Source organism: Pelecanus crispus, chromosome 1 (genome assembly GCF_030463565.1).
Source record: "Pelecanus crispus isolate bPelCri1 chromosome 1, bPelCri1.pri, whole genome shotgun sequence".
NCBI lineage: Eukaryota > Metazoa > Chordata > Aves > Pelecaniformes > Pelecanidae > Pelecanus > Pelecanus crispus.
This window is the reverse complement of record NC_134643.1, coordinates 60532991-60605079: the sequence shown is the minus strand read 5'-3', so window position 1 is coordinate 60605079 and position 72089 is coordinate 60532991. Positions and strand designations below refer to the sequence as shown.

The following is a 72089-nucleotide window of genomic DNA, read 5'->3' as shown; positions in this document are numbered from 1 at the left end:
AGAAAAGGCTGGTGTGCTGAACCCCAGTAAACCACCATGGTTGTTTTGTACAGATTTGGCCAAAAATATGTACCATGAGGAGATTAACAGTTCATAGACTTATGCCACAGTGTGAAGAGCTTACTTTAAACTAAGGAGCAGAGAACACAAGAGTCATGGTGATTAGTCTCTACTAACCTGACAGGGAATGATAGACTTGATAAGTGATGCTACTTTTCCACTCCCTGTTATATTATGCACCTTTAAATCATGTTAAGGTTAGCTGGACTGGAGCAATCATCATAAACCATGTTTGGTTAGGCAACGTCCTGCTCTAAAATAACGTTCTGAGCCAAAAGCGGGGGGTTTCATTTAATTTCTACACCTACTTCTGAATAGCTGGTACTTGAGCTTGAAGCAGTTTTCCCTTCCAATTTTGCCTGAATGATCTCTTTTGAAAATGTCTAGAGCAATGCAGCTTCTGCTGCTGCCTTTGCAACTCTATTCCGCATATTATAATGTTATATTCTGTTCTCTCCTGGGCACTGTCTTAGAAATCGGACCCTTTTTCTTTTTCCTGGCACCCTGCTCACCCACCCAAGCCCAAGGGACGTTCCAGCCTCCTCCTGTACATTCAACAGCCCTGCTTCAATAGGTCCAGGGGAATGGTTATTCCCCTCTACTCAACTCTCTTGAGGCTGCATATGGAGTACTATGCCAAGTTTTGGGCCAGAAAGATACAGAAAAACTGGAGAGAGTCCAGTGGAGGACCGCCTAGATGGTCCTAGATTGGTTGTACAAGGAGAGGCTGAAGAAGATGAGTTTTTCAGCCTGGAGAAGGTAAGACTGAGAGGATCTAACTCATTTCTACTGCTACTGCTACTAATACTACTACTAAAGGGGGGGTGTAGCAAAAGGACAAGAGGCAAAGATCTCAATTTGCACAACAGAAATTTCAATTTAATATAAGGAATTTTTTTCACCATAAGTGTGGTGAAAGCACTACAAGAGCAATCCAGAGGGTCTGTGCAATCTGGGAGATTTTCAAAGCTCAGGTAGATAAGGTCCTGAGCAACCTCATCTACTTTGGTAGTTGGCTTCGCTTGGAGCAGGGAGTTGGACAAGGTGACCCAGAAGTGTGCCTTCTGATCTAAATTAATGTATTATTTTATGATTTTGCATTTTCAGATGTGGCTGACCATTTTGGTATTCAGGTAAAAGCTCAAAAACTCTTCTTAAAATGTGGGTCAGGCTCAGCAGCCAGTGTCATTTGGGAAATTCTGGCTTGCAGTCTCTTCTATGCCTCAGTTCTTCACTTGTTGCACATACACAAAGCTCAGTGCTGTCGTGCTCCCCAAATACTTGGAAGGGAGGAATTAAATACAGATGCTTTCTGCAGAAGTGAAATTCTAGGTACAAATCCTACACATATACAGTCTTTAGAAAACTTAAAACAGAATTTATTATTTTATTGTTTGGCTTGCTGACTTCCTGCCTGTCAAAATGGCTCTTGTTGATTCCACTGCCTCCCTGAAGGCAGAAAACAAAGTTGACAAACTCCTGCCAGGTGGGCAGCTCTAGAGCTGTCATTTGCATTTTCTCAGTGGAAAATTGGAATTTGTTGTCAAACTTGAAATTTCTCATGGCAAAATTTCAGTTATGCAAAAACTGGTTTTAGGCAGGACATTCCTTAGCTAGATCCTAATAAGTATATATCCTTTTTCCTTTTTTCCATCTCATCCACGTAGCCCTACAATGATTATAGCCCTTGTCATAAACTTACCAGACAATGTAACATAATAGATCTCCTGTCACAGCCAGGGCATCCAGGTTTTCCCTTAATAGTATTATTTAATAATAACAATGGTTAAATTGTGCAATTAAAGGCGAGTGGAAGCTACTGCTTATTTCAGCTGTGGCCAGAGTTTGCTCTGTGACTTAAGGAAAGCTATTCAAAATTATCATTTGCAAAATGAGAATACCCTTTTCTATCCAGAAGGAGCAGAACATCTTAGCCTGGAAGGTCTGAGTCAGGTGCGGTTTGCAGCCCTGGCTGCTTCTGCCACCCTCCTTCTCCTGCCCTCATTTGATGGGAAGGCATCACTCAGCTAGGAAAGATAATGCAGATAGGAAGGTAAGGCCAGCTGATGAGAATTTGTTTTGCTGATATTGCTGCTGCCACCCACCAGCTTGTTGCCTGAGGGTCTTGCCCTTTGCTTTGTGGGGTCACTTGAATCCTGCTGAAAAAAAATGCTTCTCTCTTAGACCCCATGAAATCCACCTCCTGTTTCCCTACATCCTGGTCTCTGCTGCTTCATGCTTGATGTTGGTAGAGCTGACAATCACTTTCCTGCCTGTTGGAAAATTGCTGAGGCAATGGTCTCCCTCCTGCCACCAGGCTCCGGCAGAAGCAGCATTAGCGACAATCTTCCCCCTGCTATGAGATAGCTTGTGCTGGCTAAATCTGACTCGGTTTCCAGGAAACCACTTTAGCGATGACCTCCTTTAGACCCCATGAAAGCTGGCGATGCTCAGCCATGGTCTTTGGAGAAGGCCCTGAAAACTCAACCTTGCTTCCTATCTTACTAGAGTAAAGCATGGAAATGCTCCCTGTGTTAGGGGGAGGTGGTTGGGGACGCAGGGGTGGTTGTGCTCCCCTTCCAAAGCCATTGCGCAGAAACTTTGTGGTGTTTGTACTTCCCTCCCCAAATCTGCTTCCTATGGGAGCAACAAATTAGCCACAGAAAGGGAGTAGGTCCTGGCACAGCTTGCTTAGACCCACAGCCAGGGTAAAAGACTTTACCTGGAAGATGGGCATAGCTGACTGAATCACAGAGTTGCCTGATATTTCAGAGACAAACCTGAGACTCTAATTGAAATGCATTTTATGGCTGGAGTTCAGCCCCTATTAGGCAAGAATCCACGTTGTAAAGTGAACCAGCTTTGCACCTGTTTTGTCCCAGTTGGCATCTCCTGCCTGAGAAAGGCCCACTGCTGTGGTAAAAGGTATTAGAATAATAATAATAAATCCTTTCCATAGAAGGCTTTGATCAAAGAGCTTTCTCATTTCCTTTCTTTACCTTGTTTTCCTTTCTTTCTCTTTCTTTCTCTGTCCCCTCTATTGTCTGATTATTCTAGACAACTGTGTCTGACAGCCTACAGAAGTTGACTGTGGTCATAAAAGTGTTCGTGAGGCTGGCGGGTAGGAGCATATGAGTCTCACATACCCTGGTGTTGGCTTGCAGCAAAGGGAGCACCTAAGCTGATTACATACAGCATAGCTTTGGTCAGTGTGTCCTCAGTCTCTTCGACTGCTGACTTTGTTTCATCTCCTGGGGTCACTTCAAGACATTCACCAGCTCCTGACAGTCCTCTCTCTCCGCTCCCACCACCCTACTCCCACCCTTCCAGCAGGACCTGCGTGGGACTTGGAAGATCCACGTTCAAGGCCCTGCTTGATTGTAAATTTTTTGTATGCCATTGTTTGTTTTTTTTCAGCCACTGCCATCTGTGTGTCAGCTTGCCATCTGTACAGTGGGGGAGTAATTCTGCTTACTCCATCTTTCTGCAGGTACCTCTTAGGACAAGGTACTACCTCCAGCTCTGAGCTGTGCTCACTTGGTTAAGCCCGGAAATGGCTCACACCCCAAACCTCGCAGCAGGCTCCCATCTCCCTGTGCCCCTCAGAAGACATGTCCTGAGTGACTGGTCATCACATTGACACAAACAACCCCAGCTCCTGATGGGCTTTATGGCACATACAGGATAGTTGATGTACAGCACAGGATGTCTTTTTTTTTTTTTCCTTAGTGCAGAAGTGTCTCCCCTGCCCTGTCTCAAAACTGTTCATCTCACCCTCCTTCACAAGCCTGCTCTGTGATCCAGGGAGCTTTGTGTCACATTTCACTGATGCCCAGTTGAGGCACCCAGGCTGGGATCACTGAAGAGAAAAGCCTCCATTTGTTCTAAAGGCATCCCTCCAAATCTTGTCACAAGCAATCAGACAAGCTTGGCAGAAAGAGCCCTTCCTTTTGTGTTATAAACAGAAAGAAATAATATACGATCTAAGCTCCTAACCATGCTTAAATCTGTTTATTCTGATGTTTCCCTCAGTGCATGTCATCAACAAAAGATCTGTTAGTCAGAATGTTTTTCTCTCTTTGACTATCCTCCTGTCTGTCTATTTTTAATTATATCAGAATTAGGTGACTGCTGCTGTAGATTAGGTTCACCTGAAGAACTGTGATGACTGTATTTTCATACCTCAGCATAAGCCTTTTGGCTTAGTACAACATTAAAGTCTTGAAATCCAGTACTCCAAAGGCAAGATATCCTGGAAAATAATGGTGTGTCTGCAGCAACAGCTCATCTGCACCTAGACACACTCTATATTTGAAGATAATGTATTAACAAAAGCTATAAAATGACACCTTATGTATAACAAATGAATCTGGAATAGAAAACAGTCAATGTGTTCAAACTACTCTGGTTAATATTGTGGAGCAAACTTATTTGTTGGCTGATGTTTGAGTGATTCCATATCACAACCTGAAGACTAAATTATTGACAGTTAAGAAATTAATAATCTGGATTTCTGGACTATTATAAACAAAAACAAAACAAAAAAAACAAACAAAAAGAAATAGAGCTAGCTTGTCTGTGAAGCTTACAAAGTGTGTGTCAAACATAGAACCTCCAAAAGTAGTAAGAATGGCAACAAAGAGCTGAACTTCAGGTGTTTGGGGCCAGCAGAAGTAATGGAGTTTTTGGGTATAACTGTAAAGGAATAAGTGAATCATGCATTGGAAAGACTTTATCTCCTGTGCACGGGTAGTAAGCTAGGAGGCTTGAAGCAGAAGTATGTTCTGCATGTGGAAGCCCCTGACTCTCCCTGGGGAGAAATACAGAGCTCAAACCTACTCCAGGTGAGGCAGGCAGCCCCACACTCCTTACTGAGTCCTTGAGGCACTGAGGAGCAGGGTGCTCTACACAGCAGCAAATCCTTGCCTCCTGGGACAGCAGCAGCTTTCAAGTCAGCTCTGCCCCACACCAACAGGAGCTCAGAAGAAACCAGAGACCAGCCTGGAGCAGCTAATAGGTGATATCTGAGTATCTGCAGAGTTCAGAGTCCAGAGGGTTGGTTGGTGTGTTGGTTTGTGGGGTTTGGGGTTTTTTAAAAAAAAAAAAAAAAAAAAAGATAGCACACTGTTTACTATAAAAATACTAAAATTAAAAGTTCTGGCATGGCTGATGACCCACTATGAGCATTGGTAACAGAAGAACACTGAATCGTGTTCTACCACACATCTGTTAGAAAGGTACCACAAAACTGGACAGGATGGAGTGAAGAGTCACACAATATTATTCAAAGACTGGGGGTGGACAAAGAACAAAAGAGCCTGCTGTCTTTCAGGGAAAGACTTAAGGAGCTCAATCTGGTTTAGTTAATCAAAAATAAGATTGAGAAGCGTGTGACTACAGGGTATAATTACCCACATGGGGAGAAAATACTGGCTACAAAAGGGATCTTTAATCTAGCAGAGAGAGACTTAACAAGAACTAATTACCAGAAGGTGAAGCCCAGCAAATCCAACATAGTAATGGGGCACAACTTCTTAGGAGCACAGATGATTAATCACTGCAACAAAATACCCAGGGAAATGGCGGGTTGTCCATCTCTGGAGTTAGGTTGAATGCCTCTCTGCAAGACCTGCTTTCAGCGTGAGATGCCAGACTCCATAAGGACATTCCCAGTGAAGACCTATGGCCTGTGTTGCACCAGACCAATTTTGGACTCTTCTTTCATCTCACATCCACTTTCCCTCAGCATCTCTTCTGTACAAAGACCCTCAACCCCACACCAATAATGCCACTTTCTCACCTTAACTTTGCCACTTTTTCTGCTGCTTCTTCCATGGCCAGTGCTGGGAAGCAGGCTTGGATGCCCACCCTTCTGCTGCTCCTGCTCTCCACCCTCTCCTTGGCCTGGACATCTGCCCTTATTTTCCCCACACATACTGTGACATCTCTCTACTTTGCTCCTTACAGCCTGCTCTGTTTCTTTACATACATCCCTACAAAAGCTGTCTGTGCTACCAAACAGCAAAAAAAAACAGGGCAAGGAGCTCCAGGACAAAATCTGTCACTATCTGCTCCCACTTGCAGGCCACCCGTGCTCCCCCTCATGAGACCGTCCTTCCTGCAGTGGTAGCTACCCTCTGAGGGACACACAGATCCAAAAAGGGCTTTCCAGGCAGAGTTCCCCTTGTGCTATCACACACCTTACAGCATTTCACCAGCATTGCACCTTGGGGAAGTGTCAGCTCTGCCTCTGCTCTGCCTCCCCCTTCCTACCCCAGCAGTCTGACCCAAGGCACAGGAGTCAGTCTCGCCACCACTCCCACTCTCTATTTACCAGAGTAGTTCTTCCCATTTTATATCCAACCCACACACACTGCTTCTCTGGTAATATATTCACTGCCACAATTGGAGAATTTGTAACCTGCAGAGTGCGTGCCAGTCTGGAGACAGAAGGCTTCACTGAATTGATTCAGCTTTGTAATAAAATGACCTGCCTGCTGGCATTTCAGGGCTAAACGTGCTTTGAGGGTGGCTCCACTGGTGAAGCCCATTTGTCAAAAATGGTGCAAAGCTCCAGAGTCCCACCAGAACCCTCACTAAGTCTGGGCAACCAACTCACATTAATTTCTAAAAAAGCTTTTTTTCATCTTCAGCTTGCAAGGCAACTTTATCTCTTCCTTCCAGGAGAGGCACATGGCTAACACAATCTATGCATTTATCAGCATTGGCATAGATTATTAGAAGCAACGATACCCGGACCTCAGTTTAAGGTTGCCACTCAATTCCAGCTGATACAAAATATTTCCTTCTGTATGGTGGAAGCCACAGTAGGCACACAGAGCTTCTGCTGTAGTCTCTTCCCTAGCTCACAGATAGCCTCTGACATCAATTCACAGTCTCGTTTTTCAAAGAAGCTGAAGGATTGATCCCCTGCTCCGTGAAGGACCAAATTTCAATGTGACCCCTGTTGACAGCTGGGCTCCTCTGAGCCAGTGCCTCTGAGAACTGACAACAAAACAGCTCTGATCAAAGGGAAGTCTCTGTGGAAATTATTCAAATGGGGAGCAAGTGCACTCCCAAACCTGGAGATCTCTAAGGGATGTCACTAGGCTTTCCTTGGAGACAACTTCACTGCCATCGCTGACACTAACAATACAAAAACCCTTATTCTCCCCACCTCATTCCCTCATTCCCTGCAAAGAGAAGAGATATCCTTGCAGAGTGCTGACCCCAAAAAAGGAAACTGCCAGAGGCCCCATGGACTCTATGTGGGATTTAGTGACTTTTTTAACATGAAGGAGGCTGGAGTAATGGATGTGATATAAAACTCTACAGAGAAGCAAAAGAACTTGACCCTGAGTTTCTAGGTCAGCGTCAAAGAAATAACCCTAATTTCATGCACTCTGGAAATGAGTGCTGAATAAGAGAATTGCACAGATGAAGAGTGCAGCTTGTAGATGCAGATGAAGTCTAACCCACCCAACTCCAACTTAATTCTAATCCCAAATACAGTTCCAGAGCTCACTCCAAAAGCACTGTCACTATAAATGCATCATTTCCATTGCCCCAGGAAGAGCTATGTAAGATGTTGCAACTGAAGAGTTTAGGTGCAAGCCTGGGATTCTCCTGTGGCTTTCTGAACATCAAGATGCCTGAGCTTACACCTTTCCCCCCCCGCTGCCCTCCTCTAGTGTTGGGACGGGTAGCAGGAGCCATGAAGGAGCAATAATTCAGTACATTAAATATACATGCATGTATGTATATATTTATAAAGAGAGAGAAAAAAAGAGAGTTAAGAAACTGCAATATCCATGAGCCAATTACAGCTGACTTTTTCCCCCCTTCCATCTTTTTCCATTTATAGTGCACAATGAGCCTTAAGCTCCAATTCAAAAATACTCACTGCAGTAATTCCCTCTGGGAGGGAATCATTATTTACTGCTTGCATTCTCACTTCAAATAGGAAATATCAAGCTGCAAACATAGAAGGACTAGGGTTAAAGAAAGGTACTCCCATTTTACTCAGAATGGCATTCCTAGAAGCATTTAATGCCATGTAAAAGCTGTGAACTGTATTTGAAATTTTCACTGAATTTTCAGTGAAAAAAATCTATTATTTCTGGAGCCTTTGTAGGTGATATTTATCTCTTGAATGCAGTTATATGGCATGGAGTAAGGCCACAAAAACAAACACCCTATCACACAATCACTGAGTGTTTGTGGGGAGCAAGGGGAGGCTGTGGAGATGAAAAACTGAGAGATACCAAGAAAGAACCATTTTGGTAACAGGCGTGACATCATTTGTGATGTCAGCAGCCAAATATTGGTGATAATCTACTGAAAGTTACTGGAATCAAGCATCAGAAGGTATAAACTTACATTAGAATCATGCCTGCATCTGCATTCAGGATAACACACTGATGTTTTCGCCATGCTAACAACGATAGTCAATTAACAAACCTTCCAGGCCAGACTAACAACTGAAAAAAGAGATGCTAATCCAGTCTCTGAAGTGCTGCAGTGCACAAAGCGTGGGCTCACTCCATATGTTCTCTCCCTCCTTGCAGAGTAAACGTCAGTGTTGCTTTTGCATGTTTAATGACAGTTTTCTACAACCCACTGAGCCTAGGAAATATTAGAGGAGCTATGAGTGATTAAATTCAACTGGAGTAAGGCCAACTCATCTCACCATTCTTCAAAGTTGGTTGAAAATGTACACCAGTAAGGGGTGCAGGTAGTAAGTTCCCCAGCACTAAACAAAGCTACCACCCTGTTTAAAGTTTGCCCCAAAGAGACAGTCCCGCATGTGTTCATGCCTGAGCCCCGACCAGTCCACCATCCCAGTCCTTAATGCTTGTTGGCAGCCCCTGCACTACACCCAGCCTCACCCTGATCTCTCTACAATGGGATTAAGTAATTTATAGAGCAAATGAATAACAGGAGGCTATGAATCATAAGGCTATTATTCCTTCAAGGGTTCCTGTTCTAATTCAGCACAGAAACCTTCTAATGATGCCATCAGCTGCAAGAAAGGAAGCTTGAGTCATCATAGCCCCTGGATAAAATGATAAGTGTGCAATACACAATTGCCTCTTTGTTTAGATAAGCTGGTTTTGTTACCCGTGAGCCCTCTGACTGCTTGTAATAAGGAGGAATCGGTTTGATATTTAGCCCACTGCAAGCTGAGAGCCAATATGCTGTGTTGCACCTACTCTTTTCCTTCCACTTACGTGCTGAGAGATGGATCACAAATGGCCATTTGCAATTAATGAAAAATGTGCCTATTTGTACCCAGCATAGTCCTATCATGCACATACTCCGTCTCCACAAACCCCCACCCATCTCCTTTTCTCCCTTCCTAGGATTTGTTATGTGAGTCAGGGATGGAATAGCTCACGATGCTCAGCTTTGCCACGTGGCTTTGATGTAGGCACAGACCAGAACCAGGAGAGCTCATAGCAGATGCAGCACCAAACTTTTGGGCTGGGATCATCAGACTGGCATCCAGAACCTGTGCTAAGGGCCCATGAACCCTATGGCTCATAGGAAGAGGTGGTCAGTACGTCAAAGCAGCCTGAATATAGCACTGAGCAATGTAATGCACATGTGGCTGAGCAGGCCTTAGCTCTTGGGGTTTCCTGTCTTTTCGGAGAGTACGAGTGCTCCCCTAGGCACTACAGGGAGATGTTCCCCTTTCCTATTTCCAAGGATGGAGAGTGAAATGTTTACCCCTATGCATTGGTGGGTTTGGGGCACTCTCTTCCTAGTGGAAAACCCAAGTTTTCTTCCCTGCCCAGTAAAGACTGACTCATACCTATCTTTCGCAACAATCATTTGAGTTACTTAACAAGCTGTCCATTGTTTAGGCTTTCCCAGCCTTATCCAACATGGGCCATGAGGCAGATGGGAACAGTCAATCATCAGGTCAAGCAGCAAGAGAGTAAGAGGGACAGCTGGTCTCCACTCCACTGATCAGAGCATTTGCCTGGGCGGAGAGAATATCTGACTTTGGCATTTTACCCTAAACAGTTGTTGAAATGTTAGGTAATGGTTCCCCAAGGCAGAGCTTATTAGCTTGGTCATATTAATATGACTCAAATGCCTTCAAACTGGAGCTTGCATCTCAATGCACTGCTGCATTGTGGAGATACCCAGATGGCAAAGGGCTGGCTCTCTAGGCAAGTCCACTGTTGTTACAGGAAGTGCCGTACAACAGCAGAGGACAGAACATGTATGGAAACCATGCATGCTTTTCCTTTGCTCAGACTCCCCTAGTGAGTGGCAGTGCTTTGATAGACCCTCTGATATGTGCTTCTAGAGCTCTTCTAAAAAACATGCACTAATGTCATTCATTAACTGTGCTCTGTTAAGCAAATCCTTGCTTACTACCTACCTTCCAATGTCCTTTGCTAATGTATTGTCTCTTGCCTCCACCTCGTTTTGCAGATGCCTGCAAGAGGTGCTCAGAGACTGGAAGGCAATGCCCAGTAGATAGAATTTCCTAACCTTTTTCCTGCAGTAGGCAGCTTCCCTATCACCTTTAATAGCTGTTGGGATTGGACCTCTTTGTTGCTGTTTTAACCAGGCTTGCCAAGAGCTCAGTGTTCCAGCTTCAGCATAGCAATTGCAAATGTTCATCTTTTGATCAACTGCCAAATGCTTCCTCAGGAACAAGGAGAGGGATGGCTGCTTAGTGAAGCCAGCCTGCATCCTGAACTACAGCTTTCCAGCTCCCACATTTTAGATTGCACCCTTGTTCAGAGTGCAGCAAACAGAGGCCATAAATTGCAGAAGGCTATGAAGTCCAATCACAAAAAAAAAGATCAGAATAAAATTCAGGAGTATTTGTCTTCCCTGCCCTGTGTGTATTTCCTATAGATCATGGCAGTAGGAGAGAAGTGTGTATGCCCTACGAAGAGGACTTCTTTTGCTGGGAGTCTGGGTCCTGCAAACCTGTTTGAAGTTGTTAAAACATTTGAAATGTAGCCAGGTCATTATGCATTGAGATTAGTTACAGGGTATGTCAGTAATGAAAAACATAAGCATGTAACCCTATTTTATAAAGACCTGCTCCCCACACAGGCTGTATGCATTGTGGTCATTCTGTTGGAGCCAAGGGAACTGCTCAGAGCATGCAAAGTTAAGCATTTGTGTAAGTCTCTCCAAGATCTGGGTTGTAAGGCAAAATTAGGAAAAAAAAAGAAGACGACAAAGCCTTTACAGTGCATGGTTGGTATGGGATTTTCAAACATACATATCTCAGTTAAATAAAAATCAATTTCCTTCACAGTAAGGCTGGTCATTGCAACTTAGGCATAGCTATTTCCATGGCAAATCACAGTTTTCAACTGTCAGCCATTTTGCCCATAGAAGTTGAGATCCATAAAGGTCACAACGTACAATGGGAGAAATATATTCTGCTTCTCATTCTCACTTGAAAATGGTCTGAATACTTTGCATGTAAACTTTTCAAAACTATTCACCAAGCACGGCAAATTTTAGCCTAGAAAGCAGATGTTTCACAAGCTACAACTATTGGAAAATACGGTTTTGTAATAAAAACCATTTTGCCATCTAAATATAGAGCTAGTTGTCACTTACTTTAATACCTGGTAATATGGTTTTATAAATATGCAAATAGCATGTCATTTTGCATCTAGTACCAAATATGAGGCAACATGATAAAAATTCAGGGCTTTTTTTCCATTCACTTTTGAAGCACAAGAAGCATAAAGGTATTAGTGCTTGCAGGTGTTGGAAGAACCAATAAGGCATTGGCTAAATGTAAAGGAGTTTCTCATGCCTTTTCCTACACTAAACAAGAGATCACATCATCACAAACCGTATTCTTCAACTTAGGAACAGGTCTCTGCTCTGTTGCAAAAGTTTCTTTGGAAGATCAACTCTAACAGCAAAGCAAAAGTCCAGTGCCTTGAACTCCAGAAGGAAAGCTACCATTCCACCTCTCAGAAAGAAGCTCCCCCACCACAGAAAGCCAATATTCATCTTCACACTGAACTCCATCTGGTTGTACTCAAACCAAATTAATTTTTTTTTTTTTAATGCTGCAGTGTTCCAGCTAAATTAGTCACAAGACTTAACACCTCCTGAAGTCAGTGGAAAACCTCCTACCAATTGAATGGGAAGGGGTCAATCTTACAGAGAATGCCTGCAGTGATAGCATGAATAGTACAAAATGACAGCAATATGTGGACAGATATGCTGGTTACATGTCACAGTCACAGTTAGTCACAGTAGGATTTGGCTCACTGTGGTATCCTGAGGTTATATCTGTATGTCCCCAACCAGGGGATCAGGCCCAGCCAGCATGGGTTCACAAAAGGCAGGTCCTGCTTGACCAACCTGATCTCCTTCTATGACCTGGTGACCCGCCTGGTAGATGATGGAAAGGCTGTGGATGTCATCTACCTCGACTTTAGCAAAGCTTTTGACACCGTCTCGCATAATATCCTCCTCGGGAAGCTGGCAGCTCACGGCTTAGACAGGCATACTCTTCGCTGGGTAAAGAACTGGTTGGGTGGCCGAGCCCAGAGAGTAGTGATAAATGGTGTTAAGTCCAGTTGGCGGCCGGTCACGAGCGGTGTTCCCCAGGGCTCTGTTTTAGGGCCAGTCTTGTTCAATATCTTTATCAATGATCTGGATGAGGGGATCGAGTGCACCCTCAGTAAGTTTGCAGACGACACCAAATTGGGTGGGAGTGTCGATCTGCTCGAGGGTAGGATGGCCCTGCAGAGGGACCTGGACAGACTGGATCGATGGGCCGTGGCCAACTGTATGAGGTTCAACAAGGCCAAGTGCCGGGTCCTGCACTTCGGGCACAACAACCCCATGCAACGCTACAGGCTTGGGGAGGAGTGGCTGGAAAGCTGCCTGGCCAAAAAGGACCTGGGGGTGTTAGTAGATAGCCGGCTGAACATGAGCCAGCAGTGTGCCCAGGTGGCCAAGAAGGCCAACAGCATCCTGGCTTGTATCAGGAATGCTGTGGCCAGCAGGAGCAGGGAGGTGATTGTTCCCCTGTACTTGGCGCTGGTGAGGCCGCACCTGGAATACTGTGTCCAGTTTTGGGCCCCTCAATACAAGAAAGACATTGAGGTGCTGCAGCGTGTTCAGAGGCGGGCAACGAAGCTGGTGAAGGGTCTGGAGAACAAGTCTTATGAGGAGCGGCTGAGGGAACTGGGGTTGTTTAGCCTGGAAAAGAGGAGGCTGAGGGGAGACCTTATCGCTCTCTACAACTACCTGAAAGGAGGTTGTAGTGAGGTGGGTGTTGGTCTCTTCTCCCAAGTAGCTAGCGATAGGACAAGAGGAAATGGGCTTAAGCTGCGCCAGGGGAGGTTTAGACTGGAAATTAGGAAAAATTTCTTTACAGAAAGGGTGGTCAGGCATTGGAACAGGCTGCCCAGAGAGGTGGTGGAGTCACCATCCCTGGAGGCGTTTAAAAAACGGGTAGATGTGGCACTTCGGGATATGGTTTAGTCTGGTCTACCCTTGATTAGTCTAGAGTGGGCTTGGTAGTGTAGGTTAATGGTTGGACTGGATGATCTTAAAGGTCTTTTCCAACCTAGATGATTCTATGATTCTATGATTCTATGATTCTATTCTATGTCTGTATACATGTAGCTGAGCATGCCTTTTAGCCCACTGGTCATGGTAGCTCCCCTATTTCAAGTTGATATTGTGCCTGCTACTTGCTATGAACCCATACAGCATTTGGTAGGAATTCTTTTTTAATTTTTAATGGAAGGTACAGTATGATTCCTTGTGGCAGCAGATCTGCTCCATAGGAAGGCTTGGTTCTTTGGAAACATAGGATGGCCACTTTCCAGAACCACACACAAACTCCAGCTTCTGCCAGAAGCAATTTCTCAGCCAGGACCAAAGCAGCTATGGAAAAACAACAGAAATGGCAACAAGTTTAACAGTCCTTTCTAATGACTGGTCAGGACACAGTATCAGGGGATATAACTCTAAACCTGTTCCTGGGAAACACAATGTGCCTTTGTATGTCAGGAGAGAAATGCTACCTTCATTGTTGAGATATATAACTCCACCTGAAGGGCCAAAGATTTTCTCTGTTGATTTTTGATTCCCTGTTCTCTCAGCATAAATGTATTCTGTAATGTCAAAGAAGGATGTAATTCTTGGCCATTTGCACAGCATATGCACTGGCCTGAATTGCAATTTCATGCAGATATGTGTGAAATACAGGAGCTGACACAATAGAGTGGCAGTCTGCCTAGTCCACTGTCCTACCTTTGACAGCCATGGATGTACAGTTACATTTAAAGAGACAGCTCCAGTCCCACCCTCACCTCAGAACCATTACACCTTTCTTCCAACACTGCCTCAAAGCCTTCACAGGCACCGCAGATCTCACCCCCTGCCTGCATGACAGCTGCATCCCTCACTTATGTTACACAAACTGTGGCCACCCAGAATCACTGCTAGGTGACAGGATGGCAGGGAAAATACCTTTTCAGAACAGAGGTTCACAACCAAAATCAAAAATGTCACACTGTACCACCTTAGGCAGATACTGTGGTAGCAGCCATAACAGTACAGCTGCCAGCAGCATTTTCTTCCTCCCTGCTAGACCTTGTACTGCTTTGGAGTGGCTAAGGTGATACTAACAGTGCCTCTTGCCATTTGGGAATATGAGGACTTTAGGATGTGGCAGACTTTGCAAGGATGCAAAGTGACATTCAAGTCAGATATAGCCCTAGGGCAGAGAAGCAGAAAGTCAATTCAGGCAAATATTATTGAGTGATGTTAACACATTTGTTGTTCTTAGTCTTTTTTTTTTTTTTTTTTCTTTCTTTCTTGTTGGTATAATTGATCCTTTGGAAATTAAAAAAGAAAGATTCAGCAAATTCATTTTGTATTATAATGAATAACAGCTTTTGGGATGATTGCCAAGTGCCTGAATTAAGACAAAATATAAATTTGTAGATGCACACAGAGAAAAAGCATAAGGAGAAATGGAAATTATAAAGTAACTTTTATGATTTATGAAAAATTCTTCATTTTACTGCTAATCATAATGGACTCCTGCTGCTTATAACCTTATTGTAATCAAAGGGGTATATTCATTTCTTGCATAGTTATGTGCACATAACTCCTATTGAACCTAATAAGTGTTATGTGCTTGCTGTGAGGGGCAAAGAGGTGCCACACAATTAAATCATTTACTATAGCTGCATTGTAAATGATAAAAATGGCCTAGAATGTTATAATTATAGATAACATTGCCCATTTTTAATTTTAAAAAGGATGTATAGCATTGGCCCTTTGGCCTTGTGCTTGAGGGAAGACAGAAATGGTCGCAGGCATTGGAGGCAGTAGGAGGATAGGTTTCTGCGTGTGGTCAAGCTCTCTACAGGCCGCCAGCAAGTCTTGCTACGTACTGTAAGGAGACTGCTTAATCATTTTCCAATAAAGCTTCCCATGGGTGCCTGCAGGGCTGGGTAAAGGCTACCCACTTCACCATGCCTGAAGCTGTGGAAGTACTGGATCTTAGTGGGACCAGACACCACACTGAAAATAACATAGATAGCAGCTGTGAAGAAACAGCAGATATGTCTGCATCGACCAGCAGGAAATTAATATTCCTCTTTCAAGGGTATTGAGGAACCTGCAAGTAACTGTCTTGCATATCTTCATTCCATATATTTTAGATGTGATCCATTAGTCAGGGTCTGACATCAGAGTTCAAACCAGTGGCAGGATGTTCAGCCAGTGCAGCTATATTGTGTGTTCCCTTCTGGGAAAAGTGTGTCCAGATGCACCTTGGACAGTGTAACCACAGCTGCAGGTAAACTGGAAGAGGATCATATTTATATATAAATAGTGCAATTTTGCCCATATCATTTCAACATTGTATGGTAGGCTGAGATGAACTTTCAATATTAAAAGCCAAAATGGTGTAGTTTAGCTATTAGACTAGAGCTAAAAGTTCTTTTGATAACGCTGAACCAAAACATTTCCATCATGTTGACTCAGATTATTTTACACAAGGTGTTGTAGATGAAATTGATACATCCTAAAAAAATACTTTGATTTTGGTACATTATTATTTTCTAGAAGACAACTGAAGTAATGTTCTCCAGTCCTGAGAATTGTTTTCCAAACTTCTGCATTTCCCTAAAGGAAATAATATAAAAAGAAAATAATGAAATGTTCACAAACCTGGATAAGGGACTATGCACTTAGGTATCATAGACAGTGAAGAAACAACTCATCATAGTACAGTTCAATGTGTATAGAAGTGTTTGAAGGACCACTAACTTAGGCTGCTGCACTTCACACTGTCCCAGGATGCCCTGACATGAGTATTGTTGAATACAACAGCCACAGGGCACCTTAGGAAAGCAAGAATAATGCAGAAACCAGAAAAAAGCAGGTTTCAAAGCTGAATTCTTCAGAAATTTTGTGTCATTTTGAGTTTAGACAGCCTGATTTGGAACAAAAGGCACCTTGTGGATTGATGGAGGTTGCAGCAGAACTACCCTTTCCCCTACTTCACCTTAGAAATCAGCATCATGGTCTTCTCGTGTGATACACAGCATTTAATGGAGGAGCTGCTACCAGTAATTAAAGCAGCCAAATCTTCAACGCTTACACAACACACACAAGGCCATGAATGTTACAGTATGGAAATAAGGGCAAATATCAAAATACCTATTTAGTTAATGAAATAACTAGCACTTATTCTTAGATGTGCTAGACCACCCAAGGCTCCAGTTTAATTGCTTTCAGAGGCTGTGGACAAACATCCTCCTTCAGATCCAGCAGTACTGCTGGATGTTACCACTGCAGATGCTCATCTGTTGTGTCCCCTGTCCTCCTCTTCCCAACCATTCTCTCCCCTAGTGTTAAGCACCCTTTTGAACCAGCCCACACAGCAGTTTGTGTCAGCATTCCTTCATTTGTGCCAAGTAAAATTACCCACGTTAGTTTAATTGGTTTAAATAGGAGGTGGCAGTAGTGACTGTAGCCCTGGAAGGCACCAGTCTTTGGTCAGCAAGGCAAAGATGAATAGCCAACAGGCAGCAGCCTGGCAGCTGATGAAGAGAACTAAAAAGCTCAGGTGCAGAACAAAGGCAAAAAAACCCATTCAGACTTAATTCATTCTTTCATGGTGCTGGAAAAAAAAAAATGCAGGACACTGCACCGGTCACTGCTGTGGTCTGACCTGCTGATCTCATGCCATCCTGTATATCTGTTTTTTCAGCTTCCCCATGATCTGAAGTATTTCACCTGCCATGAATGGAAATACACTGTTCATGTATGACTACCATCCATCCACAATACGTGGAGCACATCCTTTAATCCTCTGCCTGGAAATGCTGTACCAGTGACCTTTGAGATCCTTGTTTATTTGATATTTTTCAGGGATTCAGACAAACATTGCTAATCAAGTATCATTGCTTAGCACAATCAGTCCAGAAAGAAGTGGCTTTGCTGCCTCCAGGATACACACTTAGCAGCTGTGATGCAATAGGGAGTGCCTAGCTCCTCATGTGTGGTGTGTTCCTATCCAGGAAATCCCAGTCAGAAATGTGGCAGCATTACCTGGATGGCACACATAACCCAGAAAGCTTGACTGGTCCCAGAACTACTGGTTGTCCTATGTTTGGGGATGCAACATTTGCACCTGCAACACATGTTCTCTTTTGGTCAGCGACTCCAAACATCAGATCCTGTAGCCTTTCTCATTTAGGAGATGATTCAGGCTGACTTTGACTTTCTCTTCTCTCCCTGTTGCCCAGCCCCAGCTGTTTGAAGATGCTACCATGCAGTGTTTGCTAATAATACTAACGTGTCAAAATGGTGACATGTCAAAATAGTAGCACCCATGCAAGAGACAACTCAGTCTCCTCATCACTGCCTTTGAGGAGCTGTGCCCAGTGAGGCATGAAGCGTACTGGCAATTTTCTGATTAAGTGAAGCTCAGCTCAGCTGAATTGGATTCCCAATTCAGGCTGGGAATCCCCATCCAAATCAGCAGACCAGGCTGGAGACCCAGGGTGTGGGAGGGAGTGAGAAACCGAGTCAAGAAAGTATTAACTAAAGTCACCTTGCTCTCAGTGAGGACAGGTCATAATCCTCCCTGAGTCCCAGAGGGAACATAAGAGCTTAAATAATGAATCTCAAAGTCTCCTTTGTGAGGTACAGTAATATGACACCTCTTTCTCCTCCTCAGCTTCTCCTCTGCAGCTCTTTGATTCCCAAGGAATTGCAGTGAACTTACAGATTCTTCCCTAGTACACAGAGAAGGAGGGAGCATCCACCAAGGTGTTATTCTTACATTTTCAGTCACCTCCTGTCCTGCCCCAGCCAATTATGCAGTTGTGATAGAGACTGTTAAAAAGCGACTGTATTCTGCCCCAGAGCTAGCTGCATTCAGAAAGGTGAGTGAAATCTGGGCTTCTCTCAGTTTCAGTGTCCTCTGGATTAAAAGTTAAAGAGGACATATTTGTGTTACCTTTTCTCATAACCTGGGGAAGAATTTAAACAATTTGAAATGTAAGACAGCTTCAGAGAGATTCTGCAATTGTGCTACTAGGCACAGTTACGCCTTGTAACCCTGAGGAAGACAGGACAAAGGCTTATAGTAACAAGTAGCACTTTTGTGTATAGAGACACTGATTCTTATTTCCACTACCCTTACAATGGAGTGGGACCTTAAGGTGAAAGTAAATATTATTTTTGCACAGTTTTTCCTTGCTGTTACATCAGGGATAGACTTATAGGGAGGAGGGTTGATGGGGCTATAGCTCTGCTTACAGCATGTACTGGATGCCATGTATATTCTTAGCCGCAGGTTGGGGAGCGGCTGCTTCTCTTTCCCCATTTCCTTAGATTGTGGTCACATCCCACTCAACTCTTCACTGCCAAAATTTCTAAAAAGACCTTTCTGTAGATGAGAACAAAAGGCCATAAACGTTTTTTTAGATCAGTCACTCTTCTGTTTTGTTTTGCAACAGGTGGTGAAAAAAAATATTTCTATAGTCACAGTTGTGTAACAGAGTTCATCTGGGAAACTTTCTAGAGAGGGATTAGAGAGCAGAAATTATCTTCTTGTGGTCTATAGAACTTGCATGTTCCAGGGTGCCTCAAAGGCTTCTGTACCCATTATACAAAATAATGAGCAGTTCTTTAAGAAGCTCCAATAAATTATGTCCTCAAATGTTACAATGTTACTAATTTTCTTTGTACAAGAAGAAAAAACATTAAGCAGAGGTATGAAGGACACCTACACTATCCCTCCTTTATGACTCATGTCTGCCCATCTTCACAATCTTTTCTTCTGGACTCACCGTTTGAAGTCTTTTTTGCTCTTCCCTTTCCAGAAAATATTCACACTCTGAATGGCCTGATTTGCTAGGACAAATTAATCTAATTCACTGTAATTAGGAACATGGTAAACTTCTACTCATGTACAAAAGATGAAAGGTAACAGCTAGCAAGTGATTATTTCTACCAGTAGGTTTCTGTATAGCATTTCAGATAAAACATTCCTGCTCTTAATAGCTTGAATGTCTCAAAAGAAATCCATGGTAACTTGATCAACAGTGTCTGAATCTTTTCACAGGCTGGATGCTTTTCAAGAAATAATGATATTTGAATCATCTTTCTTAATGAAGAAGATAGCATCAATACAGCACGCCAGTTCCGTTGCTTAGCCACTCAAAGTTGGCACTGGCTTCACATTAGGGTTGTTCACTTGGTGACTGCAGGTTGCTAAGGCCCTGATCCAAGAAAGTAATGAAGCACGTGTGCCTAAATGTAAGCCTGAAGGTAATTCTTTGGACTATCTCATGCTTAATGTCACGCTCCTGCTCCAAGTACCCTGCAGAAACAGGATGGGAAAGCCAGGAGGGAAGGAAGGTAGGTGTTATTTGCAAACACTTTTGACAAACAGATCCCAGTGTGGAAGAGCTGACATTATGCAGCACCTGGAGTGGTGGTCTCCTGAGCAGATCCAGGGTATGTGAATCATTCACATCCGTCTCCTTAATTGCCTCAAGGATCAGGAGGCACAAAGCCATTATACCAGACTGCACTACATTGGACTGCTGTAACTAGCACCTCTAAGCATGATAAGCCCACTGGAGCAGGGACCCTGTTATTAGTTCTGCTTTTCTTCCTGCGAGATATCTGTGACAATCAGCCTACAATTACTCAGTTAAAATGATCCCTGCATCCACTGAGAAGTGTGAAGTGGAACTACAGACATATGTGGAGCCTAGGAATTATCTAAGCCCAAGTTCACCCTTTGCCAGGGTCTGGCAGGTTGTTTAGGTACCCATACAGCACGACCCAGGCACAATGGCATATGTAGCTGATCCATGGGCAGAGGGGGGATTTGTCTCCTTCCAGCTTCTCAGGATCAACGACCAACAGAATCTGATTTGCCCTGTCTGCAAGGTGTGAGAAAATAAGAACTTTTGGCCTGAAGCAATGGGATCTGGCCACAGAAACAGCAGACCTCAAGGTTCCCAGACTGGGGAAAATCTGTGATAAATACAGCTCTGCAGAGGCCCAGTAAAGCAGGAGTATGTCTATGCAACATCAGTCTGCACAAGAGGAAGGATGCAAATGGTTTGGATGCAGTGAGCTAGGCACACCTCAGTTTGTGGGGAGAGTCTTGAAGGAAGAAATTTTTACATTTTATTTCAAGTTAATTGTGTGCATATTTCTCATCAGTATCCCATGGTCAGACTACAACTTTGGAAACCTTTCCTTTTTTTTTTTTTTTCCTCAGCTGCATTCCTATTCTTTGCAGAGGCAAAATCACTCATGAATCTTAAACAGCTTTTGCACAGAATCAGCTCAACTAATGAAAAAACAGAGAAGATTGCCATAATCTCTTGAATCTAAGGAGTAATATAGAGACCTGATTCCATCAGGATGAGGAAGACAGACAGACATGAGAGAGATGGCCAGGTGCATTATGAATTTTTTGCAATATACTTCTTTAAAAGATGGGGGGTGGGGAGAGATGACAGTATTTTAACAATACCATTATTTTACATCATCCTTCTCCTCATTACTTATGGACAGGCTGATGCTGAGATTTAGCACAGGAAACAGTTTTAAGAATCCATATATTCTTGGCTACAGTTCATGCCCTCAGACTGTGCCAGAACTCCAACAGAATGTTAAATATCTAATCTGCCTATGCATTTTTAATGCACGCGTTACTATCATATTGAAATAACACTGAGGGCTAATGGCAACTCTTTTTTTTTAACAAATAAAAGGCAGTACCCAGAAACTATACTGAAACAGTAGGTGTAGCCAAAACTGAATACACTGCAAAAACATATGATTATTTCCCAGAGACAACATGCCATACACAGTATAGTAAACAGTATGGAATTAGACATGACCACATCTGTGGATAAGGTTTGGTATACTCTTCATTTGGAAAATTTAGGCAGGTCTGAATATTCTCTTGCTGCCCCTTTGTGTGTCCCCAGCTAAGCCACTTTAGGTGTGTTTGGCACTCAAGGCAAGATGAGTTGTGGCTCTTCTGCCAATGCTCCACAGACTTGCTGTGGAGGTGGAAGCCACACCAGCCTGTCAGCTCTCCCTCACCAACCTGGGTCCGAGGAGGGACTCTGGTACAGGCACAGCACCCCATCTGTGAGGCTCTTCTGGATCCAGGGCTTGTTCTAGGGTCTCTGCACAGTACTGCCCTGGGACATTTCAAGGCACTAGCTTGGTCAGAGGTCTCTAACCAAGCACTGCTTTGGGTGGATGTTCCTTTACAAATTATGAGAGTCAGAGAAATTAAACAGGGGGTATATGTCTCCTTTTTCCTGCCATGGCTTCCCTTGTCTAGTTAAGCACTGATGGCTTCAAGGCTAGGACTCTTCCTTAGTGTTTGTACAGATACAGCACAAGGGAGCTTCAGTTTCAGTGGCAGCTGCTAAGCACCACTGCAATACATGATAATTAATATTAATTAATTGTATATACCAAAGAAACCAGCTGACTGGCAGGCCCTATGTACTCACTTCTGAAAAGATGATTAGCTCTTCATTTTTCTCTCTGCTTATAAATACATGCATAAGTGTATATACATATTTCTTTTCCACAGAAAAACTTCAGGGATTGACCATTTAAAAAATAAGGTAAACAAGGCTTGAGATCTGGAGAGAATGAGAGGAATGTTCCTAAACCATGAAATTTTCAGGATTTTAAAATGGTGTCTTCCATCTTTTTAATTATTTCTGGAACAAACATAGTACGTTTTCATTACTGCTCAAGTCTATGATCCATCAAACTTTTCTCCTGAAAACAGAAAGACTCAGTGCAAGGGGAAGAGCTGGAGATCAGCTGCTACATAAGCAGTTAAAAAAAAAAAGAGAGAGAAAATCTATATCCCTGGAACAAATTCCCCCAAACCTATTCCCATCCTTCCCAAAACATACAGCTTAAAGTATTCTTTTGTTTGTATTGCCTTCTGTAATATTCTGCTTTGGTTTTGCCTACTATTAAACCAAAACATGCTTGTTCCAGTAGTCAGGACCAAGTTCTGAGGAGTGGTGCTTCCTCACTGGCAGAAGGTCTTTCTCTGATAAAAGGGGATGAAACCCTGGCTAGACAAAGCAGTTACAACTCTTCTAACTTCTAGCAGCAGTTCACTAATGACCTAAAGTGGGATCCTTATTCAATAACGCTGCAACAAACAGAAATATTTATGCTTCTATTGCAAATACAATTCTGGGTTTTGCTCACTCGTTCTGTCACTGAGACATGTGAAAAGTATGGGTACTCTGCCACATCCCAAAGGCAAACAGTATCACATTTGTTTTCCTCAGAGAAATTAAGTTCTCAGCTCATGTCTTTACCCCAAGGTGTCCAAACACCATCACCTTCATTTCCTATTTCAGGTGCTGAAAAGCAGGCAAGGTGACTTATGCTCCTGATGTTTTAGTTGCTTTTTTCCCCAGGAACATGATATGTATTTTGTCCTTGTTTCCTCTGGCAAACCTGGTACCGTGAAAACACTGTGACAGGAAGAAGTACCTCAGTTGCCTAAAGAATAAGCACCTAGTTCTCAACACCAGCTAAAGTGAGCTGAAATGAATCCCACTTGTAGTCACTGCTACTTTCTGGGTAGCTCAAAGCTACGTGTTATAAGCTGCTCATGCTGTGCCAGCAGTCTCACTTCAATCAATGCAACACCTTGCACAGTGAGACATGACCCAGCTAGAGGCAGAACTGATTTTCCTGTTCTTTAAATCAATGAATTCTGCCATTGATTTTCCTTAGGACCAAAATATTTCTGTATCTTTAGCATAATGATGTAAGTATGGTCTTGCTGGTTAAAAGCAAAAGTCTGTGCAGCCCAACAGATTAAAAAACAAAAATTTAGAAGCAAGACTGGGGTGGAGTGATTATACCCATGCCCATATACCTTTCCATCAGCTAGAAACTATGTTATTTCCTGAGCTTGTTGTTGTGTCTACATCACTCAAAAAACACAGCCTTTGTTTGGCCTAATGCCTACGTAATTGTTGCTGTTGTTTTAATTTCATTACATTTGGGCTTTCAAAATTTCCTGTGGCAATGAGTTCCACAGCACCACTGAATACTTACATTGCTTCTTTTAATCCTGCTGTCTAATAAATTATTTCCTCCCTCCAGTGAACCTTGTCATCTTCTTCATGAAGTTTCTAGTCCTATATTTTCCACACCTACCTCATACTTTTTTTTTATTCTGCCAGGAGAACAGAACTGCAGGTAGCATCCAAGATGTGAGCACAGTATAGGTTTGCATGGTAACAAAAAAATATGTCTTTTATCATGTTCTCTATTTCTTTCCTAATAATTTCTAATATTCCATTTGTCTTTTTGACCACTGCTAGCTTTGAGCTGATGTCTTTGAAGAATTATATGTAATGATTCCCAAATCTGTCTTCTGAGCGGTAATAGCTCATTTAGAGTCCATCACTACGAATGTATAGTTAAAGGTTGTTTTCCTCCATGTGCATTACTTTGCATTTATTGACACTGAATTTCATCTGCCATTTTATTACCCAATCACTCAGCTTCTCAAGCTCTTTCTGCAAGCCTTCACAAACAGTTTGAGCTTTGACTGCTGTAAATAATGTGATGTCAGCAGCTGGCTATGCCAATTCACTATTCACCTCTTTTCCCAAGAGAGTATTGAGGCATGCTGTGCCTGTGGGACCACACCAAGAACCTCCCTCTTCTGTGAAACTGGCCCTACCTTCTAAGATGTTAAAGCACCAGGGTGCCCTGACCGTCCCCAAACCGCCCTGTATCTCTGGGGTACCCAGGCCACATGGCTTTCCCCCACTCCTCCTAGAGACCCATGCTCATCCACACTTTCTTCCCGTATTAAAACCCCTTTTGCCCATTCCCAGAGCCAGACCTCCTAGTCCCAGCCCAGCGCGGGGAGGCAGGAAGCATAGTTGTAGTTTGCTTCCCGCCCAGGCCCCCCGAAGAAGGTCCTCCCGCCCCCGGCGCGGGCGCAGCCGCCCGTGCCCGCCGAGCCCCCGCTGCCCCGCTCGGCGCGGCGCGGCGCGCACCAGCCCATCGGCAGAGCGGCGGCCCGGCCGTGCCCACGGCTCCCTCTGGCGGCGGCCGGCCGCCACCGACTGACGGCGCGAGCAGGAAGGCGCCTGCTCCGCAGGAAGGAGGCGGGGAGGCTGCCGGGCCTGCGGCTGAGGTGGCTGCGAGATAAACCTCCAAGATGTGCAGGGGCAGTGCAGGAAGCACTCCAGAGCTTGACGTTTGAACCTTTTGGAGAGGTGTTTTGTTAGTGCTACAGTCCCGGATCTCTGCTAGCAGTGCCAGTCGTTCCCTGCTGCGTTGGCTGCCATAGTCCTTACCAAGCCATGGCACTGTCACAGCGCTTTAAAATTTATGTGGGTCCCAGCAACAGTGGGAGATGAATGCTTTTACAGGAAAAAAAAAAAATCCTGTTTACTGTTCTGTTCACATCTTCCCCAAACGGAGGTGGGAGAAGAAAATTAAACTGAAGCTCTCCAAGAGGAATAGCTAATGAACAGGGAGCCCAGGACCCTGCCAGGGTGGTACTTCTCATCTGGGAACTTATCTGCCATAGCTCAGAGCTCAGTGCTTTTGTTAGCATGCTGCTAACTGCTGGCAGACTAGCCATCTGGGCCGTGCAGTGCAGACTGAGAGAAGCTGAGAAAGACGTAGCTTTCTAGTTAATTCTTCACTTGCTCAGAGAGAGGGCACTGAGGATGAGGGGTTCACCTTCCTCGCTCTGGGCAGCACTGTGTGTTGATGCAAAAGCCAGTGCTGTAAAAGATAACTCCTTTACCAGGCTCACTCCCCGGAACAGGACTAAGTAGCTTGTTTGGGACTCCGTGCTAACCCAGATAGTTCCATGCATCTTAGAAGCAGCATCTCAGTACAGCAAAGTTCAGCACAATCCTACCTGGAGGAACCAGCATGTTTGAAACTAGCCCGTATATCTGTATGGCATGGTGCTGACATGCCCTGATGCACCTAGAAGCAAGTTCAGATACAAATGCTCAAACTACATCCACGGTTTAGCTCATCTTAGTGCAACCCATTCCACCAAGGGCAGCATGAAGACATAACAAAATTTTTGTAAAATTTTTGTTTTCACAAGATCACTGCACTAATTGGGCACCTCTCATCTTAAACTCAGAAGTGTCTCCTTGTTCTTTACCTTTACAGCACCTAGAACAAGGAGGTTCTTAGGTGCTAAAGGAGAGGTGATCTGTAAACTCAGTCTAAGTGCCTTGAGAAGTCCAGGTGAAAGCTAAATTTAGGAGAATTAAACAAACACGGACTGCAAGCTCAATGAATAATATGACTACAGTCCCCACATTAGTAGAAAACCACATAAATTTGGAGCATGTTTCCAAGCCCACAGCTTCCAACCTTTATTTGTGACTGCAGACCATTGGTCTGAAGGCTACGTGTTTGGTCTCTGCATAGAGAGGACCTACTGCAAGGTTGAATGGAGCCATGATGTGAAGGAGGGCCTGTGAAGACACATAGCCATTCCCTTTTCCTCTGACCTAGTACATGTGCTTTTTGGCCTGGGTGAAGCTTCAGGTGCCAAATGAGGCATTAAATCATCCTCAATCAGAAAGCTTTGTAACAGTTGTAATTGTAAGCCAAAAAGCAAAACCTCACGTGACCAATATTCCAGCCCAGACAACACATAAATCAGGTACATCGCACAAATTGTAAATGGCTTCACTCCTTCTGTCTGTGTTCCTCCAAATGCTCCCACTGCACTGTATTAATGTGAGCCAAACCATAGTGCTTTTCTCAGCCATGAACTAAGTCTACAAGAGCAATGCAGAAAGTGCACTTGAAGTCCAGTACTTGAGCTGTGGTCCAAGTATACTCAGCCAGCAGCCCAGGCAGGAATCTTGGCTGCATGGACATAAAAAGTACACAGATCATTTGTTGGTCATGTTTTGTCATGTAGAAGGTTGCTAAGCAAATGCTTGTTGTAATTCTCTTTCTCTCTTTCTCTCTTGGGAAGTAAATAAAAATACTCTCAAACTGCACTCATCACAGACACAAGACTGTGCAAACTCTCTCTCTCTCTCTGTGTCTTTAAAACACTCTATGTATTTGGTCTTCTAAAAGGTCACCAGGAAGATTTGTCAACAATTCACTGCAGAGACAAAAGGGGGAGGAGAAGCTGACCATTAACAATAAAGAGCAACTGCAAACTGGGCAGGCACTACTCAGGTTAAGCAACCAGCTGGGACATGAGGTTTAAGACATTGTTTGCCCATCTTTCTCCCTGCTCCAGCTGCAAATAGAAGAGATATGCAAGCTGGATTAATCTTTGTTATAAAAAAAGTGGAGCCTGGCAGGGTCCACAGACTAAGGACCAATGCACTCTCTTTGGAGTCAAATATCCTGAATTTGATTAGCTCAGTTACACATGGTGAAAAGTTCTTAATGGAAAGATATTTGTGGAAGGCAGACACTGTCTTTTTTGAGGGTGAAGCAGGAAATAAAAAGATTATGCTGCAGCTCTCCTTGATTCTCTGTATGCCCATTATCCAGGCTGGATATTAACTGTGCAGAGTCACCTGTGGATGGTCCACATGAACAGCTACGCTATTTCCACATCGACATAGGACATCTGCATGGTGCTGCACAGTCCCAAGGGAGACATTGTCTCTGCTGGACATTGGCTTGAACATGTCTGCACTGACACGGTCTCTCACCACATCCTCTTCTCTATTGCATCTTCCCTGTATGCTCTCTACCCTATTTCAAACGCATTCAGTACCAGCTGTCTTACTGCTTTTTGTGAATTGTGTTGTGCCATCTGTATCCCTATTACCTTGCATTATCAAGAAAAAACAGTCTTTGGCTATGTATGACTCTGTGTTTTTGTGTGTGTGTGTGCAATCTTTTTACTGCTCTGTAGCTGTAATCTATTAAGGTGGAGCCAACTGAATATGTAGCCATTTAGCTTGTTGTGCCTGAGGTGGATTTTTATTGGAATGTGATATTTCTATTATAAATTGTAAGCCCCAAGTCTAAAATGTGCATCTTCAGAACTCTTGAATTCAAAATACAGTCTCAGAAAATTAGTATTTCAGATGCATTTGGTAGTTCTAACACTTGGGTATTAATGAAAAAGCACAGACATGCTGCAAGCTCAATCCAGCCACCATTTCAATCAAAGGAACTTTTTATTTTACTTTTATGGGAGCCAAGTTGGGCCCTGAACACACAATGTTTCAACTTTTTTAAAATGTTTAAATTAAACTATAGGTCTTCAGTTATAAGCAGGAGGATGCTTGAATGTGGCATTCAAATTCCTTGGCAGCAGAGTTTTGCTTATTTAGTAGAATTTCTAAATAACCAATGCCAGAATATGAAATGGGATCTAGACATACTTTCTGTGTCACTGTTGTTAGTCAAGTGAAAGATTACATGTATTGTTAACTGAGCACTGATTTAAAGGTGACAGATTTGGAGATGTAAAAATAACGTGAGTTTGCACTCCGTGTTATTCATAGTTCCTCAAAGGAGTAAAAGAAAATTATTATTTAAAATAGGAAATGGTGGGTAATTATAAACTGATTCTTAACCTCATCTCACCTCTACCTTGAGTGCACTAGCGTGTAAACAAAATTTAGAAAAGTATTTACAAAAAAAGAAAAAACACCAAACCCAAAACTGACAGTGACTGTCTTGTGTATTCACCTAGTCATGTCAACAATACAGGGGTGGCAGTTAGTATGTGGTGTCTGCAGGGGAGTTCCTGTGGATAAAGCACGTACAAGGCCGTACCTGCCTTTGCAGAGCCAGAGGACAAATCTGCATGATGCCCAGGACAGGTTAATGCACAGGCATGTGCCTGAGGATCCAGCTCTGCTTTGACGACAATAACATCTCTATTTTCATTATTGAGAAATGCTTTTAGCCCTCCTGGCCATGAAGGAAAGCTGGAAATGGCAACCTGCATGTCACAGATAGAGCAACTGCTTGAATCTGCTGTCAGCATCCAGCAGAGGGAAGGGCTGTACCTAAAGCTAAAGGCAAATTACAGGCACTTTTTTTTTTTTTCCTAAATAAATAAAGAACACAGAAAAGATTTTTAATTTTTAAAAATGCTGTTTTCATGAATTTCATAAAAAGAGCAATGACAATCTGAAAATGTTTTAATTTTTCAAAACTTACTCCCATAATAATACAACTAAATGGAACATTTCAGCCAATTAGTTTTATTTTTGGCAACCTAAGCTGCAAATAAGCTTCAGTATTCAGTCAGAAAGAAAACTCACTGCCCTGTTACATTACCACTAGTGTAGGCAAGGGTGGGGAGAGATTGAGAGACCCTGCACCATCTGCCACTAACAGCCCTCACCCATCCTTGACCAAATTTCTCTTTGGCCGTGTAAGGGGACTTAAAGGTCTTTTCCAACCTAAACTATTCTATGAGTCTCAGTGCCTTGCTTTGGCCATGCACAGCTCAACTGCTCTGCACTCTATTGAGGTAGGGAGGTAAACTTTCATTTTCTCCTCAGGGTGGACCATGGAAACATTTACTAGATCAGAAACTAGTACTACTTTGTAGCCTTTTTTCAGTGCCTCATCAGCAGTGACTGACAGCTCATCACCAAAGGAGGCTGAATGAGCGAGGAACAAACCACAGAGAGGAGCGATCTACGTAGCAGCTCCTGAATAGAAGTATTAGCCTCAAAACCCCTCTCTTGCCTTCTGGTCTGAAAAATGCCCTTTCATACCTCTCAGGGGTTGTTTGAACCAGGCAATCCTCATCTGCCTCCTCCTCCTCCTCCTCTTCCCCTGTCTGCAGCAGAGTGCTGTGGCATATGCCACAGCCACCATGGTTTCAGTGCCTACTGGGAGTTGCAGAGGACACAGACAAGGGACCAAAATGAGCAGTTGGAAGGGGGGTGGGGGCCACAGCTGAGGAAGAAAGAGTTCATGCAAATGAGTCATTTTTCAGGTAATTCATCAGTCCTGCCTGGGAGACAGATCCTCCCACCTTCTGCAGGAGTCTGACCATCTACAAAAGCTTTTAGTATGTCCTAATGCATCTGTCTCTTTATGTATGAGCAGAAGCAATCTCAAGTCTGGCATTGCCTTAGCTTTCCAGTACTTGACTCTGCAGCCTCAGCTAATAATGTTCTGTAGACGGACTTTCCAGTATGTGATTTTATGGATAAAAAGCAGACAGTGCACTTGAAGAGAGGCCAGGTTGGCACACAACTACAGAAAGGTTGCTTCCCTGCTACAAACTGCAAGGGAGAAAAGAAAAAAAAAAAACAACTATATACCCCAAACAATTTTCATAGCCTGTGGCAGTGGCACATCAGAAAATACAGAAATATGTTTAAAATGTCTATGGTTATAAAAAAAAGGGATGGCTTCTTGCAGGAAATTTATTTTAAATGCATGAAAGTGGCTGTTATGTGTCACCCACGGGAACCAAACTAGGGCTTTTCTGCCCCAAAGGCATAGGCAGCTTTAGCAGCTGGAGCTAAACTTTGGCTCAAGTGTGTGTAGTTTGTGGGCCAGACCACAGAAGGACCTGCAGTCAGGTGCAGGTCAGAAGTGTCCATTTCCCTGAAGTCTGAGTTCCTGTGCCACTACATGAGTGAAAATACCATGACTCAGAGAGCAACTTAAGAAGGAAAAACACCCAGACCATACTCTTGCTCTGTAATCAGACAATTTATTCCAGTATCCAACTCAACCCCCCAGCAGAGCCCCATAGGCCTGTGTAGCTTTGGAGATGTCCTGCCCTTATCCAAAGCCTAATGGTGACTTGCTGTTCCCCTCCAAAGATTCTGTAATTCCCTGAGCCACAAGAGCCTCTCTCTTCCCCTGCCTCTCCCACTTCAGCACTTGGCCTTTCTCTGGAGGGATGCAGCAAGGAAACTCTTAATGGGCCCCCGTGGGACATCACAGGGAAGTCCAGGAGTGAGGAAGAACATCAGGCACATAATGCATGACCTGCCTCAGGCAGAAGGGGGCAAACAATAGCAGCAACAACAAAAAAGCTCTTCTCTCTAGAGTGGATTAATAGGAGCTCCCACTGGAGCCCATTAAAGAAAACAAAATGCTGAAAGCCTAGGAATATTGTGCACTTCATCATTTTCTGAGGCTCCCCAGGGAGAGGACAGGGAAAGTTGCAATGCTACCAAAGTGGAGGGAAGGAGCCTGAGAGAGGGCTGGCTCAGGAGGGGAGAGCACTGCCAGGTGAGAGGGACTTATATCTCCTCAGTAAGTGGATGAACGTCTCCTTTGTGTGCCTGCAGGTGGTATTTTTCCTTCTCTAGTCTGTGCAGATATCTTGTGCTCTCCTAAGATTTTGCAGACCCTCAGTGGATTGTTTGCTTGTTTTTCCATTCTACCATCTGGCCAGCCTGACACCACTGTCCCTGGCAGAGGTTGAAATTTTGATGTATTGTCTAAATTTGGAAGTGACATTTTCCCCAGGTTTTGTAAGCAGAACTAATGAATTACTACAGTGCAATCTCTTTTACTGTCTCTTCATGGAGTTTGACCTGAATTTTAGTACTGACGAAGATGATGTGTTGACAGCACAGGTTGCAAAGATAATATCTCCCAGTCTGCTCTGCTGATGTATCTTGCTCCTGCCCAGTATCTTCTCTTGCTATCAAGACTTTTTTGTCTTCTGCTCTCACTCCTCTGTCAACAAAGAGTTTATTCTCCTCTTGGCACTCCCTTTGTGTGGCTCTGGGGACACATATTCATGCCCTCCTGCCATTGCTGTTCAGGACCTACAGAGAAATTCAATAATACAAACCATCCAGCTCCCAGCTCATCCTGAAATAATACTTAAGGTCTCATCAGGCAAGAGGCTGTTAGGCCCAGCAGGGCCTGGATCAGGATCAGTTCACTCCCTACACTTTGTGGGATAAGTAGGGTTTTGGGTATTCAACAGGAAAAAGCATGAGTTATTGTCACTTTTCCCATTACTAATTTCTTTAAAACTACATGTCTAGGTGCTGGGAAGTCTGAAGTTTAAAGAAGACAGGACAACTCTCAGCTTCTCTTGTGCTTTCTAGAATAAGTAACCTGAAAAAAGGGCTTTGGTGACCAGCCTTTAACGGATTTTAATTTACTGGCTTTCTTTATGGATATTGTATGCTCTCTACACCTTCCTGAGGAGGGGAAGTGGAGAGGGAGGTGCTGATCTCTTCTCCCTGGTGTCCAATGATAGGACGCATGGGAATGGTTCAAAGCAGAGCCAGGGGAGGTTTAGACTGGACATTAGGAAGCACTTCTTTACCAAGAGGGTGGTCAAACACTGGCACAGGCTTCCTAGAGAGGTGGTTGATGCCCCAAGCCAGTCAGTGTTTAAGAGGCATTTGGACAATGCCCTTAATAACATGGTTTAACTTGGTCAGCCCTGAATTGGTCAAGCAGTTGGACTAGGTGATCGTTGTAGGTCCCTTCCAACTGAAATAGTCTATCCTATCCTATCCTATCCTATCCTATCCTATCCTATCCTATCCTATCCTATCCTATTTCTGTAATTCTTTTCCACCCTACAAAGCTTCAGAAGCCCATATACACAAAAAATCAAGGTTGTTCTTGGCTTGTAAATCATGGGGTTTACTGTGTTAAGTAACTGCAGGAGAATCTTTGCATGGAAGTCAGGTGGATAAGAGTATCACTTCACATTCTGTGACACCTTTTCACCATGGGGATGACTCGACTTAAAGTGGAAGACAAGGATGTAAGACAATTTTCACTTCCCCACCTGGGCTGTTGCAGCCCTGGTGTGCTGTCCCACAGGACATGCTGCCCTCTCCTGCTTGGCTTTGAGAGGCAGAAATGGTTTGAGCAGTGATCACCTAATACTGGCTCTGTCAGCCTAAGCATTGAATTAATTACTGGTAACTAAAGCACCGTTTCACAATACTGTTTGCAAAGTCTATCACGTGAAAGGTGTTGACTGGTTAAAATTCATGCAGGGTGTCAGAGCCAGTTGGGAAATTTATGACACAGTAATGATTTTTTCTTGTGGAAATCAAAGCAATTTTAGAGAAAGGTAAGGTTGACAAACTTGTACACACTGAAATCTGTGACCATCCCAGACAGATAAAATCCCTGTTATGCATGCAATATAGAATTTCTTTATTCCTTTATAAATTATCTATGCAATAACTGCTTTCCAGGATACCTCACAGACTGGACTGCTGGATTTGAGAAAAATAGCTATGGAAATAGAGGAAAAGCCTTTGAAAAAAGTGGGTTTAACAATATAATATGACTAGGTAGTTAACTATGCTTCCTGTTAATCAGGACAGACAGCAGACTTAGGAAAAGAGTACATACTATAACTTTTCCTGAATGTTTTTTGGCAAACAGCTGATTTTCCAGTTGCATCTAGGAGACCAGGAAACTGGGTCAGCGGCAAATACATGCATTTGCTCTGCACACACAAAGCACTACACAACCAGGCTGGTGGTGTTTGGATTCACTATTCATTTAAAAAAAAAAAAAAAAAATTATGAAAATTCTTCAGATTCTTAAAACATGTTGTTCCAATAGTTTTTAAAAGGTTGTTTTTCCATGTTTGAGATTACTTCTTTATTTGAAAATGAATTCATTATGGTGAAAAAAATAATTGAAAGTTCAACAGCAAGACAAAACATTTTATTATGATCAAAATGAAATGTTTTTATTGAGCTGAGGCTAATGAACTGAAAAAAAAAACTTTTTTTTTTTTTTGAGTCCTTGAGAGTTTGAGTTTTTGTTCTGATTTGGTGTAGGAGCATCTCTTGAAATCTCAGAATACTCCCAGCATGAGAAGGCTACTTCCCATGACACTGTACCCAGGAGCTGAATGACTCCAGACCAGTCTTCCCAGGAATAAGACAATAGCTGGCAGCTTCACTGCATTAGAACAGCATAAACATTTCCCATACAGCCAAGACATTGATGGTCAGCTCAACCTCACTGACTTCGACCTACTGCTAGGCTCACTTTGTTTGTGTGTGCTTTTTTTCATATGAGCACAATGAAAAAAGCTGTCTACCAAAACAGTCCAGTGCACACGTGGTTAAGAACACAGGACAAAAAAAATCAGTCTCACAATCCCAATCTGTGCATTGCATGGTTGATTTGAAGGTTGGGGGGACAGGGTTACTGTACTCTAGGCACCTAACTTTTAGATAATAAATCTAAACTACTTCTTGAAGCTTTCTCTCTTGAAAATGTAGAGAGAGAAGTACCTCCTGAGGGAGGTTAGAAACATGTCTCTCAGGCATTTACCTGAGGATAGCTTGAATGGTCCATTTGGAAGTGCCAGTCTCTTCCCCATTGGCAAACAAGACAGCTTGCTATGGCACTGTTTAAAAGATTATCTTCTGCTGGGCATCTCCATAATGGAAAATGCAGTGAAGACCTAATTCTGTAATTGCAGGTAATGCTACAAAACAACAGCGGTCCAACATAGTGCTAGTGATTCATGGGAGGATTCAGTACCTTCTCCACATCTGGGTGATGAAGAACCATTCTGGGACACGGGAAGTTCATTTTCATGCATCACTATGGACATTTATTCACTACCAAACTACAACCACTTTGAAATAATGAGATAGAGATCAGGGACTTTCTGTTTTACTGTTATCAATTCCTGGAACATTTTTTTTTCCCTGGAGAATTGTTTTTATTTCTGTACATACAGCCTCTGTAGCCTTCTTCAGTAGGTGGGGAGAGAATTGTTGTTCTTCCCATGTTTGCAAGGATGGGCTATATTAAGCACATTCCTTCTTTATTTTTAACTTTCCTTCAGCCAAACAGCAGATGGATCAAAGCCAGTTTATAGCCATGCCGGACAGTTCTCCATGGCAATTGCTGCGCAGAGGCCTGAATCACTATGAAAAGGACAACCTTTGATCTCTCCAGCCCTTCCCATATATAACAGCTCCTGCTCCATTTGAAGCAAAGAGCCAGGCTCCCCATCATGGATTAACTAAAGATTTTTGATAGAAAAACCTCTAGAAAGGGCTTGAGAGGCCTGGCCGGGGAGAAGAAGCATTATGAAATACAAGAATGGATTAAACAGAGGGTGAAGCTGCTAAAAACCACCTCCAAACTATGTAATCAGTGACCTGGACTCAAACTGCATGTGTGCTTCCTCTCTTGCAGTCCTGCTGCTGGTGTTGTTGTTATTTTTGGCCTGGGAGAAATATCTTTCTGAGTCCATTTCACCTTGATGGATTATGATGCCATTTTAAATGTCAATTGATAATAATTGTGCCACTAAAAAAAAAAAAACATAATAAATGTTATCAGTTTAAACCTTCAGTGTCCCTTTTATTAATATTTCTAATTTATGAGCTTGTTGAGAAATCTATGGAGACAACAGGGCTAATAAATCTGAGGTTAAAAGGACTCCAGAAGGCAGGGCTGGGATGGGCATTCTGCTAGATCATTGCCAGCTGTTGAACTTTGAGAAGATCAGAGCAACTCAGCTGTCACTGGGGAGGTTGTCAGAGTCCAGTAAGGCGTAAAGAATGGAAGACAGCCTACAAGGACATGAGGCTCCAGAGGTGATGTGGGCAATTTGCAGCTGCACCATCGCTGGCAACTGCCAGTGCACCTATGCACCAGTGCCCCTGACTGCCTGAGCTCATAGACTTGCTCTGAACAGCTGACTGAGCACAAGCCCTCAGAGATGAGGTGTTGTGAGCTGCAGCATCCATGCTGTGCATAAACACTGGACAGCTCTGACTCTGAGTCACATACAAAAGTGGGAGCTTAAAGGAGATGTTTCAGAGGTGTCGGGTAGAATATTGTCCTCTTATCGTCTTTATCCTGAGGAAGAGACCAGTGGGGCAGGAATAGTCATGCTTCCTGACTGACAGCATAAATACAATTCTTATTCCCCTTCGAGACAGGCAATATAAGACAAAAAGCTCCCAAGTATTGATCCTAAGTTGATTTCAAGTCCGCACATCCAGGATTTTTCACTTTCTGAAAGCACACCATATTTTAAAAACCTCACAGGCTTTGTGGGCCTCTAGATTTGCCTGGCACAGGCAGGACAAGTTGAGAGAATCAACACGGCATGATTTTGTTCTAGACAGCTGCCTTCTGGTGTAAAGAGTTGCCTTCAGAGCTCAGCAACCCCAGGGGAAGATGTGTTTCCTGCCTCAAGGAATTTATAGACTAAATTAGACAGGTAGCACAATAATTGTAACAAATGAGAGTCATCTGCATTTCCAGGTCAAGCAGAAATGTAAAAAAATCCCCAAACTACCCTACAAAAGCCATCATATTAGAACTTGGCAGAAAAATAACTTCTTCATTCTTTGGTAATTTAAAAGTAAATCATTTCTTGTTTTGAACATAAATAATTTGTTACATTTCAGCAACTCAATCATTTGAAAAAGGGGGTCAACTGAACTATTTTAATTTGCAAAATGTTCATTTGCATTTCAAGCTTCTATTTTTTGCCACTCATCTTTATTTTAATATAATGCAAAGCAAAGAAATTCCAAACTAGCAGTAATTCAAATGAAAGTATTTCTTTTTTTTTAGTTAATGAAATAGTATTTATCACTATTTTTCCATTTTTGTATTAAAAAAATATTAAAATGTTCAAGTCTTTTGGTATTACTTAAACATTTTGATATCAAATTGCATTTTTTTCTGAAGAAACTTTTGTAAGCAAAACATGGGATTTATGCATCATTACACTGCTGCTTTCTAATCCCCTTTCAAGAGCTGTCACTTATTCATCCTATTTCCTACTTTAGTGCTTGTTGTGTTTTTCTATATAGAAGAACAAAAATATATTTCTCAGTTGGCATTGCCTTCAGTTTTAATAAAAAGAACAATACAATAAGACAGAACAAAAATAAAGCCTTCACAAGGAAGCTTTCAAGTTGTAAATTTGCATGTGCGCATCTCATTTAAACGCACAGAGAAAATCAACTTGCCCCTGCGAGCAGCAGGGAGGTTTAAAGTCGCAGACTAAGACAGAATAGTTATACAAACACGCACAGTTTGATTTTGTGACATGGGACTACAGTGTTGTCTCAGCAGGTGCCTACCCAGAGCGAGTTGGTGGCAGTAGAGACAGGCAGTGTATACTCTCTGAATATGGAGATACTCTGTTCTCACTTGGTACGTGTTGTCAATGTGATCATTGAATAAAGGTATTTCACTGAGATGAAAACTTGGAGTGTGCCTGTCTCAGCTCTCTCTTCTTAAAAAATATTTTTAAGAAAGTTTTTAATGTGGAGGCATAGAGATTTCTTTGGGAGCTGATGTGAGCGTTCATAGAGGCATAACTGCCAGAAGGCTACATTTCTTCCTTTCAAAATGGTGTGTATTTAACTCAGCAAAAATGGAGCTGGAGCAAAGAGGAGGGATAGGAGGTGTATTTTTTGCCCTGAGAGTCACTAGGCTAATTTACCCAGCCAGTGACCTCCAAAGATATGAGTCCTCTCATAAGGAGTGTTGGGACCTATCAGACTTTCCCATGAAATCCTCCTCCTCCTCCCCCTGCAGCAAGAAATGAGCCCCTTGAACACAAAGAGGCTTTAATAACACACCAAAGCCAAAGCTTTCCACAGCAGAGGAAAATGTGTCCTTTCTTGGGCTTCACTTGGCAACTGAAGCAGACAAATCCATGGGCTTCACTCCTGCACCTACACAGAGCCTTTCAAAAAATGGACAGCAGGGGAGGCTTAAAAAACAGAGGCTCCTCATCCCTACAGCTGGTTGCCCTGTGCCTGAAAGCTTTCAGATAAAAGGTAGCGCAGTGAACATCAGAGTCCAGACACTGTCATAGATGCTAAATTAATACACTGGAGGCTGGGTCAAGGACATTCAACTCATGACATCTGGGAAGTGAGCAAGATTTGAAGCCATTGCTCTATAGGAAGCCAGTAAAAGCAAGAAGAGTGTCCCCTTTTCCAGTGTCTTAGGCAAGCTGAGTAGGGAAAGTAAGGCATTTGTAAAAGAATGCACCAGGTTTCTTGTTGCACATTTTCATGGGTTTTGAATCAGGAATCATGAGGAAAAGGGGGAATCCTGTTATTAAATAGGCAGTTTTCATCCAGGGTGTAGATTCAGAGCATCTTTCTTTCCCTTCTCTCTGCATACAGATGACATGCTCACCTCTTCTCAACCCTTAAATTACCCACTCTCTCATTCTGCCTAAGCAGAGGAGGGGAAGACATCTCTCTTTGTGTGTCCAGCTGGAATTACAGGCACTGGCAGCAAAGCAGGAGAGGACGGCTTGGCCAGAGTGGCATCTCCCTGTGCACATCAATTGAAACGGCAAGGTGTCCTCTGCTTATGGAGAGGGCCACAAGACCTTTTGCACCCATGCAACAGCTGCCACTCCATCACACAACCAGGAAGGCACGAGATCCTCCTTTACACAAACAGCTCCACTGAGGCAAAGAGAACAAAGAAAAGCACTTCCCACTCTCTACTCCATGCATTTCATCAGTGTGAAAGGCACTCGCTTGTCTACCCTGTCGCCTGGGGAGAAGCTTGGTTAATAAAATCAGATAATTAAATATTCTTCATCACAACTGGCTGCACCATTTTTTACCTCTTTCATTGATCTTTTCTCCACTGCCCCCACCACTTTTCCAGTATCTCGAACCTGGAAAGAGCCGAAAGCCTTTCATCTTATCAGGTGTAGTTTATTGCTCCCTGGTTACACAGTAATTTTGGTCTTCGCTCCGTGAAGGGGTCATATGATGGGATATCAGCTCAAGAATTGTCAGTTCATTGGACAAATAAGGCAGGGCATGCCAATACAATTATAAGAGGACGATAAGGAAGGTACAGAGGAGAACCAGCAGGAGAGGGAGACACAACCATAGCAATTTAAAAGGTGAGGGGCAATCCCAGAAGGCGGCAAGAAATGCCAGTGGGGGCAGGGAGAGGGAAGGAACGGGAGTGTATCTAACCACACATTCTTTCCAAAATAAAAATTAACAAGAAGACAGAAGTGTCTCAGGAGAGGAATTGCTGGCATTCATCTGCATTATCCAGGAAATCTTCTCCCCCTGCAGTGGATGCCTGACTGGGAGGTGCAAGCAACTGGTGGGATGATTGTCAAGCTACCTTGTCTTATAGCTCAGGAGAGAAAGAAAATAATGTTTTATCTTTAGGAGCGTAGGTGGGGGGTAGAGGGCACTAATTCTATTTCCTAAACATGTTGCAAGGGCCATCTCTTTTTCTCTTGTGACTGATTAGATGGGATGATATTGAAAAGCACCTGTTTGGAAAGTTCAAAGGGTTTCCAAAGTAGAAGAAAAGAGAATCTGAACTAAAGCTGATGTCTGGGGGGGAATGGCTGAAGGATAATGTCAGAATTGCTGGTGAGGGAGGTCCCATGTGTGACACCTCCTTGTCTGTGAGAGAAGCTTACAGGGTGTCTCTCTTGTTAGTAAATGGCAGGAGGGACAAGTATTCACCCTGATGATTATTTTCCTAACTCCATAATAGTACAAATCCAGTGGGCTTGTCATAGATTTCAGCCTGAAATGGAAAAGAAGGATAACTGCCCCCCACAAACAGGATTTACCAATGAGAAGCAACCCTTCCCAGGGCATTTTTCACCCAGGTCTGCAAGGAGCACACCTCCTCCAGGGATGGCCATGTGATTGTTCAGAGCTCCGTAAATCTGCGCCTGCTGGGGGATGTTCGGCAGTGGGTGGGGTTGGTAAGACTTTTCACCCCCACTTCTAATGCTGTCTTCCCCAGGCACGGGACCACAGGTCTTGGTCCCAAGCTGATCAGCAGAGAGGAGTAGGCGTGTGTGCTCACTCGTGGGTCACCTTTGTTTCTCCTCCCCGCGCTCCTGCAGGTTGGCCGGGCACAGGTGGGGAGAGACGTGCACCTTCCCAGCTGCATGTTTCTTGGGGTGCACCGAGAGCTGGGAGAGCAGGAGAGGACTCTCTGTCCCGTGGCCACTTTGGCAGGAAGATGACGGACCCCCAGGTGTGTGCTGGCCAGGGGAAGCCCAGCCTGTCCTTTTCCATTGAGGAAATCTTAAAGAAACCTTCTGCCAGCACCACCCTAAGCAGTGAAACCAGGAACAGAAGTAACTACACTGAGAGACTTCCAGCCCTAAAAGCAGGGTCACCACTGGCCTTTGGTAAGTACCAGTTCTAACATTTAATGAAATGTTCCTTTCTTTTTAACTCCTAAAGCTATCCTGTTTGATTTTGTAGAATTTTTATTCTTTAGCTTTTGTAGGAATCTGGGATTTCCCTAATTGGGTACAAATCATTCATTATATATATACACAGAAATAATCTTTAAAAAATAATTTGCTTTCAACCTCATGGTAGACTGGGCTCTGCTGCCAGCCTTTGGTGGGATTTTGTGCATTATGAAGCCTCAGTGTCATTGGAGAGGTGGGTATGCAACCTGAACAGTTATTGCGGGTAGCTCTCTTCAGTGCTTACTGTAAACACATACAACATCCTGGTGTCTTTCCCTTTAAAAAACAATACACTTGCTACTAAAAAAAAAAAAATCACCTGTCATAAGGAAGGACAGGCATTCAAACTCAGGAAGCTAGCCTAAAACTGCTGCAACTTAATGAAGTTGTTGGAGTTTCACTTATATCAGCAGCTGACAGTTGTCTGGAATTACAGACAAATCTCAAATCAGTATAATTTTCTGATAAATCCGACCACTCATCCTCAAGCAGGAGAAGTGGTCTGTAAGGGTAATGGTAGCTAAGGAGTGTTAGTACTCAATTGCTGGAAGAGGAAAAGAGAAAGCATTTGTGTTTAATCATTTCTCCTTATCATCATGGACACAAGGTTTTTTCATGAAGTAAATAAAACTAGCTAGTAGAAAACTAGCATGACTTCAATCTTAGCAAACCAGCAAATGCATTAGCCTTTTTGACTTCAGTTTCCTCAGTTTAGTTACTTTGGCCTTGAGTGAACTTTTACCCCCACAGAAATTGTCTCTTTTTTCCTTAAACAAAGACCAATGGCCAACATTTTCTGGATTTAGTATTTCTTCTTCTTTTTTAATCTACATCTTCCATGAAAAGGAGGTGTTTTATGTATACAAACACATCCACTTAACTGAAAAATTACATGTAGTTTTGACAGAAAATTTTCACTCACCTCTCGCTCAACTGCTTTCAATAAAGCTTAATGCTGCACTTTATTTTTTGTAACACAGAAAGATCCTTTCACAGATCAGGACCGTATTTCCCAGGACACTGAATGAACCACCCAGGAGTAAGGGAGAGAGTCTTTTTCCAAAAACCTGGCAGTCCAAATAACCATTGCTTATTGGCATAGTTTCAGGTCTTTTTATGTCCAAACTGGATACTGACCTGGACTGGAAAGCAAACAAGACCTAAATCGGGAAGGAAACTACAGTGAAGTGAGCACCACACTCAGTAGTGTAATGTTAGTCGCCAGCTGGTCTTGAGCCCAGTCCCACTAATGCTGCCTCTCAGTCATGCTTTGCATGAGATTTGCACTTTCTTGTTCACCTCAGACACAGGGCAAGCTCACTGTCTCTGCACAGAGCTTGTTTTCTGACCATGGGGCAGAGCCAGCCCACAACACATAGAATCATAGAATCGTTTAGGTTGGAAAAGACCTTTAAGATCATCCAGTCCAACCATTAACCTACACTACCAAGTCACTCTAAGCCAATCAAGGGTAGACTAGAATAAGCCATGTCCCGAAGTGCCACATCTACCCATTTTTTTAACACAAACAAACACATCTCACAGCCGTGGGAGCCCCAAGCATTGGGGCTGAATATACAATCGCTGGCTTTGTGCCAGTACTTGCAGCTTGCCACGGAAACCTGTGTATGGGGGAGACGGATAGCATGCTGCTGAATTTTCACAGAACCACAGGATAACTGAGGTTGGATGGGACCTCTCAAGGTCATCTGGAAGTCCAGCCTGCTGCTCAAAGAAAGGGCAGCTTCAAAGATAGACGAGCTTCCTGAAGGCCATGGCTAGTTTTGCTTGGCTGTTTCACCACTGGTACTGTTGGAGAACTGCAGCATTTAGAGGTTTCCTATAGCTGCCAGTGCAGATCAGACCTGAACAACAGCAGACCCAGGCCATGTTTTAAATACAGTCCTGAAACAAGCAAGAGCTTGGTAGTTTGTAGGGGTGGACAAGGACATAGCTGATGCTGGTGCAAGCGTAATGCAGCCTGTGTGCCAAAGAAGACCAGGTGCCAGGTTGCCCACGGCGGGAAACGCTGGCATGAGCTCTGTGGGAGTGAGCTTTTGTGAGCTGTAAGTCCTTTCCAGAGGGCCCATGGCAGTCATTTTGTGCCACTGGATCCAAAGTGAGACAGATAACACCACTGAAAATGAAGTCAGCGCTGTTCATAACATGGACCATAGAACTGCATTTTAACAACACGAGACTCTTCTCTGGGAACAGAGAAGCATGGCAGAGACAGGACCTTTTTATATTAAGTCTGTTTCACGATCAATATGTTGAAGCCCTGTTTCACTGCGTGTCTCGGCTAAGTGTGCCACTCCAAACACAAGGTCTGACAAATCTGTATGCAGGATGTGGTGGGTTCCTAGGATTGCATTACTGCACTGCCAGTACTGTCTCATCCCAAATTGCTCCACCTGAGAGTACAGTCAGTTTTTCACCTTGAAAGTAATGCAGGCAGAACAGCCAGGCCTTGCCTTTGACTTCGCTTCATCACCTAGCCCGAGAGAGATTATAGCTGTAGCAAGAGAATATAGTCACTCTTCTCTCCCCTGCTAGAAAGCAAGGTTGGATTAATATACTTAAAGCAATGTAAAATGTTAACTAATGAAAACAGTATATACACATGAAGATTCACTTAACTGTCGCTGGAGCTGGAGCTGGGAAAACAGGAAAGATGTAAAGATATTCCAAAATGATGTTGTATGTTGCTTTTGCAATTGACCAAGCATGTTAAAAAATAGAATAAAAATGAAGCCTTTTCACTGTTGGTTTCTTACTAACACCAAAGAGATATCTAAGCTTATTACCTTTTGCTTTCCTAGCAGAACTGCTGATTTTTGCAGATAAGGTTTATTTATTTCAGAAGTGCAATACCCTATGCTGTAGATCTTGGGATAATTGCTGTATTTCATCAAAGTCATTCAATTTCATGCCATATAACACTAGCATTAAACAAGTTGTGTAAATAGTCAGCCATATCTAATTTGGCTCGGTGCTGGCCAAGGTCAGGGAACTGAAGTGAGATAGGGAACTTGTTGGAAATTTCAGGATGGGACACAAAACCAGCTGCTTTCCCAGAACAGTTCAGCAACAGCAAAGAAGGAAGTACTACAGGTCAGGGCTGAGTTATATCTTACTATGGATTTTAAGAACATTTCCCACATCCCATACGGTATGTATCTGAGCCAAGCTATGATCCATATGAGAGCAAGAACTGGCACCACACACATACTCGTGGCTAAGATAGGGTAAATACGCAGGCCAGAAATTATCATCCAGCTTGTCTGCTGATCCAGGCAGTCTAGGTGCCAAGATCACGCTTGTCCTGAAGTCTAAATCTAGCCATTAAGAGCTGACGAGATGGGTAGGACCAGAGGACCAGAAGACGCAGAATGTCAGATATGAGGGACATAGACAAAGCTTACCCTGGAGTCCTTTCCCAAGAGAACCCCACCAGGGTGCTGAACCAGATGACTTCTAGAAGTTGCTTCTAACCTAAATTATTCTACGATTCTTTGACAAAAAAGATGTTGTGGTGTACAGTGACAGCCTCTCACGGAAAGCTGGGGCAGGACTTGGTCATGTACAAGATCTCTGGGCCTGACTCCTAAGTTCACAGTTTTTTGTGAGTGTAATTCCAGTGGGACTTGGAATAAGGAATGTGCAGTCTTCTCAGGAGCGTGTGACTTCCCAGTTGCAGTATTAGTAATTTGTGAGTTTACTGCACTAACACAACTACTAGGTGACCTGGAACTGCAGCTGTTGATCTGAAGTCTACTGAAATTTTTGAAAGACTCTTACCAAGTTAAAAAAGGAGTAGTGAACAAGAAGACATTTTAGTATTCAGTCTATGCTTTCCCTCTCTTCCTTTTGTCACAGTGCCTAGAAAGGGTAACCAGGGCCTTTGCAAGGGACACAAATAAACACCCACCAAGTGCTGATCTCCTCCCTGGTGCCAACTCTTTCATTTTAAACAGAGAAGACTAGCAGACCTATTTCAGAAGAAATCCTGCTGAAATCCTTGGGAACTTGATTTCAATGTGCTTGAAAGTATGTCTGAAATAATTGTTCATTACTCCCCTGGTTTCTGCCAGTGAGGTTCCACCAACAGGAGGTCCCTTATCAAGTCAAGGAGAGCTTGGGATGAGCATGTTACACCTGGGAAATTAATAGTAAAAGCAGTAACAGATAGAGTAATTTTGTCATTATGCCTGTGTTATGCCCTATTATGTTAAGAATATGCAAATTAATAGGAATACAACTGCCGCTTCACACACAAATGTCAATATGGTGATTGTTTACTTCACCTTTAGCAACACTCCACCCAGCTTTATTGCAAAAGAGGAAACAGCTGAAGGAATATAACTGAACAGATACCACCTGGCCAATATCACCAATTCACCCCACCTATTACAAGGGAAAACAATGCACCTAAAAAAAAAAAAAAATTATAGAAGCAAGAGAAAAACAGCACAATAAAAAGCTGCTTGCACTTCTCAGTGACAGACTCTTCACTGTTCACAGCCTTAGTAGACCCTAAAATCATAAGCCTTATGCCTACAACAAGCCCGTCTCTCTCCAGTGATTACACAAAAAGGCTTAAATGAAACTTAGGCCATCTGAAATAACCTCCTGCTTCCAAAAAGAAATCTTACTATCTTGCCTGAAATTTCCCATCCTTTCCTACACAATTGAAAGTCAAGCCAAAAAGACCATTTTGAGCCACAAGTCACAGTCACTTCTGTGCATGACAGCAACAAATATCTCATGTTGTGCCAGGCTGAAATGTCATTGCCATCCCTGAAAAAAAAAAAAAAAACGAAAACTGCATTCCCTGGAGGAAATTTTACCCCATGCCAATTCATAGGTATTTTTCAGAGCTCTCTGCTAGAGTCACATGAATATGCACCAAAAAATACTGGCTGGCCTAAAGAGCTACCACTTCAGACAGCCTCCTTGCTTGTTCAGGACAGCAAGCAGCAGAGAAGGTTGCAATGTAAACAGAGCTAGACTTTGGGGCTCCTAACTCTCAGATATGTGCTTTAAACTCAGTGTCATCTACCTTCAATCTTATCCTCCAGAAAACTTCCTTGATTTTTCCAGCCTCTCTTTAAAGTTCCTGCCACTCTAATTTGCTTTTTTGATCTCCAACAGCAGATCCTCCCACTCCTTTTCACCAGTTCAGAGACATTGGTATTTTCTCATCTGCCTAGGACAGTCTTCCATTCCCTCCCTGTTTTCTCTTCTTCAGCCTATAATTATTCTATCCATACTCATACGTAAGTCATGCTCATCACTGCGGTATGTGAGCATCTCAGAGAATAATTTGGGGGAGGAAAGTTGTATATGAAGCATGAGGACATGTGAAAAGTCTTCTATAATTTAAAAAATGCCAGTGTTATTCTTCAAAAGCTTTAATCACTGCCTGTAAGAGCACCTTGCTCAGGTACCCTTACATTCTTCCTTACTACAGGATATAAGCACCATCAATTCTGTAACATATTCATGTTCGCAGCATTCCCATCTAGCAAGGGAGTGCAACTAGTCCTTAATTTAGGGATAGGGGATTGAGATAAAAATCCTGGGCTAAGAACCCATGCCAACACTGATATCCTCTGAGTTGTTGAGCAAATCATTTAACCCCAGCCCCATGCTAGTGACCACTCCCAGGTCTATCCTTCTCCTTTATCCTACAAATATTGTTCAAAACCTCACCTGCTTTCTCACCAGAAAACTCAAACCTATTTGATCCTAAAGGAATTAAATGAGTCCCATTTTGCACAATATGTCTCAAACACAGAGGTGGACCTCATACCAGGTTTTTAAGGTCAGCATGGCTGGACACATGCAATTGTGTTTAGAAGTTTACCCAAAGATTGGTGATAATTTGAAAAGATAATATTTGAACAACTATCCTTTATTGACATGAGGCTTTGGCTAATTTCCAGAGCTCTCCTAACTGCATTTTCTTCATGTCAGTGTCAGCCCTCTAAAATTCCTATTGTGTGGGATTTTACTGAGGGCAGAATTGGGCACTTTGTCTCCAGATGTTATAATTATCATTGCTCCAAGGCTGTTTACAAATAGAACTGTTATTTGTTCAGAAAATATAACTCTGACAAGTCTAAAAAGTTAGATGGTTTGCCAATGCTAGATACTGCACCAGAAGTAAAATGTATATTAAAAATTGAGTTTCTTCCAGTACAACCTGTTGGGGTTCACACCTGCTGCTACTTAGAGATGAGAGGGGAAAGGGGAACAGCCACAGGTGCTGCAGACCCCAGAGCCTAGATGTGGGTGAAGCTTAGAAGTGCAGTCCATTACTGCATTAAGATTTTAATGTTCTTTGGTGGTAAGAGCAGACAAACGTGTGCTGTCACGTTCGATTCAGGGTCATGCTAACTGTGGAACCTAAATTCCCCAATGGGTTCATTATGCTTATGTGTTGCCTCTTACTCCGCCTTTCCAAGCAAAGAAAACCAGGTATGAAGGAAAACTAGATCAAATTCTACGTTTGCCATTAAAGCAGCACAGATCCAGTTATCTTGTCTCTGAAGAGTCAAGCCTGAGCTTTGATTGTATCTACCAAAGGCAGCACATAAAACACTCAGAATTAGGGCTTATGGTGAGGCTTTAATGTAGAAAAGAGTGCATAAGAGAATGGGAGTGTTTGGTATATCTCTCTTGGTATGCTAACAGCCACAGAGCCCACTGCCTTGAAGCACGAGGCTTCCCAGCATGTTATATTTCAGTGCATGGCTCTGCAAGGTCTGCTTACCTTTACAAGGAAGACTAAGGACTCATACTACATTCATGAGGGCAGAAAACTAATCTGAAAAATCTTTGCAGTGCCCATGCTACAAACAGATGATGGTGTTAGTAATAAGGCAATATCATGGCAGAAGATCGTGGTTTCTGTGACCAATTTCGTCACCACTCAGGGTCAGGTGTCCTAGCACATGTCATGACTGGTTACTGCTGAGGTTACCTTCAGCTCCCCCTGAGACTGTTTATAACACCCATGCTGAAATCTAAGCTAACATTATGCACTTCATGAAAATGGGCTAATATACACTTCTCTTATGTTTGTCCTGTCAACAAGAGCATGCAGGTGATTTCATGAAGATGAGTCGGCTGTCAGTACCTTCCTAGATATCACCAGTGTCACCTGCCACAAAGGCAGATGGGAAATGTTGACAGCCTGGACAAAGGCTGCCTTCAGAATTTTCCAATGCCTAAATCTGAGCAGCAGGCAGCCCAGATGTAGAAGAAAGGACACATGGACCTGAATCAGGGAAGACACTGACCTTTAGCTTATTCTGTGGCCCATCTTCCTACACAGTAGATGTAGCTACAGGGACAATTAAGAAAGGACCAGATTTTTAAAAGCATTTGGCATCCAGCAAATTGCACGGTGATCTTGCTGATGGATTTTCAGAGCAGCTCCACATCTACTGTACTTCTGAGTTCTTCAGAAAAGGCAGCCACCAATTTGGATACTGACAGGGAAGCTGAGCTTTCTTGATCATTTGGTTGTGTCTCCTTATTTCTATAGTCCTTTTTTGAAAGTCTCCCACAAGAACCATTGAAAGTTTTAAGGTGGAAGAAAGCAGAGAACAGGCTAGATTTTGGGGACCATGCCCCTGCAACATGGGGTCATCTTGGCGTCAATGCACAGTACAGAAGGATTAAGGCCATTTTAAATATGATCAGGTCTGAATGGTAAAGTATCTAGACCAATACCCATGCTTCTTTTTTCCACACGAACTGGAAGGTGCACTGAACAACAGTTGGTTTACTCTAAGCTGTCCTGTGCTGTGCCCTTCACAGATTCCAGCAGCAGGAGTCAGTTAGACTGTGACTTACCTTCAGCCAAAATGCTTCTCCCTGCCACATGTGCTACACCCATGGCCAGGGCAAAGAAAGAACAGGCAGCTCGCTGCAGGAGACCTACTGGCAGCCCAGCTTCCCTCCTGGGTGAGGACACAGGACATGAACACCTGGAAGGCAAAAGAAGACACGAGGAAGAGGAAGATCAGCTATGTGATTTCCCAGTGAACCATCCACTTCATGGTGAGTGCCTCTATATCTAAACTTTCTCCCAGAGTACCCCAAAACACACCTGTTATCTTACAGTGATGTACATGGCAATAGCTAGCAACAGATGTCACAAATATTTCTACTGCTAAGCTCCTGGCTGAGTCACAGGGGTGGTTCTTCAGTCTTGCCATCGAAAACATGGATGAGCTAAAGACCTAGCTCAGGCCTGCCAACCCTACCAATTTTAGTGATAGGGACTGCTTTGAGCATTCTTTGCCCTCCTATGTGGGGTGGCAATCTATGGAGTTAGCATGTTCAGTGGCCTCACCCTCCAGGTAAATGGGCGTTGCACAACGCAGGGAGTGAGGCTGCTGAACATGCTGAATCAGCTCAATGTGTTGTGTACACCTTGGACCCACTGCACAGGTAATGAAGAGGTCATCAGCACGTGCACAGGCAAACTGTCAATGTGCAATAGGTCTGGCATGCAGGATGTGTCAGGCACAATTTTCAAGCCTGGCCATGTTGGTAGGTCTGCTCTTTTCATTAGTTGTGAGCACTAGTAAACAGCAGTCTATTGCTTAGCCAAAGCAAAGGACAATACAAATATACTTTGCCAATATGTTGCAGAGACTTTAAGCTAAGCAGGTTGCATGGTACCTGAACAAGACAAGTTCCTAACAGACAGACTGCAATTTTTTAGTAGCATGTGACAAAAACTGCTTTAAGTTCTTTGAGTTTTAGGAAAGGTTAATACAGACGATAATACTACACTCCAGAAAACAGGTTCTTAGTAGCAGCAGTAAGGTGTTTCCTGCATAGATTGTTACTATTTGCTCCTTTCTGAAAGAAAAAACCAGCAATTTCAATTAAGTCCATTGAAGACTCCTAATAGGCTCATGTTACTGTAGATGCAGGGTTACTCAGCTGGCGTCACTGAGATCCACACATCTTCCTCGGCCTATACTCTGCAAGTTGGCAGAGGAAACATTTCTTTCTGTGAAATACGTTTCAAAGAAAAGCCTTGTTCCTGCTGCTGCTGCTATGATATACATGAGTCTTGTGACAAACTGCTGTCACCTCCTCCTGCAAGAGACAGCATCTGTCTTGATGCTTAGAAACCTTCTAAGATAACCAGATATTTTAGTCTACCTCTTCCCTGTAAGCTGCAGGCAGCTGATGGCAGCTGGGCAATATCATGTTGCCTCCTCGCAGAAGAGCCAGGGCAGTATGTATCTGGTACTCAGCCTGTGAGCACTAAGAAGGAGTACATTTCATGTGGGAGGGAGTCCCCAGCCACGGGGATCACACCAGAGCAGGGAGGTGGGCTTTCCCAGGGTGACAGAGGAGGGAGGCAGGTGTCCCAACTCAGCACTTAGCCTCATTGACCAGCACAGTGGTCAGTACCAGTCTCATCAGCAAAGCAGGGGGGAAAGCATGTAATTGTCTGCAGAAAACTGATCTGAGCTGAGCAGGCCCTTTCATCGACAACTTATATTTTAAAGGATTTTAAACAAAATCCCTCTGTTCCCTGGTGGCAGTGGGGTTTTGAAACCAAGCAGAGGTTTAATGATCTGCCATTTTCTAGGCTACTGGTTCCCGCAGTTGCTGAGCCTTTGATAGAAACTGGCTGAAGGAGGGGGGAGGATCCTAGAGCACTGGACTGGCATTTTCCTGCGGTGCACAAACAATGACGTTTCGGATCCCGTTCACATGCTGTGGCATTCTTAGCAGAGAGCTGGAGGCCTGGGTTTAAAATCCTTTGCAACATCATAAGCTTCAGCCTCCTTCCTCCCCTTTACGTTAGAGAAGAGCTGGCATCTCTTTTTCTTCTGCCTCTGGTGTCACCTTTCCCAGATGAGGCTGGCAGCCGCACCTGCAGGAGAGGTAGACTGGCACCATCCATGAGAGCAGTGTGTAATCCTTACAGCTCAAGCTGATAGCAAATGAACTTCTGTTTCCTTGCCTATCAACTCTGTGGTGCTTCAGACACGCTTATTGTCATGGTAGCTATAGGCTGGATACAGGTCTTCTAACAAGGCACTTGGGCGGTGCCAAATGTCCATAGCATATGCCATGGAGGTACCCCCAGGACCTCCCTCACACCCACACTGAAGATGCCTACAAGCGCCCAGGGGAACAGCACCAACCTCAGCAGCAGGAGAGCTGTGAAAGACATCAGAAGTCCTTGGCTGGGCATTCCCTCACCCCTTTCTCACAGCCTGCCTCTACCTATATAAAACACCTGTAATTTGTGAGGAAGGGCACTAGGCTCTGACTAAGCATACACGTCTGTACTGTTGTCAGGGAGCAGAAGAAATCAAGCATGCTATGCAATCACCTTGGAGGCGGGAGGGCTGGGGTTCATCTGGTGCTTTTTTGGATAGGAGGAGAAAGATGATGAGGAGGCTATGACAATATGCCCTTCATGGGCAGCTGGTCTGAGATAGCAAGAGCACCCCGACTGTGACCCTGAGTGTGAATTTGGAGCATATTTCCAGGAAAACCTGTAACACTGTAGTGTTCCTAAAAATTTGCTTTTCCCACAAAATGGCTTCTGTGACTAAGCAGTTTAGAAATGCAGTGTCATTTAAATAGATTTATGCCCTTATCACAAACCCTTTACAGGAACCAATGCCTCTTGCACTTTGAACTTCGAGGCTGCATTGGAAGCAAAAAAAAAGCCCTCATATGCTAGACATATGCTGACAGTGGCATTTAGTTTTGCTAAGCCACCGTTTGAATTTGAAGCCTTCATTCTGACTGTTGGGTGCTTTCACCTATGGCCTTCTGCATGAAAAGCTCAGCAGAACTTTTTCAGAAAATCTGGTTCTTGGGAAGCAGCGCTGATAAAACCCATTTTAGAAAGAGACCGTTCTGAGAGAGGACTTACTTTGGAGCTGTGGGTACAGACTCTGCTTGGGCCAGCTCTCTGTGAAATGATTAATTGCTGTGATTTTGCTATGTGCAACCACCATCACTGCAAGGGTCTCCAAAACTTAAGAACAAGCAGGGCAAACTCTTGTGGCTGTAGGTCAGCATCACAGCAACACGTCCATGTAAATGCCCAAGTTAAATCCTGAGCTTACACTTTCCTTTTAATTCCTTCTCTCTGCTCTGTGTGACACCCTTGAGACTTGACCAGTCCATGGCAGCTGAGCACTGGAGCCTGAGAGGATTACATGTCCCGATGCCTGCCTGACCTACGGCAGGTCCTGCTGGAGACTGCTACGTACAAGATCCCAGCCTAGTTCAGATCCCCATGGGCAATTCTTTTGCAATGTCTTTTATACATGCTGGGTCTGATTGTATACATTTGTGTGTGTGTGCTGCAACTATTTACATCCAAAGGCAGTGGATGAATGTGCCCAGCATTGCATGTGGTTAATGGTTCCAGTCCTCTGCTCCAGCGAGGGAGCAGTCAGTGCCTTGGAGAAGCCAGAGAGCACCATCACCTGAAGACGCTGGGAGATGCCTGGTCTTGTGGGGTTACTTCTCTGGGCAACAATTAAAATACAAGGTAGATGAGGCTCCAATAAATGGAGCTGGCTCCTAGTTCCACCAGGAACTGGGGGTTTCAGGCCATGGGAACAACTGGACAATGTTATTTCCCGCAGCTCATGTCTTCATTATTCACTGTAGAGGAGGCTGCCATAATGGGTCAATGTCATCCAACTATTTCCATAGCAGAAATCCTCTGCACATTGCTGACTGGGAGCTCAAGGATCTTGTTATTAATCTAATAGTTTTATTGTTATGATAGCATCTTTGATCCCAAAGCATATTGACAAATTCTGGTTGCAATTATCATGAAGACAATAGGAAATATAGAGATTATCTCAGTCCAGGAGAACTCCCAGTATAAGCCATGTCCCCTCTGTATTGATGCCAGTTGCAGGCACCTTTAGCTTAGTGTTTATGTTTTCTCTGAAGCCATAAATTCATTGTACTGTTCATTCATGGACAACGTGGTCAAATCCATGTACCACTGTGAAACAGCATGGTTTATCTCTTGCAGAACAGTCTTTCCCCCAATATGCTGATTTACCTTAATGCATTTATAAAACACCCAAGAGACAATGAAGCACTGTATCATCACAATCCCAGATAAATATCGGCTGCCTAGAATATGCCAATGGGACTGCAAGAAAGCGCACAAGCATCCCATTGTCCTGCAGAACAAAAGGAAGCAATTCTAAATGAAAAGGAAAAGCAGGAGGAAAAAATAAATGCCTATATATATAATTTTGCTGCCATTAGATATCTTACCAGTCTTCTGTTTGTCAGTGTGAATAGTCCCTGCAGCCGCATGCCTCTGAAGTGCAGTATTCCTATATACATTTAGAAATGCAACAGACCATTGACCTTGTTTTGGTGGGTTTACCTGAGGCATTGTTGAAGGCTGGTTCTTGTTTTTCTCCCTCTTTGAAGCCTGACTGTTTATAATCACATACTGGATAGTAAATGAAAGGTGTGAAACCTGAATCCTTTACTCCCACCCTTCAGACTATGTTCACATAGAAGTCTCACTGATACAAGTAAGCACTGAAGAAAGGAAAGCTGCCAGCCGTTGGGGGACTATCATAAATTCTGTTTGTGTTGTTTCTTCAAGTTTTGGGGGGTTTGGGTTTTTTTTTTTTTTAGTTAAAGCAAATATTAGCATTCAATGCTTTCCTCAAGAAGCCCCTTCTTTCCTGGGAATTTTTGATCCAAAGCGTACATTACACAGGACCCAGAGGTTAATTTGTTCCTGCTAGTCAAATCTGTGTAATGTGACCACTTGTAAAGTTGATGGCACATTTTGATAACTTTATTTCAAAGACCTTACAAGTACTTATTGGCTTCTCCTAAATTGTCTGAGAATTTTTTATTACATCCCCGGGATTTGGTGCTTTTAATTACTGTTCTTTAAAATTGAGGGCAGGCCTTTTACCTACTGTACTAGCAAATGCTTTATGCTGAAATGGGAAACAGCAGAGACTACGCACTGTAATAATGATGGAATTATGCTTTCTTGGAGGGAGAGCCGACTCTGAGGCAGGGATGTAAACAAGCATGCCTGATTGATGTCTAGATGTTTGCAGGTACAAATAACAACAAAGAGCAGGAATAAAGTAAAAAACAGGCTGTCTGTGCAACCTGCAATAAGCTCATTTTTCTGCATGGGCAAATGGCTTGTTTCTAACAAAGGTGGTTGACCAGAGAGTGTGGGGAGAGTGGTGGGGAACCTGTTTTCCTCAGTGAAAATCATTATTGGATTAGGCTGGTTACTGCTCTCTCATCTTTAACGTGAAGTTTGGCAATGGCTGAACATTCAGAGAAAGTATGTTTCAAGCCTGAGATTTAGCTGAACAGGGAAACTATACATAACTCTACCCCAAATCCACTTTGACCTGAAGGGGTTCATGAAGGTGCAGGTCATTTAGCCTGGGTACAGAACTGATATCAGGTGTTGGAAACTAACACACGCCCATGTCAGCTGGGGTCCCTCAAACCATGGCCTGCATGCTCCCTCCAGATATTTGGCTCACCACTGGCTGTGCCAGAGTTGCGCACAGCACCATCTCAGGGCACCAGTGTTTGTAAACACCGTCATCTCTTTGCTGGCAGATGGGAAGAGTTAAATTCACCAGGGGCTCAGGATGATGGTGAGAACCATCCTCTGCAACAAACTGTCCGCGTGAATGGTTTCATACATACTGTCTACTCCTTGCCAACTCCTCTGACAAGCAGACTAAGAAACTCCCCTGGCCACTGCCATGCAGCTTGCTTAAACAGGTTTCTGACCTGGTATTTTTAGGATTCCTGCTCACACTGACTAAAGTCTGTACCTCTCTGCATTTCAGCCTTGCTGTCAGGTGATTAGGCACTGTACTCTGCGCCAGGGTGGAAGCAACTCTCCGTCAAGGAGTTTTAGACTGAAGGGAGGGAAGTCAAGCCTTTAAAAGTTCAAGTCGTGCTGCTCTGTCTTAACCTCTGCAACGCCTGAATGGCCAGCAGCTGGATGCTAAATGCTGTGTTTCACTAACAGAAGGCTCTATCCGTAGCACATTGTAGCTATCCAATTAGGATCGGTCTCGCTGGTTATGCCAGTCCTTCTTAACAAAGGCTGGAAAACCACTTTAATAAAGATTAGTCACACTACCGTACTGCCACCTCAATATTGAAGCGCAAGCTCTTTTGAAGGCTGTGAGCCACCTCTTTAACTAGGAGAGGGACTGCCATGGGCACATCTCTGTACACAGACAAGCACATTTTGTCCTGATGCCATCAGCGCTCTATAATAATTCTTTGATAGAGTTGCAATTGTTTTTGCTGTGGGCTTGGCTGTCATGAGCAGAATGTCATCATAAGAGAATAACATTCAGAAAAGCCACAGGAAGAAACCGGCTGGGAGACCCACTGTCCTGGTTTTGGCTGGGATAGAGTTAATTTTCTTCCTAGTAGCAGGCATAGTGATGTGTTTTGGATTCAGTAGGAGAAGAATGTTGATAACACACTGATGTTTTTAGTTGTTGCTGAGTACTGCTTATGCTAGTCAAGGACTTTTCAGCTTCCCATGCTCTGCCAGGTACGCAAGAAACTGGGAGGGGGCACAGCCAGAATAGTTGATCCAAACTGACCAAAGGGCTATTCCATACCATATGATGTCATGCTCAGTATATAAACTGGGCGGGGGTTGGTTGGGGAGCAGCGATCGCTCCTTGGGAATTGTCTGGGTATTGGTCGGCGGGTGGTGAGCAATTGCATTGTGCATCACTTGCTTTGCATATTATTATTACTATTATTATTATATTGTTGTTATTATTATTTTACTTTATTTTATTTCAATTATTAAACTGTTCTTATCTCAAGCCAGGAGTATTTCTCACTCTTACTCCTCCAATTCTCTCCCCCATCCCACGGGGGTAGGGGGAGTGAGCGAGCGGCTGCGTGGTGCTTAGTTGCCGGCTGGGGCTAAACCATGACACCCACATATCTGTAATTGGTTGAATTAAAAATTAGAGAGAGAGGAACTTCTTTTAAAGAGGCTAAAAGGGAAAAACAGAACTTAACCAGGTATAATGAGTCTCTTTTTCAATGCTCCTGAGTTTCCTTCTGAGAAACAAATTGTACAGTCAACTTTGTTACACAGAGAAAAAATTATTTCTGAGGTTACGTAGCTAAAGCCACTTGCTTGCTTATGTGACTGCTTTCTCACTTCTTGTCAAAGAAGCAGCAAAATCTTTGGATCTGGTTATTGCATACCATGAGAGAGTGTCTGTCCAGAAACAACAAAGGGGATTGCAGCAAGATAAACTGATCCCACCAGTTTTCATCTACCTAGATTACATACTGCAAAGCAAAGATGTGCCAGCACTGACTTCCAGCCCTTCTCTTGGGTTTTTAGTTCCTTATCCCTCCAGTGTATGCACCCTTGTAATGAGACCAAGTAGGTTTGATACAGTCTTAGCCTGCTAATGGTCTAAGTGCAAATAGGAGATGCAATTACAGAGATGTCCATGAAGCAGCATTTATCTAGCTGGTTCAGGTACACAGAGCAGCCGAGAGACAGCAGTGCGAGGTGTACCATAGGCTATTTGCCTACTACAGACTACAGGCCAGAATGAATTTGCCCAAGTATGGCATTGCTGCAGCTGCGTATCTTTTATTTAGCAAACTCAGGTACAAGTAGTTATCTTGGTATTGATTTGCTCATACATCTAGCATCTTGCAACTGTGTTATACTGGACAGTGGAAATAAGTCGTAATATGCTAAGCTAAACCTTTGTAAATAAGCAATGGCAAATCAGACTCCTTGAGCTTAAATTCCCTTACTTTTTAGGAAAGGAATGATGGGGGAGGCTTCAGACCAGTGGATATCTGGAGGTCCAACCCCAACTCTAAGCAGGGCCAGGTTAAATCAGGTTGCTTAGGCCTTTGTTCAGTCAAGTTTAGAATATCTCCAAGGACAGAGACTTCTCAGCTTCTCCAGGCTCATGTCAGAGTACCTTCATGGTGAAAACATTTTTTCCTATTATGTATCAGAATTTTACTTGCTGCAACTTGTACCCATTGATCTTATCCTTTCACTGCACACCTTCAAGAAGAATCAAGTTGGTTAAGCTGGTCGCCAAGAATAGATATGCACATTATCAAGTTCAAATGTTTCAACTTGCTCCAGGTCTGACCTAGTAATAAAGCCAGAACTGCAGAGGACAAATGGAGCCTGTTACTGAATTTAAAGGAGCTATACTGCTTTATCAGCATGGAGAATCTGGCCCTTCCAATGTCAACAGTAAGGCAATGTATAGACAGCTATATCTCTAAGCATCTGCAAATGCTGACATATTTAGCTGCCTGGATTTTCAGGCTTGGTTTCAGCAGTCAGCTAACCTGCAAATGACTTTCACAGAGCATAAAAGCACACTTGAATATCACCAGCTTTTACATAGAAAATAGCTCAGGAAACTCAGACAGAGTCTTATTTCCCCAGAGACTATAGAGCCACGTTTGTAAAGCCAATGTTACACTTCCAACACTTTCTAGTCTTATATCTTCCACCCACATTCTTTATTAGACTGTAATCCTGAATGCTGTTGTTTGCTATGGGATCTCTAAGCTAAGGTCCCAAGGCAAAGGGAAGTATCAAAGCTACAGTCAGAGAAAGTTCCATCTTGCAAAGGAAAATGTTAACATACAGTCCTAGAATTTTTGTATTTTTTCGTAGATTTTTTTTTTAAAAAAAAAAAAGAATGACCGATTACTTATAGAAAAAAATGCACTCTTCTAGATCTCTTACTGGCAAAAGCCTTGATTAGTTCACAGGACTCTATTTTGTTAGCAATTTAATTTCATTTCCAGTTGAAATCGAAGCCTGTCCTTCGGTCTCTACTGTTCCATAGATGACCTCATGTTATTGTATTTTGTTTAATCTGATAAATTTCAGCTTTGAAAAATCTCGTTTCAGTAGGATTGACACTTCTGAGCACTGTGTAGATCCTTCCCTTGAGGACCAAGAGTCTTGTCTGTAAAACAGTTCACCTTTCAAAAAGGAAAAAAGTGGAGGATGTAGGAGTGAACTGATAGGGAGTTTCTTTTGTCCATCACCAAGTTATCTGGGTCATTTTCGTACCAAAGAAGCTGATGAGACACCAGAAACTCACAAGCCTATTCTCTCTGAAGCCACGCTCTCTAATCCTGGACACTTCTTGGCTGCCAGTGGGACAGAGTGCAGTAAGAGATTATCTGGCAGATCTATTCCCCATCCCATCTCCAGAACAATTTAAAATACTGTATGGTTCAAGGCAATGGGTCCAGCTCTCAGGTACCATAAGATGTCCAAGCTCAACTACAAGTTTCTTCCCAAACTTACACCAGCTGTGCACAGCCTTTGTTTTCTCATTCTCATATATTCTTTGTAGGATAGAGTTTGCAGCTCCTTCTAGACTTGACTTGACTACTGAGTGTGTTCCACACCTTTGCCCTGTAGAGATACTTATAAAAGCTGATTTCTTGAGTCTATCTACACTGACTAATCCGATGGACTCTGCACGTGTCCTGCCAGCACCCACAACTAGTTAAGGTGGTAGCCAAGGATAGATAGGCACATTATCATCTCTGTCTCTGGTGTGTATGAACATACTGTCTATGGAGAAGTCCTGCAGCTAGCATGGCCTAAACCATTCGTTTCTAATCCAGGTAGTATTCTCTGGTTTGGGCACTAGAAGTCTTGGCCTTAGCTTTGATTCCACATTATGAAGAGGAGGTGATGGCTGTCATCATCTGTGCTTACAGGCAAGAACTAGTGATTGCTGTTTGTATGGTGCCCACTGCAATCACATCTGATCCAGCTGGTCTTTGGCATTCACTTCAATTTCATCATGGTCCACTTCAGTCATCCCATTTCTATAGACTCTAGTTAATGTATGAGACAGAAGGGTTTATACTGGGCTAAATCATTATTTGCTGTATTCTGATGGAATACTAAAATATACTTTTTTTTTTAATCTGATGTGACATCTTAGATTTTAAAATGTAGACAGGTTCTTTCTTGCTCTGCATAGTCATGAAATTATATTTCAGTTCATTGATTTAATACATTTAAAAAGAAAAAAACATGGGGCTTTTTTTTGTTAATTCAGAAATCTTCCAGGAGGTAGGTAGGTTTGTTCTCTGTCTCCTGAAGGCTTTCTGATTGCTAGAAGGTACACAGACTGCCTGTGCATACAAAACCTGTCAGGGCAAGAACCCTGCCAGCATCCCAGATGTTTAGGAACAGTTGGGACCACAGGAACAAGGATGTGGTCACAGTTCGAGCTTGGATTTCTTGCTTCACTCAGGACATGTTGGAGGTAGACTGCAGCTTCTCCCAGGTTTGTGGAGCCAGTCTTCTACCCTGGATAGAGGCAGAGCTCAGTTTAGTGTTGTCATGGTTTAGCCCCAGCCAGCAACTAAACACCACGCAGCTGCTCACTCACTCCCCCTACCCCCGTGGGATGGGGGAGAGAATTGGGGGAGTAAGAGTGAGAAACACTCCTGGCTTGAGATAAGAACAGTTTAATAATTGAAGTAAAGAAAAATAGTAATGATAATAATAACAATATAATAATGATAATAACAATAACAATATACAAAGCAAGTGATGCACAATGCAATTGCTCACCACCCGCCGACCAATACCCAGACAGCTCCCGAGCAGCGATCGCTGCTCCCCGACCAACCCCCACCCAGTTTATATACTGAGCATGACGTCATATGGTATGGAATAGCCCTTTGGTCAGTTTGGATCAACTATTCTGGCTGTGCCCCCTCCCAGTTTCTTGTGTACCTGGCAGAGCATGGGAAGCTGAAAAGTCCTTGACTAGCATAAGCAGTACTCAGCAACAACTAAAAACATCAGTGTGTTATCAACATTCTTCTCCTACTGAATCCAAAACACATCACTATGCCTCCTGCTAGGAAGAAAATTAACTCTATCCCAGCCGAAACCAGGACAAGTGTTCAGGGAGACATACAGGACATCTCAGGGAGACCTCAAATTTCTGAGGCCATGACAAGGTGTTGTGTCAAGAGGGCTTTGGAAGGTACCCAATTTATCGTTGTAAGTCCAATCACATTCAGTGCACTGAACTATCATGATTACAGATGCACAGATAACATAGACACCTTTCGTCTAGTTGTGTTGCATGAACTACCATGACAACACTTAAAGTGTCTGGTCGCGTTCAATGAGAACTATCACGGCTATACCAATGAATCAAAGCAATTTATTAAAGCAACAGACACACAGGTTCTTTGGATTACCAGCGATAAATTCACTGACTGCAAGGCACGTGCAAATACCAAAGCATGGATAACACAGATGCATCAAAAGATATAAAGCGACTCTATATAGAGATTTCTAAGTTTTCCGGGGAGGCACTTGGTATAACCAAGTGTTCAAATCTTACCCAAAGGTGTCCCAATGGGAGGGAAGAGAGGCTCAGCCCGTTGACTGATCCCAGAAGTCAGAGTGGTACGCGATGGTATCTTCCCTAACATGCCCTCTCTCTTAGGCTAATTTATACTATTTTTTACCTTTCAGGTGGAGCTTGAGTGACTCTAGTCATACATACTTTGTTATGATTGGTGTAAAACTTTCTCGCTTGCTTTAAAGGTATAGGCTAGGAAAAATTCAAAGCACAAGCTCAGTGAGGAGTGGTTGCACCTTAGAGGCGGGTAGGTTTTGGGATGGAGGTGTGTTTTGGTATTATAATGATATTATAATGAGCAAAGTTTACCAAAGGGCAGCATTTTGTCAAAAACATGACAGGTTGTTGGCCCAGGGTCTCATATTATACCCTTTCCTATTGTCCTTCTTCATTCATCCATCATTTGCCCAAGTTCTTGCAGTGTTCCATTATATTGCACTCTGTTCCTTTGGTAAGTACTTCTACAATAAATTGTTCGCCATGTTCTGGCACAGTCAGGACTATACAGGGACTAAAAGCAGCAGCAATAAGGCAACAAACGCTTCGTCTTTTCATGTCCGTAGATAGACCCAAGTCTCCGGGCTTGACGGAGTGTACTGGGGAATCCAAGGGCACAGGAGCTGCCCCAGCTGGGCAGAATGCTTCACAGCAGTCCCATCTGGGGTGCCACACAGAGCCTGGCCACGGTGTCTCCGCACCGCTCCACCCTCCGGGCAGTTCCTCTTAGAGCCAACACACCAAGTTCCCCTGGTGTTGCCGACGTCTAAGGTTGCAGGCCCAGGGAACTTCCATGAAATGGATTCCTCGCATGCCAGCTGCACTTCACCCTGGAGTCTTCTTCAATGCTGTGCCTTTCCTAAAATTGTGAATCTAAGTTTAATCTCTAAATCACCTCCAGCAATTACTCCACACAAGGTCAGGGCAAACTTCACTTGTCAGGATCTGCTACATGAATTGCCCTGTACTAGAGAAATATAAATACCATACATTGTAATGATACAAATAAGGCAGAGAGATTCATTACTGTATGACAGAGCATGATGTGCTTGACGAAGTATCACCTTGGTACTCAATCTTATCTGTCTGCAGTATCTTCCAGGAGGATTTGGAGGCCAGCCCCCACAGAGAAGTGAGGTGAAAATCTTCCAGACAAGAGACACCATTATGAACTGTTAGCTCTATCATATCTACAGGGGATGTGGTGTCCTCAGATTCATATTCTCAGCACTGATATTTCCCTTTTAATCCATATAGCAATAAATCCCCCTTACAGCCATCTTTTGGGAAGGTTCAAGTAGATGCAACTTTGGATTAAGGGTTTCTTAGGAGAGAGTGCCCATTGCTATCTTCAGCATAAATGCACAAAAATATTTCTCATTTCAGATCTCTGCCCCAGTAGTGCCAGCAAGATTCAATGTAAATAATATCTTTCCCTTGGGGCTGAAGCCAGTGCTCCAGTCTAATGGGTAGTACTTTGATAGGCTGGTGAAAAGGCTAATGATACGGATTTAACTGTGTTGGATATCAGCTTTATTAGGCTGTTTCTGACATATGGGAGTATTGACAGCATTTATGATAAATGACGCTCCTCGCTTATTCTTGCATGACTGGTTTCCTTTCAAAGTACCTGAAAGGATTAGAAAAGATGCAGTATTCACAACAGAATATATTCACTTACTGGTCCCCAGATATCGTGTCCTAGGCACCTTCCTACCAAGTCAGTGGAAAGAATTTTTTATTCCTTATTTTCTGTGACAACAGAGTCACAATGAAATTTCAGTTACAGAATGAAACATGTCATTTTCTGGTTGGCACAGAGCCCAGTTTATATTGGCCAAGGCATTTAGTTATCTTTTCACTGCTTTAGCCCCAAAAAGGAAAAGTTTATGCTAATGGTTGAACACAAGGGGGAAAAAAAAGTACAAAGTCTCTTTGAGGGACTAAGCTAACCTTCTGTGGTTAACAGTTCCCATTAGGAAGTGTATGCATCTAGTTACATAGTAGGAATTGGTAGTTGTCATCAGACCATAGAAGGCAAAAACAGTTATTCAAAAAGGTTATTTTCTTGAGCAACTTTGTGTCATTGCCAATTACCTAAGGTCATTGAGTAGCAAGCTCATCATAGACACTAGTGATATTAGAATTTTTATGCTCCTATCAGGCTGCAGTTTTCCAAGCTCAGCAGAAAAAACCCTGTGACTCACAATGTTTGGGTCATGGCTTTTTGCGCTGGTCATTCAATGTCAGCTGGAAGATACTCCATTTGTGCATCAAAGAGGATTCCAGCCTTGGGACAAGGCTGAACTCCACATTCTGCAGATCAGCTGCCTTAGACCTCACTTCTGCTGCTCCTTTCTCTTCCTCCTTGCAAGACATCAGCCCTTCAGCATCATTTCAGAGCAACCTAGACCTTATTCTAACTTACACCGAGTAGCATACAGAGTTAATGATCTAAATAAAATACCCTGGTGTAGGAGGGCCTTTTCAAAACAGTGTAGGAGTGCTGAGGGAAGTCTTTAGTGTGGTCACACCACAGCAGGTGAAGGAATAGAACAGTCTAAGAGTCCCCATAGGAATTCACAGCACTCAATGTTCCCCATATGCTGCTCCGTGGGTTTTAAGGCCTTGTAGTTCTTAAGGTTAAGCTTGTTTAGAAAGTCCCCACACCACAACGGTGCAGTCAGGAGAATACCATGACTTTTCTTTGTAAGGTAACATTTTTAATGCCACTGTCACACTGCACTGAAACTGCTGGCTATCCCTAAATACTGCTGAAGGAATGGTATGGGAACAGAGCAGCAGTCAGTCAGTCTGGAATGGTTGACTTCCACATCATTTCCAGTTACATTAAGGGTTTCTTCACAAATAGTTAATAAGGGATTATAAATTAGCAACAGATGGGTGCATGTGACAAACAGGAGCAAAAAGGTGTCAAAGGTTGGTCCAACACTGAAGGACTTTGATGACAAACCCATTGCAGGGCTACTGTGGTTAAAATACATAGGGTAGCTGTTGATGTGCAGTGGATGAATGGAATTAGCACTTCAAATGGACACTTTTGAATGATAAAGGAGTTCATTCACATTCATTGCTGGGTCAGGAGACAGTCACCTATGGTAAGTAGATCTCTAGAAGGTGTTGGAGGTGCTATGCCAGCTGCATAGCAATTTACAGAAATTGCTGGATCTCTGAATCTTCTTGTGGCCCTCTGGCCTTTTCCTATAAAATGTGATACACGTTTCCTTGTTTGCACAGTTGAGAGGAAAGGGAAACGGAGAATCCGGACAACATTCACAGCTGAGCAGCTCCAGGAACTGGAGAAGATTTTCCAAGTAACTCATTACCCGGATGTCCATGTTCGCAATCAACTAGCAGCAAAGATAAACCTCCCAGAAGCCAGAGTCCAGGTACATTGTGTCTACAAAAGACTATGCTTGCTGCACCAATTTTTTATTCAGAGTACATACTTAATAGTTTATGCCTGGGTGACAACACTAATGAAATACGTGACCTCTCTGTTACCTTACAGAGGAGGCCAGTATCACTGTTCTCCTTTTACAAATAGAGAAAAAAGTATTTGTCACCCAGCTGGGACTAACCAAACGGTATTAATCAAAGGGTTAACAGGAGCTCTAAGCATACTAAATGCATAGCAAATAGGAGTTACAGATGGTTATGAGAAACCTGTTGGACTCTGTAGACACAGAGCGGCCATTTATGAAAATATTTATTAATCATTTATCCACCTTTTATAGATTAATGTACACCCACTACAAACTGCCATCTATATCCACCTTCCACAGGGTCTCAAAAAAAGTTAAAATAACTGCCCAAATGAAAATGCTTTCTTACTGTTCTGTATTTTGATATCACAGGCTCTGCCCTGGCTGTAATTTCAGTGCACAGAAACTAATCCAGTTCCCCCCAGCTGTAATGTGGTCTTGCTGACTGATCTCAAAACTGACTCCAAATGTTTACTGCATATGAAATCTGCTACATTAAAATATACATACCAGCGTGTATTGGAATTTGGTGTTGTTTACCAGGCACTGCTGTGATGATTTTTGCACGAGGCAGTTTCTGTACTTGCCATAATGCTAGAGTCATCAGTGTACTTCTATGCACATATCTCACTCTAACAATCAAAGTTCAACACAGAGCAGTTTATTGCCTATGACACACCTGGGACTATCGACTAACCATGATGATATTACTTCATAGTTAGATGACAGGGAGAATTGGAACAGCATAGCCGTAATATGCCCATTAGTGATACCAGTGCACCCACAATGCATTTCCAACGGTATAAAGCAAAAGCTGGGCTACTAGTCAGTGCTCCCAACAGAACAGCAAATGACATGAAAGAACAGGACAATCTTCTGTTTAAAAAATTATTTATAATCTGTAGGGGGAAAAAATAAAAAAGAGTTATCATGGGAAACATCAACCTGAGATGCACACAAAGGAAGCAAAAAGCCCCTCATGTATGAATTGCAGGTGGCAAATTCCCAATTCAGACAGTGTTACACATGACACAGGGAATTCTGTGTTTGACCTCATCTCGGCTGATAAAGGGAAACAGCCACAGAACTAAAAATTAGCAGTACCTTAGGTACAAGTTACAAGCTGTTACAATTTTGATTGATTGCATTTGTCACATAAACAAAATAGAGTGCAGAGAATTCTTATATGCTTTTGGTACTTTGAAGTAATAGTTTTGACAAAGCTAAAAGCAGTATAAGTCAAATCACCTCAGAGAGATAATTTAACTGGGGGAAAAAACAGTGAGCAACCATTGGGTAACCAAGTGAAACATTTCATAACTGTGAAAAAGCTTGTGTCCTCCAATCAAGAAGCAAATGTATGATTGCTGTGAAACAGCTTAAGTGGATAGATGGAATTATATCCCTGCATGTGTCATGCCTACATGCAACACAAAATGAAGGATACTGGATGAGTAAATATCAGAAACAAGAAATTACAAAAAAATAAGCAAAACAGAAGGATACAGGCCAAAGCTTTGGTCAGAAAAATTAAGGATCATGAGAAACTCGATAAAAGTCCATTAAGAACAAACAAAAAAAGAAGTGAACAATTATATTGATCTGTTACTTTATAGAAACAGTGGGACTCTCAAGGATAATGCAGAAATGGCAAAGAAGTTGAGTCATAATTTCTGCTCTAACCTTGGAAATATGTCAGGTAAGGTGGTAGTATCACATGATGATGATGATGAAACACCTTCCATAAGGACAATGTTGAACAGCAGCTGCTACAGACAGTTATTTTTAAATCCAGACATCTAGGTGACTTACCTCCAGTAGTTCTTAAAAAGCTGCTTGAGAAGCACTTTGGGTCATCAGTGTTGATATTTAATCAGTCCTAGGGCACAAGAGACATTCCAGAGTCCTTGAAGAAATCTAACGTTGTGTCAGTATTTAAAGGGTAAACAGGACAACCAGATAATGACTGGCCTGTCAGCCAAACACTGATTTTTGGCAAAACAGTGATAAAGCCAATGTGAGTCTCTGTCAATGAAGAATTAAAGAAATGGTAATCTATTTAATGCTTATCAACACTGGTTTGTGGAAAATAGATGTTGTCAAACTCATATTTTAAGATGAGATTATTGGTGACAGTTTTAAACTGCAAGAGGGTAAATTTAGATTCGATATAAGGAAGAAATTCTTTACAATGAGGGTGGCAAGACACCAGAACAGGTTGCCCAGAGAAGTTGTGGATGTCCCATCCCTGGAAGTGTTCAAAGTCAGGTTGGCCAGGGCTTTGAGCAACCTGATCTAGTGGAAGATGTCCCTGCCCACAGCAGGGGGGTTGGACTAGAGGATCTTTAAAAGTCCCTTCCAACCCAAACCAGTCTATGGTTCTATGTTTCTATGATTCTATGATTCTATGATTCTATAATTCTATGATTCTATGTATTTGGTTGATAAAGGTAATAACATTGATGTCATGTCACTGTAAGGACCCTGCCTTGGTCCTACACTCTGCTTGTGTTATGAAAACAGAGCAGATCAAATGGCATGTGCTAGTAGACAAAAAGCTAGGTCTGCAACAGGTGTCCAGTTGCAAATGAGGACATTTCATAGGTGGTCTCTCATAGGAACCATTTACTGACACAAACGTGAATTTGAACTACATTATCAGTAAAATCTGTAATGATAGTGCTAGGAAATGGTAAGAAGATCAGGGGACTGGAAAATAATGAAAAGGCTGATTCTTTAGTAGTGCAAGCTCCGGATCATTGGTCATGTGTCTGCAAGAGAACAACAAAGGGACAATCTTACAAAGCCAGAAATGGAGGCCATTCCTACAACACGGGGCATGCCACCCTCCCTCTCCACTCTGTTTTAGTCCTTGTTTCCTTGGACAACCTGCTGATCACTGAGAGGGCAGATGATTATTTTGTGAAATCTCAGGCAGGATTAAGGAAGCACTTGTCCCTGGCTTTAGCAGGGGTGTGACTTTTGTGAACAAACATGGGAATACTGTGCTCTGTCTCAGTGCTATAGATCAGGAACACTGGAAAAATGAAGGTTGATAGCATGCAGAGAATAAATGGTATCAGTAGTTTGATACCTGTGGTAGGCAGAGCATGGAGGAATAGGTTTAGATCCCAGTAATGCAGGGTGGACTTTCAGAAATCATTTTAGGGGTAAGGGTGTTGGAAGCTGGTTGGGCAAAAAAGACCAGTTTGGTCTGTGAACACAGCTTTGCCTTTAAAAAAAAAAAAAAGTCCCTGAAGTAAGGACTTTATCCCATGTGCAGACTTTGGAAGGAGCACTTCAGAGGTTGGATTTTGGCTTCAGTCCCCCCTCTGCCCTCAATCACTTTGTTGGTGTTAAAGAGGAGTCATTTTTATGCTGCTGTTTCACCATATAACTCCTGCATAGAAAGGGAATGGAGCAGTTCACACAGACTAAGCAGTTCTCAAACACATGCAAACCCAGATAAACAGGACTGTCCTTTCAGTAACCTCAGATACTGCTAACTATCAGCAATATAACAGAGGGCGCCTGACATCCCCATTACTTCCTGGGCAAGAGGTGCAGAAATAACTGAGCTGCTCATTATTGGGTTTAAAATACATACATATTTACATCCAGCAGCATCTGGTTTTGATCACTAACACCTTGTGTTCATGTGAATCACTTGCCTAGAAAGAAATGTTTCCATTCAAACAGCAAGTTCCTAAGCCAGCTAGAAACTACAATGAAAGGGGGATTCAACTTTTCACAGCAATGCAACAAGATACGCTACTGTGGCTACTCAATAAATACTTGTGTGCCTCCGCCAGAAGCCAGACAGGTCAAATCAGCTGACAGATGAAAGAAACTCCCTTGAGAAAATTAGTTGTCTGCTTTCCAGTGCAAAAGAGATGGCAGATAACGTACTCAGGCTGCTGAGTGATTTAGAAGATGGTATCCCCTTGGGTCTTTTGCTTAGGTCCCTTACGTCAATTTCAAAATGTTACCAGCTAAATATAGGAGGAACCCTGTTACTACATCTCCACTGGTGACACATTTTATTGCAGCCCAGCAATACATATAGGTGGGTCTTTTCCCAGTCTATTCAGTTGGGAACAGGGTGAAAGAGCCCTGTCATGCAACAAATCACACCTCCTAGAGAAAACAGAATGCTGTGTGTCTTGACTGCTGCAAAGCTTTGACCGCAAAAGGATCTACTTTCCCAGGAGAGCACTGGAAGAACTGATGCACCCTGTGACACTGTCTTGCCTTGAACAGGGAGATCCTAGCTTTTCTGTGAGCTGCAAGAGAAAAGAGGCTGTCATGATGGTCCAGAGATCCCACATGCTATGCAAAGGTTGAAAGGTGCTGTGTTGAACCCAATGTTTTCCTGTAGGTTCATCCCCTGGTTCTGCTGAGCTGGAGGTCCATGTTTTCTGATGCTCATTTAGAGAGTAGGGAAAATAGTTGGATGTGAGCACTTCCTTCTGTACCTCCTGTTCATTTTTGTGCCTTTTCTTTCTTGCCTGTATCCAGATCTGGTTCCAGAACCAACGAGCAAAGTGGAGGAAACATGAAAAATTTGGCAACTTTGGTGGCCTTCAGCATCTGACAGAAGCTGACTTCATTCCTACTCCCAAGTCAGATATCACAGTGAGTATCAGAGGCTATGTATAAAGCCACTCAGGGAGAGAGAGCTATCCTTCACCAGGTCATCTCTTCACATGGGTCTATCCCAGAGAAGGAGGACTGGAAAAGACAGAAACAGCAATACAATGAAGAGAAATCTCAGCAAATATGGTCAAATAACACATTTCTTCATGAAATGAAACCTGTTTTGTAAATATGCCATGAAGTGTCTCTTGCAGGATGATCTTTTCCCATTTTACTTCTAAATCTCTTCCCTGTAAATCATACTTTGGATCAAAATACCTTTACCATCAGAAATTTCCTGAACAGGGAGAAATATGACACTGGCAGCCACAAAGCCATGTTTCTTTATAGACAGTGTCTCTTTACAATGTCCAGCCTTGTTAGGCTGACCAGCGCCTTTTGCTGTTGACCCCCATCCTTGCTAAGTCCCGGACAGTTAATATTATCTAGGCTGACACACAGGCTCTTTCCCTGTCAGGAGTTTTTCCATGGCTAAAACAAAGGGTATTTCACCTTACTCACTGGGTTTTAGGGAGTCTATTCTTCTAGACTTTTCTTCTTAATTACTGAAGCACTGGGGAAACAAATAAGGTTGATTGTAAATTGTATCTAACTAAAAGTCTGTATTGATTCACCTGAGACTGCATTTTTATTCTTGAAAGGCTCCTAGCTTGATGCCAAGAAAGCTCGCTGCTACCATCCCTGCCGTGGGATACTACTCACCACTGCAAGGGCAGCTGACAACTGCCTGGCTGCCCAGCACGCTCTCCTTCATCCCCCAGCACTTGGAGCTGCTGCCCTTCCCAAAACCGTACTTGCTCTTCAACGTCCTCCCCCCTTACGGCACACCGCTACCCCACAAGTTGCAAAGGAGCAGTATCTGTGCCAGCTCCACATAGAGGAGGATACGGGGGAGTGTGGGACTTCGGGGGTGTGCTTTTCTCGCCCATGACCATTTTGGGAGTGTGTGATTCCTCTCCTTCAACAAGCTTCTGAGGATGATGGGTGGCCTGTGGCACAAGGTCAGCTTGCTGCAGAAGTGCCACCATGAGTTGCCAAGGCCTAGCAAACGTGGGCATGAGCCACCATGGACCGGGAAGGACCTCCCCGTCAATCTGAGGAGCAGCATACTCTGTAGAAACCCAACTGCTCAAATGAGAGCCTGTCCCTGGGGGGACAGTGCACCAAGCAGCCCTGCAAAAGAACTGGGGTTTTACCCAGCCCTGAGACAACACCGGATAACCCTATTGCGCTGATGGCTTCGGGCAAGCAAGATGCCTGCAATGAGGTGTGTGTAGCCCCAAGGTCCAGCCAAAAGGGCTTTCCTCTGCAGGTTTAGGTTGCTTTCCTCATACATTCTGGCCCTCATGTGCTGGGGGGAGCAAAGAACATGTATAGGTCAAAAATCAGACTTTCAAGACCCTTTTTTTTTCCCAAGTAGTCAATGAGAGAGAGGGATTGGTTTGATTTGCTGTCTGTGTTTTTGACTTGAATAAAGGGGCACAAACACAATTTGAGCTTAAATATGACAGTCTGAGAGGGGTAGCAGTGCTGAGCTCTGGATTTGGTACCATGAGTCTCTGGGGGCAAGAGAATTCTTCAGCTGGTTAATTAAAATGCTTATGAGGAAGCCTCTCATTTTTTGACCTGAATTAAGAAAGCTCTAAAACTCCATCAGAAACAATAACAAAAAGAGACAGCCTAGCTGAGTTTAATCTGCTAGACATAATAGGTTGGTATGACCCCACAGTTTGGTTTAATTGTAGATCAATAATGAGATCAGCCAGCCCACTTACAAAATGTCTGTATGCCTTATTATTTACATAATATTCATCTCCTTCCAACATATGGTGCTTTTTTCCCCCCTGCTTATTCAGGGTCCAATCCTGTTTCCACTGACGTCTCCACTTTCACAGGAAGCACTGTTGGAAAGCACTGTTTAAAGGGTTGCACCATCTTCAGTCTTGCAGCCACAGCAGCCATACTGCACACTGACAGGGGAAGCTACTGAGCAAAGCCATTAAAATGTGGTCTCCCTCCCAGCAGACATATCACTTGGAAGGGTGGCCACTTGTGACACAGTCTAAAAGCAAAGCAAACCATGACCCAAAGGCTTGCTGGGGATGCTGTCCTGTCCACATGGGAGGACAGGTAGGTTAATGACTCTGAATAGGTTGCTTACTTAAGAAATCCCTCTGTCCGGACTGTAGCTGCCTGGTCTTCAGCCTTCTTCTAGGTGCTAATTGTTAGTTACATAGGGGATCACAGTTGAGTCAAAAGCTTTCTTGTTGTCTGGCTGGGACCAGCTTTCCATGTACTTCAGGTGTGGCAGACCTGTAAGCTAGGGAGTAGCTGATTGTTGCAGGGAAAAAGACAAATCCTATCCTATATGGGTTTCATTTCTCCAGGCCACAAGTATTCAGTAGAAGTCAGATATACTGTGTCCTTTCTCCTACAGGTCTTACACAAGACCTTTTTCCCACACCTGCTTGGATCTTTACTATATCCTCTTCATCCCTGGCATCTTATCTGTCATCTGAAGGATAGTCCAGTCAGATACAGGACTAAGCTTCAGCTCCAAAAAAGGGGCTTAAGCACCTAACTGATTAAAATCAACAGGTGTTCACCTCATGCAACTTCAGGTGACTGCATTGCAGCCACACACACCTGACTAAATTAAGCACCCTGGGCTCACTTTAAAGAAGAAAAAGTGATCACACTAAGGTTTCTAGGTTAGGTGAAGTACACACATTAGTGCAGTTTCCAGGGTATGAATTGTCCATATGCAAGGATTAGCTTGATTATAGACACTGGCATTGTAATAATCTAAAGCTAAGGGACCATCACTCTTTGCACAAGTAGACCAGGGCTTCAAGCCAGCACTTGCATTGGGACAGCTTATCCTGGGGGCATATTTGTGTAGCATAGACAAGGTTCTGGGATGATCATAACATGACAATTTTTCTTGGTGAGGATATGGAGTGTTTGAATTTCATAAGTCTTGGTGGTGTTGGGTTGACGGTTGGACTGATGATCTTAGAGATCCTTTCCAACCTTAATGATTCCTAGTTTTTACTTTCATTAAAAATAATCCAGCCACCAAGCCAGGAAACATGAAATTACTACTCTACCCTTAATTGGTTTAGTGGTAGACTTGGTAGTGTTAGGTTAATGGCTGGACTGGATGATCTTAAAGGTCTTTTCCAAACTAAATGATTCTATGATTCTATGATTCTAACAACCCCAACTCTCTCAGCCTGTCTTCATAGAAGAGGTGCTCCAGCACTCAGCCTTGTGGCCCTCCTCTGGACTTGCTCCAACAGTTCCATGTCCTTCTTATGTTGGGGGCCCCAGAGCTGGATGCAGTACTCCGGGTGGGGTCTCACAAGAGTGGAGTAGAGGAGGAGAATCACCTCCCTTGACCTGCTGGCCACGCTTCTTTTGATGCAGCCCAGGATATGGTTGGCTTTCTGGGCTGCAAGCGCACATTGCTGGGTCATGTTGAGCTTCTCATCAACCAACACCCCCAAGTCATACTCCTCAGGGCTGCTCTCAATCCATTCTCTGCCCAGCCTGTATTTGTGCTTTGGATTGCCCCAACCCATGTGTGGGACCCTGCACTTGGCCTTGTTGAATTTCATGAGGTTTGCATGGGCCCACCTCTCAAACCTGTCAGGGTCCCTCTGGATGGCATCCCTTCTCTCCAGGGTGTCAACTGCACCACATAGCTTGGTGTCATCAGAAAACTTGCTGAGGGTGCACTCAATCCCACTGTCCATGTCACCGACAAAAATGTTAAACAGCGCCAGTCCCAACTGACCCCTGAGGAACGCCACTCATCGCTGGTCACCACTTGGACATCAAGCCATTGACTGCAACTCTGAGTGTGACCATTCAGCCAATTCCTTATCTACCGAATGGTTCGTCTGTCAAATCCATGTCTCTCCAATTTAGAGATAAGGATGTCATGTGGGACAGTGTCAAATGCTTTGCACAAGTCCAGGTAGATGATGTCAGTTGATCTTCCCTTATCCACCAATGCTGTAACTCTGTCACAGAAGGCCACCAAATTCATCAGGCACAATTTGCCCTTAGTGAAGCTATGTTGGCTGTCACCAATCACCTCCTTATTTTCCATCTGCCTTAGCATAGTTTCCAGGAGGATCTGCTCCATGATCTTTCCAGGCACAGAGGTGAGACTGACTGGCTTGTAGTTCTCTGGGTCTTCCTTTTTTCCCTTTTTAAAAATGGGGATTATATTTCCCCTTTTCTAGTCAATGGGAACTTCACTGGACTGCCATGACTTCTCATGTATGATGGATAGTGGCTTAGCAACTTCATCCACTGGTTCCCTCAGGACCCGCAGATGCATCTTATCAGGTCCCATGGACTTGTGCACCTCCAGGTTCCTTAGATGGTCTTGAACCTGATCTTCTTCTACAGCAGGTGGTTCTTCATTCTCCCAGTCCCTGCCTTTGCCTTCCACGTCTTGGGTGGTGTGGCTTGAGCACTTGCCAGTGACAACTGAGGCAAAAAAGTCATTGAGTACCTCAGCCTTCTCCGTACCCCAAGTAACCAGGTCTCCTGTTTCCTTCCACAGAGGGCCCACATCTTCCCTAGTCTTTCTTTTATCACTGATGTACCTATAGAAGC

At 43.3% G+C, this 72089-nt stretch overlaps 1 protein-coding gene across 1 annotated transcript; it reads left to right on the top strand.

Annotated features, from left to right (window-relative positions):
- Positions 1 to 39564: 39564 nt before the first annotated feature.
- Positions 39565 to 68335, top strand: ISX (intestine specific homeobox). Its single transcript, XM_075707161.1, has 5 exons — positions 39565 to 39736; positions 47636 to 47878; positions 62554 to 62705; positions 67320 to 67436; positions 68099 to 68335. Exons 1-5 carry the CDS (start codon positions 39565 to 39567, stop codon positions 68333 to 68335), a joined length of 921 nt encoding a protein of 306 aa, XP_075563276.1.
- Positions 68336 to 72089: the final 3754 nt, after the last annotated feature.

What these genes read in the sequence shown, in the direction of transcription:
- ISX (XM_075707161.1), top strand. Translation starts at nt 39,565, where the DNA reads ATGACGGACCCCCAGGTGTGTGCTGGCCAGGGGAAGCCCAGCCTGTCC. An exon ending in AGGGTCACCACTGGCCTTTG is followed by an intron (nt 39,737 to 47,635) that starts GTAAGTACCAGT and finishes TGCCCTTCACAG; the next exon opens with ATTCCAGCAGCAGGAGTCAG. An exon ending in AGTGAACCATCCACTTCATG is followed by an intron (nt 47,879 to 62,553) that starts GTGAGTGCCTCT and finishes TTGTTTGCACAG; the next exon opens with TTGAGAGGAAAGGGAAACGG.